The sequence below is a fragment of the Humulus lupulus genome, chromosome 2, assembly GCF_963169125.1.
Source record: "Humulus lupulus chromosome 2, drHumLupu1.1, whole genome shotgun sequence".
NCBI lineage: Eukaryota > Viridiplantae > Streptophyta > Magnoliopsida > Rosales > Cannabaceae > Humulus > Humulus lupulus.
The window spans coordinates 65,273,072-65,345,160 of record NC_084794.1 but is presented as its reverse complement, the minus strand read 5'-3'; the positions used below and the strand labels follow the sequence as shown (position 1 = coordinate 65,345,160).

The 72,089-nt window shown below is 35.6% G+C and overlaps 2 protein-coding genes and 1 non-coding gene across 5 annotated transcripts; 2 read left to right on the top strand and 1 right to left on the bottom strand.

Annotated features, from left to right (window-relative positions):
* The first annotated feature begins 7,817 nt into the window (after positions 1-7,817).
* Positions 7,818-7,924, top strand: LOC133820797 (small nucleolar RNA R71). The gene has a single exon (XR_009887197.1). It is a non-coding gene; the product is annotated as a small nucleolar RNA R71 (small nucleolar RNA).
* Positions 7,925-40,634: 32,710 nt separating this feature from the next.
* Positions 40,635-41,411, bottom strand: LOC133814354 (uncharacterized). Its single transcript, XM_062247324.1, has one exon. The coding sequence runs from the start codon at positions 41,409-41,411 to the stop codon at positions 40,635-40,637; it is 777 nt and encodes a 258-aa protein (XP_062103308.1).
* Positions 41,412-47,289: 5,878 nt separating this feature from the next.
* Positions 47,290-51,659, top strand: LOC133817948 (uncharacterized). 3 transcript variants are annotated; one of them, XM_062250602.1, is made up of 11 exons: positions 47,290-47,663; positions 48,409-48,711; positions 48,807-48,890; positions 49,076-49,210; positions 49,314-49,586; positions 49,797-49,932; positions 50,055-50,217; positions 50,324-50,452; positions 50,595-50,789; positions 50,953-51,075; positions 51,162-51,659. In XM_062250602.1, exons 2-11 carry the CDS (start codon positions 48,429-48,431, stop codon positions 51,273-51,275), a joined length of 1,635 nt encoding a protein of 544 aa, XP_062106586.1. In that variant the 5' UTR covers positions 47,290-47,663; positions 48,409-48,428; the 3' UTR covers positions 51,276-51,659. The 3 variants fall into 3 exon arrangements, with proteins under 3 accessions (XP_062106586.1, XP_062106585.1, XP_062106587.1); XM_062250601.1 differs by lacking the exon at positions 47,290-47,663 and adding an exon at positions 47,927-48,114; XM_062250603.1 differs by lacking the exon at positions 47,290-47,663 and adding an exon at positions 48,181-48,243.
* Positions 51,660-72,089: the final 20,430 nt, after the last annotated feature.

The following is a 72,089-nucleotide window of genomic DNA, read 5'->3' as shown; positions in this document are numbered from 1 at the left end:
ACGGAGCCCGCAGTCGGGGAAAGAGGCCAACGATGAAGCCTCGAGCTCGGGCTCGGATGATCAAGGTACAGTCATCCTAAGCTCGAAAATGTGGTCCCCCACCCTGTTAAAACACAAACCCGATAGGTTAGTATTATGCAAGGATGATAGGGACCATTTTTATATATGGACTTGGGTAGATGACCGGGTTCATAGGTTTGATAGTTGGCTCGGGAAGTATGACACTATGTACAGTCTGAACGAGGTGTGGGACGGAATAGCCGTCCAATACGGGACCAATGATTATAGGGACCTTTCGAGGTTGACATCCACATATAGGGAAGGTACTCCCCCCGCCTCCTCTGAAGATGGGGGAATTTCATGGTTTCCGAGCTCAAGCTCGGGGGAGAGTTCCAGTTAGGTCTTTCTCTACTTGGTTTTTTTTTTTTTTATCTTCCAAGTTTGTTAGCACTAATTTTAACTTCGATTGGAACTATGCAGGCGCTATGGATCCCGACCTTGATGCCGTGCTTTTCAGCGATGAGGGAGCTCAAAAGAGTAAACGCCCGAGAGGCTCGCGGAAATCCGATCGGCCATCCAAAGTCCCCAGGCGCACTGAGAAGACCCCAACGGCTCAAACTGATGCGAGCACAACTGAGGAGTCGAATGCTCGAGTTGATGCATCTGTTTCGACCGCGCCTACCATGCTTCCTCTAGCCACAACTCAGCTGACAATCGGCCGACCTCCGAAGAAACCCTCAATTTCCAAGGCACTCCTGCCGTCGGCCCGACCTCTTGTTGAAGAGTTCGTGCTTGATGGTACTGCCGGGACCCAAGGATCTGTACTTAGCTCGGACGTCCTTTCTCGAGTGGGTCAGAGTTTTTTCAGGATTCGGTGCTGACCACTGGGATCTTGTGCATAAGGCCCCAGACTGTAATACTCTTTATGATAAAAGTATTGAACTTACTGCCGCGGTAATTTTCGCAACTCTCCTTTAACTGTTTATGTCTTGGCTTGTGCTCTAATTCATCCTTTATGTTTCAGGCCCTCGTCGTTTCGGCACAGCTTAATTATAAGCTGATCAACGAGGTGCACACGAGCATGTCTCTGGCCCAAGCGTCGAGGGATCTGCAGCTTAAGACGGCTGATGAACTCAAAGACTCGAAGGCCAAGCTTGAGAAGATGAAGGCAGAGCTTGAACAGGTGAAGACTCGTCTTGCGGAGCTGGAGAAGGCTAATGCCAAACTCGAGGAGGAGAAAGCTGCCACTTTCGAGATAATGGAAAACGAGAAGGCCCGCCTCCTTGACGAGATCAAAGAGAAAAAGGAAAAAGCGGTCGACCAAGCCATGTACAAAATCTAGGTCGATAATGCCGATCTCGACACCAGCTTCCTAGGTCCTCTTGAGGCGAAGTATGTAGAGCGGTGGAATGCCCGACTTGAGGCGATTGAGGCTGCTCGGGAGGCTGCTCAGAAGGATAGTCATGCTATTCGTCCTGAGGGGTCTAGTGCCGCTGATGTTGAGAAGGCCAAGGGAACTACTCCTTCCTAAACCTCACCTCGGGGCTGCGTCCCTTTATTTTTGTAATTACTTTAATTTATGTATGTCGGGTTGATACAATTTCTTTTTATTTTAATACTTATGCTTTATATTTCTTGGTTTTGAAATATTTTTCACATTTTATATTAAAGAATCATATATGTTTATTTATTCGTACAAAAATAGTTTGGATTTAGGCTCGAGACTCAATGCATTCATGCACCGTTAGCTCGAATTATCCGCTTTCGATCTCGTTATTTATCAAGGTCGGATATTACTTTTACCATGAACCCGAAAGTACTTATATGGTGTGTAATGCAAACGGTTTAGTTATATCTTATTGCTTGGTTACTTTTTCTCATCCTCGGTTATTTCACCAAGGTTATGAGTTCGAAACTATTTTCATAAGATACTCCAGCCTCGATCTCGACTTATCTCGAAGTAGGTTTAAGTTCCAACTCATCGTCGATTAGTTTTAGCTGGTTTGCTCCAAACCTTTTAAGGTTGTGATTGGTTTGTAATCCATACACTTATATGTTTTTTTGATAATTTGGTTTTATCCAAACTACCTTAGCTCGCGCATTTGGTTATATCCAAACACTTATGTTTTTCGTATATCTTAATTTATTTTTCAAGCTGGTGGTATTTATACATATACCAATGATGCCCCCTTAATATCCTATGAAAGTGACCATAGGTTATTAGATTAAGAGAGATTGCAAAAATAAATTATATCAGACGAAATAATTCTTTATTTAACAAAACCCAAAAGTAGGTAAAACAGTACAGATAAACAAGCATGGTTACAGGCAACATCCTTCCTACACTATTGAAAGTAAGGTCTTAGGTGTTCGCCATTCCATGCTCGCAGTACCAAGCTTCCATCCAACCTCGCTAGCTTGTAGACACTGGGGCGGATGACTGACTCTATCTGGTAGGGTCCTTCCCAATTTGGCGGTTGCACGCCAGCTGCTGGATCTTGCGTTGCCAATAATACACGCCTTAATACCAGATCTCCCACGCCAAACTTTCGATCTCAAACCCTCTTGTTGAAGTACCTGGTAGCTCACTGCTGGTAGGCAGCATTCCTCAGTTGAGCTTCATTTCTTCTTTCTTCGATTAAGTCTAAGGTTTCTTCAAGCTGAGTGTGGTTCGAGTTTTGGTCATAAATGTGAGTTCAGATTGTAGGAATTTCGACCTCGATAGGCAACATAGCTTCGCAACCATATACTAGAGAGAACGGGGTATGTCCTGTCGATGTTCGAGCTGTAGTCCTATATCCCCATAGGACTTGGGGCAATTCTTCGGGCCATCGTCCTTTTGCTTCCTCCAACTTTTTCTTTAGCAAACTCTTGAGAGTTTTGTTTACAGCTTCGACCTGGCCATTCGCCTGAGGATGAGCTACTGACGAAAATCTCTTTATTGTTCCATTCTTTTCGCAAAAGTTGGTGAACAAGTCGCTATCGAATTGGGTTCCGTTGTCAGATACAATTTTCCTCGGCACCCCATATCGGCACACGATGTTTCTTACCACGAAGTCAAGGACCTTTTTGGAAGTTATTGTTGCTAACAGTTCAGCCTCTGTCCACTTTGTGAAGTAATCTACGGCGACTACATCATACTTCACACCGCCCTTGCCAGTTGGGAGAGAGCCTATGAGGTCGATTCCCCATACCGCAAAGGGCCATGGGGAAGTCATCATGGTTATCTTGGATGGTGGAGCTCGAGGAATCATGGCGAATCTCTGGCATTTATCGCATTTCTTTACGTACTCGAAAGAATCTGATCTAATGGTAGGCTAGAAATAACCTTGGCGTATGATTTTCTTGGACAGGCTATGCCCCCCAGTATGGTCTCCACAGAACCCTTCATGAATCTCTTCGATGATCTTTTTGGCTTCGGGTGGAGTTACGCACCGAAGTAATGGCATGGAATACCCCCTTCTATACAGCTTTCTGTTCAACATGGTGTAACGGGGAAGCTGATACATTAACTTTCAAGTCTGGTTCCGATCTTTTGGAAGGACTCCGGTCTCGAGATATTCGACTATCGAGGTCATCCAAGTAGGCTCGGACTCCACGTCTTCCTCCTCTGGCTCGTTAATGCTAGGTGCTGAGAGGTGTTCTATGGGCACAACGTTTAGCTCATCATTCTCGGTGGAAGTAGCGAGCCGAGCTAACGCATCTGCATTTGAGTTTTTCTCTCGAGGAACCTGTTCGATCGCATAAAACTCGAAATGTTCCAATGTGGATTTTGCCTTCTCTAAGTAAGCTGCCATTTTCATGCCACGAGCTTGGTATTCTCCCAAGATTTGATTAACCACAAGCTGGGAATCGCTGTAGCAATGTATTGCTTTAGCTTTGAGCTCCTTGGCTATACGAAGTCCCACCAGTAAAGCTTCGTATTCAGCCTCGTTATTCGATGCCTTGAAGTCGAATCTTAAGGCAGAATGAAATCTGCTCCCTGCGAGGGTAATCAAAATGACCCCTGCCCCCGATCCATTTTCATTAGATGAACCATCGACGTAAAGTTTCCACAACTCGTGGGCTGGGGTTATAACTTCATCGTTGGTCATGCTAGTACATTCCACTATAAAATCTGCCAATGCCTGGGCTTTAACGGTTGTCCTCGGGTGGTAAGTGATCTCGAACTGTCCGAGTTCAACCGCCCATTTAAGAAGTCGACCTGAAGCCTCCGGTTTAGACAGGACTTGCCTAAGTGGTTGATCAGTCAACACATGGATGGGGTGCGCTTGAAAGTAGGGTCGAAGTTTATGAGATGAATGAATTAAGTTGAGAGCCAGCTTCTCCATCAAGGGGTATCTCGACTCTGCCCCCAGTAACCTTTTGATGATGTAATAGACGAGTCTCTGTATCTTTTCTTCTTCTCGCACGAGCACTGCACTTATTGCATGTTCGGTGGTGGAAAGATATAAGTACAGTACTTCTCCCGTAATAGGTTTTGATAAGATGGGAGGTTCTGTTAGGTGCTTTTTAAGCTCCTGGAAGGCCAGCTCGCACTCCTCCGTCCATTCAAATTTCTTGCCTCCCCTCAAAAGGTTGAATAACGGAAGACAACGGTCCATAGATTTTGATATGAACCAACTTAGGGCCGCCATCCTGCCGGTCAAACTCTTTTTCAGTAGTTGAATAGTTCATTTGGGCACTATTGAGAGTTCGGCTTGCATAATAGACAACAAAGGGTTTCCCCTCCCTTCGTTGTCCTAGCACAGCTCCCACTGCAAAGTTGCTGGCGTCACACATGATCTCGAAAGGAAGACTCCAATCGGGTGACTGAATGATGGGAGCAGAAGTGAGCGAATTGACAAGCGCTCGGAATGATTCCTCACACTTAGGTGTCCACTCAAAGGTAACATCTTTGGCTAGGAGGTTGCTCAGCGGACGAGCAATCATTGAAAATTTTTGTATGAACCTCCTATAGAAACCAGCATGACCAAGAAATGACCTAACGTCTTTGACAGTCTTAGGAGTCGGCAGGTTGGAGATAAGGTCGACTTTGGATTGATCAACCTCAACTCCTTTTTCAGAAACAATGTGACCTAAGACTATGCCAGAAGATACCATGAAGTGACATTTCTCCCAATTAAGGACAAGTCCCTTCTCGATGCATCGTTTTAAAATAGCTTCAAGATGAAGAAGACATGTCTCGAAGGAGTTTCCAAAAATAGTTAGGTCATCCATGAATACTTCCATTGATTTTTCAATCATGTCACTAAAGATGCTCATTATGCATCTCTGGAAAGTAGCTGGTGCATTACACAAGCCAAATGGCATACGCCGGAAAGCAAACATGCCAAAGGGACAAGTGAAAGTGGTCTTATCTTGATCCTCCAATGCAATCTAAATTTGATAATAGCCAGAATAGCCATCAAGAAAGCAATAGAAAGGATGACCAGCTACACGTTCAAGGATTTGATCAATGAATGGGAGTGGAAAATGATCTTTGCGGGAGGCAGCATTCAATTTTCTATAATCAATGCACATGCGCCACCCCGTCACTGTTCTTGTGGGGACAATGACCCCTTTTTCGTTTTGGATAACGGTGACACCAGATTTCTTGGGCACAACTTGAGTTGGACTGACCCATTTTCTATCTGCTACCGGGTAAATAATACCAGCATCTAGCAATTTCAAAACTTCATTTTTTTACACCCTCTTTCATCGTGGGGTTCAGTCGCCTTTGAGGGTCTCTTCGAGGGATAGCCTTGTCCTCCAGATTGATTCGATGGGAGCAAATTAAAGGGCTAATACCTTTGATATCAGCAAGCATCCAACCTATCACAGATTTATGCGTTCGCAGTAGCTCGAGTAACTGCAATTCTTGAGAATTTTGAAGGTTGGATGAGATGATAACTGGAATGGTTTCACCGTCTCCCAAGAAGGCATGTTTTAAACCCTCGGGAAGTTGGGTCAATTGAACAGTTGGAACCTCTTCGACTGAAGTTTTCGGCTGTGCCCTCTCGCGAGGTAGCTCTTCAAAGCGAGGTTGCCAAAACTGAGTCCTTCTATTGCGGGAGTCTATGCGATCTAATATTGCAAGAGTAGACTCAATAGAACTGGGACTTTCGTTGTCAGACAAAAGGAGGAGTTCATCAAGATTATCAAAGTTGCTACGCAATTGAACCTCCTCGGGAATTAAAGAGTCAATCATGAATGTTTGGTAGCATTCATCATCTTCTCGGGGTTGTTTCCCGATGTGGAAGATATTGACTTCAAGAGTCATGTTTCCAAACGATATCTTCATTAGACCATTCCGACAATTGATCAAAGCATTTGCAGTAGCAAGGAATGGTCTTCCGAGGATAATAGGAATTTTAGACTCCATGTTCACCACAGATTGGGTATCAAGAATAAGAAAATCCACGGGATAATAGAATTTTTCAATTTGAACCAATACATCCTCAACGATACCCCTAGGCTTTTTGGTGGAACGATCAGCAAGTTGTAGTACAACAGATGTTGGCTTCATTTCTCCAAGACCGAGTTGCGAGTATACAGAATAAGGCATGAGATTGACACTCGCGCCAAGATCAAGTAAGGCTTGGCTGACTTCATGGGTCCCAATTTGGCAAGAAATGGTGGGACAACCAGGATCTTTGTATTTTGGCGGTGTCTTTTGCTCAATCACCGCACTCACTTGCTCGATCAAGAAGGCAATATTCTTGACGCGGTGCTTCCTTTTTGCAGTACAAAGATCCTTGATGATTTTGGCATAAGCGGGCACTTGTTTAATGATGTGAAGCAAAGGAAGATTAATCTTCACTTGTGTCAAGTGCTCAAGGAGTTCAGCTCGGTTATCAGGAAGTTTCCCAGCAAGTTTCAAAGCCTGGGGAAATGGTATTTTTGGAGTGGCATTGAGGGGTGGATTTTCGGAAATGACTTTTGGAGTACTGGGAGTGTTGGATTTTACGGGTGGGTCTTGCAGAGTTTTACCGCTTCTCGTTGTGATGGCATTCACTTCCTTGACGTTTTGATCATTAGAAGTTGAAGATTGGGCCATGTGTTGGCCTTGAACATTGAATTTCGGTTGGGAAGGAAGTTTTCCTTTTTCAGGAATGGCCAAGGATTCAATCAATTTTGAGAATTGAAATTTCATTTCCTTGATTTCTTCCATCATTTGGCGATTCAGTTTGGATTGTTCCTCCATGAATGCATGAAGAGTGTTCTCGAGAGAATTTCGTTGTGGATGAGCATTGTATTGAGGTGCAGAATACGCCTTTGATGGTTGAACTTGCTGCTCATTTCTCCATTGGCCTCCAGACGATTGAGCTTGGTTGGAATCTCTCCAACTGAAATTTGGGTGGTTTCTCCAACCAGGGTTGTACGTATGGGAGAATGGCTTGTTATATGCCCCTAAGGCATTGCATTGCTCCTCATAAACCCCCCTCATTTCATTCAAAGCTAAGCAGTCCTTAGCTAAGTGCTCCGTCCCTCCACAAACAAAGCAAGGTTCTTGCGGTTCCGCTTGAGCGATCATGTGCAACTTTTGGCCAATCTTCATCATTAAGACCTCAAACTGCTTTTTCAAAGCTTCAAGTTGGGCCTTAATACTATCCTCTTCTCGAAGTTGATAGATCCCAGATGGTTTGTGTCGGTTGGTGCTATCAGTAGCACTTGGACCAGTCCAGGTGTGAGACTTTTTCGCGGTTTCTTCGAGATATTCAAGAGCATCGTCTGGCTCTTTTTCGAGGAATTCACCATTGCATAGCATTTCTACAAATTGGCTCTCACGACTCGTGAGGCCTTCATAGAAGTAACTGACCAAGCGCCAGTTCTCATAGCCATGGTGCGGGCACTGATTTAACAGATCTTTGAATCTTTCCCAGACTTGATAGAACGTTTCATTGTCTTTTTGGGAAAATGTGGAAATCTGTCGTTTTAGACTATTGGTCTTATGGCTGGGGAAGTGTTTCAGAAAGAAAGATTTGGTCATTTCCTCCCATGTTCCAATCGACCTAGGTCTCAAAGAGTACAACTAGCTTTTGGCTTTGTCCTTCAAGGAGAAAGGGAAGAACTTCAGTCGCACAGCATCGACATTTTCGGCTCGATTATAGAACGTGGCTACCACCTCCTCGAATTCTCTGATATGCACGTATGGGCTTTCGTTTTCCATTCCATGAAATGTAGGCAAGAGTTGAATCACGCCAGGTTTAAAGTCTAATGCGGGCATATTAGGAGGGAAGATAATGCATGAAGGTGTGGAAGTGCGAGTGGGATGGAGGTAGTCATTGAGAGTTCTTGGTTGGATGCCATCATTGCGAGCCATTGCGAATGGATTATTATCAGAGAAAGTTTGTGGAGAAGCAGAATTGGTGGAAGGAGTTCCGGTAGGAGTGGCAGATGAATTGGAAGAAGTGTCACTGGAAGTTTCGTGATGATTCATCCACTCTCGGAAATCAGAATTAGATTTATTTAATGTCTTTTTTATTTATTTTTTATTTTATTTTTTTGATTGATTTTTTTTAACTTGTTCCCAGGTAGATTTGGAGGTTTTCGGGTGATCTCCAACGCCTTACTAGAACTCCCCGAGGTTACTGAGTAAGTATAGTGGATCACAAGTCAACCTTTTCGACCAAACAACCTTTAAGCAAAGTGAAATTGCTTATTTTGACAAAACAAGCTTGGTTTTCTTATAGTAATAAGTTCAACAATGTAATAGTGCAAAGGTAGATGCTCGAAATGTTCCCAGGCTGATTGGGAAGGTTGCCAAGGTACCGCTTTCGACCTACACTTGCCTAGACAGAACTCCCCGAGGTTCCCAGGTAAGTGTGGAGGGTAATGCTATTACAAACCTTATATAACAACCAATCTTTCTAGACAGAACAATATCGGTTTCTATTATTTTGTAATATTACACAATTGTTCCTAATACTAAGAGTTTTATGATTGAAATTTTATGAACAATTTTATGCAATTTTATGTTTTTTATGTTTTTTTTTTTTTTTGAAAAACCTAAATTCTAAGGAAAACTAAAGCAAAGGAAAAGAAAAACCTAATCTAAGTAACAAAATAATAAAAGAACACAAAAATAAAATAGAGAAAAGAAAATTAAAGTGAAGATAAAATAACAAGCTTAATGTTTTTTTTTTCAAATATGTATTAAACAAAAAAAATAGAATAGAAATTAAGAAAGAAAAATGGAGTAAGAAAAAAAATTATATAAATATATATGGTTTTTTAAAAAAAAAACAAAAATAGAATAAAAATGGAAAAGGAAACAAAGAAATAGAAATAATAATTTTTTTTTTTTATAGATATGTATAAATATATATGAATATAAATATTTTTTTTTTACCGAGAAAAAAGTGTAGAAGAGAAGAAATATATATATATACAAATAAAGAATTTTTTTTTTTAGTTTTTTTTTCTTTTTATTTTTGTTATAATAATAATCTAATTAATTAAAAAAATAGTAAATAAAAATTATATTAACACAATATTTATTCCAACACAAACACAAATAAAGTTACTAATATTTTTTGTAAAAATTTCGCTAAACCTTTAAAAATTACCTCCCCAGCAACGGCGCCAAAATTTGTTAAACGCCCAAAATGTGACAACCACTAAGCGGTGGTTGTAGTATAATCGGGAGGTCGATCCACAAGGAGGTAACCTAAAATCAAAATATTAGTCGAAAATAATACAAAAAGTTAGTAACAAAAAATAAATAAAATTGTAAATGGAAAGAGGTTTGAGATTTTGGTATTGTATTTTTTTGATGAAATGATAAAGTGAGATAGGTGAGATAAATGTAAGATGTAATCAAGAGTTTGAGAAATGGAAAGGTTTCAAGAATCATCCATATGCTTGCTTAGTTACTTAGTTACTTGATTTACAAAAATACACAAGTAAATAGTTCACATCCCAACATTTACTTGGAAAATCTAACATTAAAGTCCATATTCTTTTCTAACAAAAGTCCATTTGAGTTATAAAGTTCTTTACTTTAAAAGCACAAAGTTAATCTTATGAAAAATCTAAAAATAACAAAATACCCAAGGGCAATAATGCAATAGAAGATTAGACATAAAATTATGTATCAATATTACTTTTACTAATTAGAAGCACATGGAAAGAGCATGACTAATCCTATATACTATTAGCATAAGTAAATAAAGATAACAAAATAAAGATAGAGATGAAAGAACATAAATAACTCAAATATATTACATTAAGAACATAGTAAATCAAAGTAGCAAAATAACATCACTTGCATATGGAATCATCCCTAACCTTCCAAGGAAGATTAGGCCATTATGCTCATAGTTCTCACAAAATTCTAAGAAGAAAATATGAGAAGAAAGTGAGTGGAAATTTTGCTATAGTTTCTCTACTCTAAAAATTACATACCAAATGTGAAGAAAGTGTCCCTATTTATAGATGGAGAGAAGGACTAAAAAGAAATTAAACAACAAAATGGGGTTTACAAAATAAATCTGAAATATTAATAATAAAATACGATTTTGAAAAATCAAATATTATTATTAATATTAACCTAGCTATTTTGGTGTATGGTCATTTTCCCCTTTTCTAAAATACCACAAAAACATGAGCTTTAAAGCTCAAAATAGCAATTTACAAAGCCCAATACCCACAAAACATGGCTAGTAACACAATAGGCTTTTGACCCATTTCCAGCCAATGAGGGAGTGCCACATAGGCACTAGCTGGTAGAGGAGAAAACTGGATTTGGGCTGCTGGAAGTTGGGCCTTCATATGCATTTGGGCAGTTGGGTCACATTGGGAGCTTGCTGAAGGAATGCATTTGGAGGAGGATTGATGGGGCTGCTGAAGGGAATTGGCACATGCAGACAAAATGGCTGAGTTGAAGGAGCTGCCTGGGACGCGGGGCAGGTGGTGGCGATGACACGTGGCGGCTGGGCAAGGAGAAGAGAAAGCTTGTGCTGGGCTTGGGCCGAAAAAATGGGCTCATTCACTTCAAAAATGCCACATTCCCTTTTGTTTTTTTTCAGATTTAACTCTTTCTTTATTATTTCTTTTTCTTAATGCCAAAATACCAATTAATTCCTACAAAATAACAATAAATTAAATCATGATCAAATATTTTCATCCATAAAATACATCATATTAATTAAATGAAAATAATAATCAAAACTTAATTTATTTTGTCATTTAAGATCAATAAAAGTGCACTTTTCACCTCTAATCAGCGGGTCTCCCGAGCAGCACGTTGTAGGCCGAAGGCAGGTCTACTACCACGAACTCCATCATTTTTGTTGTTGAGACTGGGTAGTCTCCCAAGGTCACAGGGAGTTCGATGGACCCCATGCAGGCGGTTCCTTCTCCTGAAAAGTCGTATAGCGTAGTCGCACATGCTTTCAGGTCGCGAAGGGAGAGTCCCATCTTTTCAAGGGTTGCTTTATAGAGAATGTTAACTGAGCTCCCATTGTCTATGAGAACTCGGTGGACCCTTTTATTTGCCAGCTGGAGAGTGATGACCAGTGGGTCATGGTGAGGAAACTGAACATGGGACGCATCTTCCTCAGTGAAGGTTATTGGTTGGGATTCAATCTTTTGACTTTTTGGAGCTCTAGGTTCGGGTTCATAGGGAGACCCGTCCCCAGTCTTTAGCTCGTTAACGTATCTCTTTTGGGCATTTCTGCCCATGCCCGTGGGATGAGGCCCTCCCGAGATGGTTATCACGTCTTCTCCATCTATCGGCAGGGGCCTGTCTTCTTCCCTAGCTCGGGAATTATTGTTTTGTGTAGGCTGCGGCGCAGCTGCTCTCTGGCTCGCGGTCGCGTGATTAGTACTCTGGTTCTTGACATATTGCCTGAAATAACCTCTCGAGATCAACCCTTCGATCTCGTCTTTCAGCTGTCGACATTCATCAGTAGTATGCCCGGAGTCTCTGTGAAACCGGCAATATTTGCTGGAGTCCCTCTTGGACTTCTGATTTCTCATTGGGTCTGGACGCCTGAAGGGGACCTGGTTTTCATTAGCCAGGTATATGTTCCCCCGAGACTCGTTGAGCTCGGTGTACACTCTGTACACGAAGAAATATCTCTCCCCCTTCTTTTTCTTTCCTCCTTCGACCTCGAGGTTACTCCCTTCGTTCTTTTTTCTCTTAGAAGGGTTTTCCGCAGCAGGCTTTGAAGCTGGTGGGTCCGCCGAGGTTGAGGCAGAGTTTACGTTTATCGTTGTAGTTACAGGTTGGGAAATCACATTAAGTGTCGACCTCGCTTCCTCTACATTGACAAACCTCTGTGCCCGTTTGTTAAACTCGGTTAGGGACTTCACCGGTTTTCTCTGCATGTCGTCCCAGAGAACACTTCCTGGCATAACTCCAGCTTGGACAGCCATTAGGTGACCGCTGTCATCCACATTCCGAGCTCGGGCAACTTCCAAGTTAAACCTTGTAAGGTAACTTTTCAATGTCTCTCCTGGCTGTTGCCGAACGTTAGTCAGGGTTGACGCCTCAGGTCTAACCCCCATCATGGCTCTGAACTGCTTCTTGAAGTCTTTAGACAGCTGATCCCAAGAAGTTATTGAGTGTCTTCTATATTTTTCGAACCAGCTTTTGGCTTGCCCTGTCAGTGATGCTGAAAATAGCATGCATCTGAGCTCGTAACCCACGTTACTTACTCTCATTATGGTATTGAATGTACTCAAATGGCTGTAAGGGTCAGACTTTCCCTCAAACGTTGGGACGTGAGGGATCCGAAATCCTTGGGGAAATGGAGTGTTGGAAATATGGGGAGCAAACGGTTCAAGCTCCTCATCAGAATCTTCATATCGATCCTGACCTTGCTCATTTTTCAAAAGCCTGAAGACCTTTTCTAACTGATCAATTCTTTCCTGGATTGGGTCCGCGAGGGGTCTCGTTTGGAATTGGTTGTCGTCGATCACAATTCCAGGTTCGCGCCTCCGCAGGGGGTCTTTACGCCTATTTAAGAGATCCCTCAGGTCCGGGTTTATCGGGTTAACATTACCCCGACTTTGATTCAAGTGTTCCCGTAGGTCGGTTTGATTCCTGCGGCTCCCAGTATTCTTTCAACCTCGATCATGCATGCTGACTGATCTGGTATCTCCAGAGTCATCACTAGTAAAACTTGTCGCATGATTATTTCGAGATGGGTCTTTTTCGTGCCGCCTCGTTTCTGCCGTACGAGACCGAGACGTTTGACTTTTTCAGAAAGGAGGCCTCTCCGCTCCTGGAAAGCTTCCCTGTTTCCTTGTCTCCTCCCCGCACGCCTTTCGTCCTGACCTCGAACTGGTTGAGCATTCCTACGAGGAGGTGAAGGATATCTTATAGGCGATGGAGGGAACCGTATGGGTGACGGTGGCTGCCACCCATTTCGTGGTCTGGACGGTCCGGAGTTTGCCCGAGATGGGTTGGTTGCATTTTGTGCGTTCCCAGGGACTTGAGTCTGAGCCACTGCAGGGGCTCGGTTGTTCTCAGTTCCCGCAGGTACCTCCGCAGGCGGGTTAGCCGGGGCCCTAGCTTGGGTACTTCTCTGGGGTCTCGAGGGAGCGGATGGCTCTGCTAGTGCCGGAGGTTGTTCCGGCCTTCTTGTGGCAGCATTCTTTCATGGACGCCCACGAGGCCTGCAGGGAGGAACATGCACGTCCCTCAGAGGGGGAGCTTGGTTTTCACGCGGAGGCGGGGGCTGAGCCGCCTGCGCCTCAGCGGCTATCCTTGCTAACTCCTCATTCCGCTTGTTGGCTTCTGCCAACTGCTATTTCAGCTGCCGGTTTTCAAGTTCCACAATGGGAACGTACCGCTCAGGATTGTAATACATATCCTCATCCCTTGGTGGGGCGGGTGGTCCCCGAGATTCGGAGGATTCGCTTCTCTCTTCAACATCTGGGTTTACCATCGGCTGTTTCCCAGGGCGTCTCGGATAATTTTCTTCAAAAACGTTCTGATCATTAGCAGCCATAACTTGTTCAGGGACTGAATGCTTAAGGCTCTCAATGAAAGCACCAAACTGTTGACGCCATTTTTCGTCAACAGTGAAATAAGAGCACGAAAACAATAAATAATTATGGCCAGGAAAATACGATAAAACAAATGGGATTTTTTACGTGGTTCAGCAGTTAACTCTGCCTAGTCCACGAGTCTTTGTTATTAAAACTTAAGATGATCTATGGAAATTCTTCTAGAATGAATTCTCCAGAGTTTTCTCTCAAGATTACAAAAAATCAATCCCTTTTTCATGGTGCATGACCTCTCTATTTATAGAGGAGGTTTCAGAATACTATCCCACATATTTTGGGAAGTTATTCTGTATATGCAAATAAATTTAATGGCATTAAAAGCCTGTAATCCTATATACAAGGAAACGTCCCCTGAAGATCAGGGGGCGTATAACTGAATAATAAATATCCCTTTATTATAGGGGATTTACAACAATCAATGTAGATCACGTCTCTCCAAAATGACTCACTAGGATATTCAAAGTTATCAATCTACATTGTCAATGCTGTTCCCACCCAGGTCTCTTACTGACTTTCGAGCTATGGCATTTCCCCGAGATCATGTGATTTCGAGCTCATACTTATGTCAGGCTCGGACCCCCTGATCCGAGGCCATCCGAGAACAGACGTGCTTTGATGTCTGTCTTTCGAGCTTGTAATGGTTTCGAGGCTACCATCTTCGAGGCTGCCCGCTGCTTATAGGTCCGGTGCCTAGGTTGCGGACACGTGTTCCAGACATTACGAGCCAATTCCTAACGAATCCAGCTTTCGAGATCACAATTCTTAAGGCTCGAAATCTGGGTGTAACACTATCCTTTTATTTTTGTGTATATTTCTCTAGGATTTTTTTTTAAGATTTATCTTATTTACCCTTAAAAAAAATGTAAAAAAAAAAATCACTATCATTTTTTTTATTGTTCTTTTTTAGTTAGTTTGTCATTTTTTTTGTCATTGTTGTACTAAAAGAAAAAAAAAATTGCTATCATTTATTTTCTAGGATTTGTTAGTTTTATTCTTAGTTTATTTTGTTATTATTTTTCTTTTGTTGGTTTTCTTTTTCTCTTTTTATTTATTATTGTTGTAAAAAAAAAAAAAACCTTGTTGTGTGGTGTATTTAGTTTTTTTTTCTCTTGTTACTTTAATTTTGGTAACTTATTTCATTTTTTTTTTCTTTTTGGTGCTCTCTTTCCTTGTTAATTTAAGCTTGTTGTACAAAAAAAAATTAAACAAAAAACTTGTTGTGTGTTTATTTAGTTTTTTTTCTTGTAGCTAATTTTATTTAGTTTTTTTTTCTTGTAACTTATTTTATTTTATCTTGTTGTTATGTTTCTTTTTTTTCCTTTCTCTCTTTTTTTTATTATTGTTGAATTTTTTTTTAAAAAAAAAACTTGTGTGTGTATTTAGTTTTTTTTAATTTATTTTTGGTATCTTATTTTATTCCATTTTCTCTTCTTTTTTTTTTATTGTAGAAAAAAAAATAAAACAAACTTGAAAAAAAAAGATATAAATTGGTTGCTTATATTTTCTTAGTTTAGTTTTCATTTATTTTTTTATTTTAATTATTTGTGTTTAGGATTAGTTACATTTTATTTTATTTTCTATCTTACTTTGGTACAATTTTTTGTATGTGTTTGTAGGATTACTTTAATTTTTTTTGTTTACTTAGTTTTTCCTCATCTTTGAAATAATCTTACTTTCTTAGAATTTTTTTTTAGCCCTTTTATTAGTGTTTTTCTTTTCCTAAAATTTCTTTTTCGGTTTTGTGAGCATTTTTTTTCTTTTGTTTAAATATTTTTTTTTATTTTCTATTGTTAGATTTGTATCTTTTTTTTTTTTTTTTTGTTATTAGTTTTTTTTATTTTTAGGTTTTAAATCTTAAAAAAAATCATAAAATACAAAATAATAATAATAATAAAAACAAAGCTTGTTTTGTCAACATAAGCAATTTTTACTTAAAGGCCAATTTGAGTAAAGTTCCATCCTTGCTTACTTTGTAACCTCAGGGAGTTCTAGTAAGTATTGATTGTCAGATGACCGTTTTTATGAATTGCGACCCCTCCACAATTATCTAGCAACCTCGGGGAATTCTAGATAAAGTGTGGGTCTTAAATGGGACTGTTCTAAAAACCTCAAATCGACCTGGAAATAAGTAAAACAAACCAAAAAAATCAACAACAAAAAAATCACAAAAGCAAAATTAAAAAAAAATGAATGATGAAGAGAAGAAACGTTTCGAGATGTATTTTCCAATGTATTATTCTTCATTTGAAAACAACCATAATTCTAGTGCTACTGAGGGTACTAGCCGTTTTAGGAGTGCATGCAAACTTAGTGTAAGAGAATACCGCGAACTTGAGGTCTTAGAAACTAAGTTTGAAAGAGAAAGTTATGAGGTTCCCGAGATAGATTATGATGAACGTTATTGTGACTTTGAAATAGTCGACCATAGGAATCATAATTCTAGTTGGACCAACCCTATAGATTTTAGTTGGAAGTCTGAGTACAACTACCATGCACTGCCTCACATGAATTTTGAGCAAAATTTTCCTAACTTCCCACATGAACCTCCATATAATGTTTGCATTAATATGATTCCTTAGAGGACACTTTACACACATTTATAGAGGAGCAAAGAGAATTCAATAAACAATTTGTGGAAGATTTTAGGGAAACTAGTACTCAACTTTCAGAATTGACCAACGCTATTATTTCACATAATTTAAGTCAATTCTCGTCCCAACCTGAGACCATAACACCATCCCCTATTCTCAGTTCTAAACCTGATGAGGATGATGCTATTACCATTTGAAGTGAAACTCTTTCCAATACTGAAATTCTTCCAACCACTCCAAAGAAAAATGGAAGCTATGATACTGATGTGATAGACTTAATCGTTGAGGAAATCATACACATATTTGTAATGAAACATTTACCCAATTTCCTCCACGATTTTGAACCCAAACATTTTCTTTATCCTGAAAATGTTACTAACGCTTCTATTTTTGAGACGCAGGATAAAAGAAAATTCATTTTTGATACAGGATAGTTCGCAAATATGCAGTTGGTAGACTTACCTGAGAGCGATGCTTTTGTCTACCAAAGACTGATCAGGTTTTATCCTTCTTTTTAGTGTGCTTTCTTTTAATTTGTGTCTTTATTTTATGTTGCGAATTTTACTTTTTGGGGTTTTGTTGGTTATAATATTCTCTTTTTCTCGCACAATGAGCTTAACGTTAGACATTGAGGACAATGTCTCATTTAAAGTTGGGGGTAGTATGCATATTCATGCGTTGAAATATATTTTAATTACCATTTTGAAATTTTGAGTTAATTTTTTGCAAAACTCATGACAACAAAATCTTGGTGAGATAGTCTTTGCTATTTTTACTATTAAGAAGTAATTTTTTGGAGTAATTTCATGCACAACCAAACATTGAAAAAAAAAAAATTACACACATTCAATTGAGAAAAATCCTAAAGTTTAAAACTTTTAATTTTTGTGAGATGTGAGAATGAGAAAACAACTTTGAAAACTTCTATTGATCATTTGAGTTGGTAAAATTAATTTTTGGGATTTAAAACATGACATTTACTAGAGGGATAATTTTTGTTTTAAAGAGCCTTTGTTGTATTTCATTGTAATTTTGCTTTTAATTTCTTGTAATTTTATTCCTATGTTGTCTCTTGTCAAAAAAATGATAGAAAAAAAAGAAGAAGAAAAGAAAAAAAAAGAAAGAAAAAATATATATATAAAAAAAAAAGAAAAAAAAAACAAGAGCAATATTTTTCATCTTCATCTTTTGTAGTTTTGTTGAAAAAAAATAATAAAAATAAATAAATAAATAAAATCAACATTACTACATTTGTTTTCAATTTATGTCAAAAAAAAAAGTTTGTGTATTGTTTATTTTTATTATCTAATTTTGTTTTGTTCTTTATTTTGGCTCTTAATATCATTTTGAAAAACCCCGAAGGTTCTTATGTCATTTAGATTTCAATTAATTGATTAGCCTATCTTTTGATCAATATTCGTTAACATTGTTTGTCCTAAAACGATAACACTATTTTTTAGTGTTAATTGATTAATTTCCAACTCCAAGAGTGTCAACCATCTCCAATAAAAAATACTTTCAATACATTTGTGAGGATTTGGAGTTGAAACTTTTTTCTTTGGTGATTTTTCAATATTGTTTGTGTTGTAAATTTTGGAAAGAACGATATGATTGGGTGCACACACATAAAACTCTTGAATTACAACTTTGATAGTTTTAAATAGCATTTTCTAAATTCTCACTAAACATTTTGTTAAATGATTTTGCATAATTTAGCTCACTAATTGATCTTGGTAATAATTTTTATCTGCTTGAATTGCTAGGGACTAGCAATAAGCTAGTTGGGGGTTGTGATTAGTGGTGAAAAATGCATATTTATTGATTTTTAATGGCCAAAATAAATTAAGTTTAATTAATATTTTCATTGAATTAATATAATTTTTTTTATAAATAAAAATGTTTGATTATGATTTAATTTATTGTTATTTTGTAGGAATTAAAGATGCATTTTGTCATAAAGAAAAGAAAGAAGAAAGAAATAAATAAAGTTGAAGAAATGAGGAAAAGTTGGCATTTTAGCAAAAATTGAAGTCCAGAAATTCGGCCCAAAGCACCCTAGGCCCGCAGCTTTCCCTTCTCTCTAGCGCGCCACTTGTCGCCCTCCTCGCCTGCCACGCGTCCCAGCAGCCTTTGACCCACCTTTTACCCAGCCTTTGACCCACGTTAGCCTCCTTGCTTCCTTCAACGTGACCCTCCAATCTGAACGCCCAGCAGCCTCACGCCTCACCAAACACTCCAGCAGGCCTAGCTTCCCTCCAACAGGCCCAACAAAGGCCCAGCTCCCCCAAGAAATCCAGCAGCCAAGCTCCCTTTAGCCAAGCCTCCTTCAACCTCACAGCCAGCCCAAAGGCCCATCTCCAGCAGTTGACCCGTGACCCCAGTTTACTCAGCATCCCCTGTTGACGTGGCGTGCCCTCATTGGTCGGCTGGGTCAATAGACCAGCTCCCAACTAGCCACCTTTGGCCCAACCTTTCATGCACCTTGGCCCATGCACATTGCCATTTTGAGCTTTAAAGCTCATCTTTTTTGGTGTTTTTGAAAAAGAGCATTTTGATCATACACCAAAATAACTTGGTTAATATTTATAATAAGATTTGATTTTTAAAAATCATATTTTATTATTAATATTTCAGATTTATTTTGTAAACCTCATTTTGTTGTTTAATTTCTTTTTAGTCATTTTCTCCCTCTATAAATAGGGACTCTTCCTTCACAATTTCTATGTAGTTTTTCGATATCAAAACTCTACCAAATTTTAGTCTCATTTCTCATATTTTCGCTCTAGAATTTCATGAGAATGTCTAGCATAATAGGCTAACCTTCTTAGGAAGGTTAGGATGATCCTATATGCACTATGACTTTATTTGGTATTTTTTATTCACCATGTGCTTAAATGTTATATATTTTAGTGATTTGTTTTCTTTCATCTCTATTTCTTCATCTTGTTATCTATATTTATGTTTACTAATAGTATATAGATTTTGTCAAGCATTTTCTATGTATTATCAAATTAGTGAAAATAATATAGATAATATCTTTATCATTTTCTCCATCTCATTCATATATATTTACTTTTGCTAAAATCTATATAGAATTAGTCATGCTTTTCTATGTATTTTATAAATAGTAAATGTAATATTTGTGTTAGGTTTTATGTCCAATCTTTTATTGCATTATTGCCAATGGTATAATGTCATTTTTAGATTTCTCATAAGATTTATCTCATCTTTCCATTGTAAAGAATAATAATCACTTGAATACATTTTTGTAAAACTTATTTGTGCTTCAATGTTAAATCTTCCAAATGAATAGTTGGGATGTGAACTTCTCATTTGTGTAATTTTTATGAATCAAAGATCCAAATAAATAAGTATGCATATTGGTGACTCTCGATCCTTCCTACTTGTTACCTATTGTTACATCACACTTTATTCTATCTTTATTTCTAATCTTTAAATTTCCAAAAACAACAAAAATATCACTTGTTCTATTTTCCTCACATTATTTATCTTTTAAACTTTATTTATTGATTAACTTTATTTCTTTGCCTCCTTGTGGAATCGACCTCCCGATCTATACTACGACTACCGCTAAGTGGAAGTCACGTTTGGGCGTTAAATAGCCACCACATCTACTCCCGAGGCCAGGGTAACAACTGAAGTTCTTGAGGTGAGGGTAGCTACTGAAATTGAACCAGTGGCGCCCCCAAACCCCCTGTCTCTTCCTCCAGCTCAAGTCCTTAATCGAGCTCCCACACGGGAACGATTATGGACGATCTTCACCCACGTCTCGGAATACGTGGTCGACAATGCTGCTGGGTTGCATGGAGTAAATCTGGGCTCGGACATCTTGTCCCACGTGGGCCAAAGTCTCAGCAACCTCGGCGCCCCCCAGTGGGAGTTCCTCACCTCCTGCCACAATGCCAACACTGTCTTTGACAAAGGCGGTGAGCTCCTTTCCTTAGTAAGTCACTTTTGTTGTGACGTTTGTGCGTTATACTGACTTATAATGTCCTTTAATACCCTATGTTTATTCTTGTGTACAGGCATTTGCTTCTTTTGTTCATCACAACATTAAGTTGAACAACGAGGTGGCAAAGAGAAGGGCACATGCTCAAGAGGCCAGGGATGCCCACCTGAAGCTCGCGGACGAGCTCAAAGCAGCGAGGCTAGAGGCGGTAGCGGGGGAGGCAGCCATTATGAAGGTATCTGAGGTAAAGGTGAAGTTGAAGGTTGCCCTGGAGACTGCCCAAAAGGTGTCCGACCTTGAGCCGACTATGGTGGTAACCTTGAGAGAAGTTGAGGCCAAAAATTCCGAGATCCATGAAAAAGACTCCAAAATTAAGAAGCTTTAGGAGTTGAACACCAAGTTCGAGGAGGAAAAGAGAGTAGCCTTTGAGATAATCAAAGGTGAGAAGGCCCACCTTCTTGAGGAGTTTAAAACCAAGAAAGATCACGCCGTAGACATGGCAATGTATCAAATTTGGGTCAACAACCCTGACCTCAATACTAGCTTATTGGACAACTTAGAGGCCGAGTTTGTTGACAAGTGGCAAGCTCAGCTTGAGGAAGATGAGGACAAGCTTGAGGCCAGGCACCAGGTGCTACTAGTGAGAAGGCGTCTACTTCGTGAAGACGAGGTCATGGGCTGCGTCCCATTAAACTTTTTCTAACTTAATCTATTATTTATTTTATATGTGCCATTGGGGTGGAGACAATACATAGCTCGATTTAGAGCTATTTTTATTAAATATTAACTTTAATCTTTATGCATAAAATTTTATGGCTCGAAAGTTTTTTATGCATTTGATTTTATTCTAAGCTTTTTGCCTTAATATTATGCTGTACATCTCTGGGTCAAAATATTATGAGCATATTATATTAAAGGCTTGCTTTTATATTTGTCTTATTTGTACAAATATCTCTGTTGGATTTAAGCTCGAATTTCAATGCACTCATGCATAGTTTTATTCAGAGTATCCACTAGGGGTGGCAATTCGTGTTATCGTGTCGACACGATTATGACACGACACGATTAGAGTAAACCCGTACACGACACAATTATTATTCGTGTCAGAAATCAAAACCCGTACACGACACGATTATCTTAGCGGGTCACACGTGTCGACACGATAACACGTTTAATAAATTTGTCATTTGACACAAATCTAAAACTGACACGATTAATACACAATTAAACGTGTAATGACACGACACGAAATTGACACGACACGAAATTGACACGATTAACATAATATAAATAAATAAAATGTTTATATAATCTTAAACGTGTCTTAAGCGTGTCATTTTCGGGTTAAGCGGGTTGACCCGAAAATGACACGTTTAATAAACGTGTTAAACGTGTCGACACGATTATGACACGAAAATTAAATGTGTCACCCAAACCCATTTATTTCGTGTCATTTTCGAGTCGTGTCATCGTGTCGTATCGAAAATTGCCAGCCCTAGTATCCACGTTCGACTTCGTTAATGTCAAGGTCGAACCTTACTTTTACCATGCACCCGAAAGTACTTAATTGGCATGTAATTTTAATAGTTTAGTTATATCTTGCTTTTCTAGTCACTTTTTCTCATCCTTGAGTAGGTCCTCGAGGTCGTGAGGTCGAAACTAATTTTGCAAAACTTTCCAGCCTCAGAATCGACTTAGTTCGTAGTTGGTTTATTTTACATTCCAACTTTCTTACTATCGATTAGTTTTAGCTGGTTTGTTCCAAACTAATTTAGCTAGTGTTTGTTTTATAATCCATACACTTATAAATTTTTACAGTCCGGTTAGGTCCAAATAGTTTTAGCGCTCGTGTTTGGTTTATAATCCATACACTTATAAATTTTTACAGTCTGGTTAGGTCCAGACAGTTTTAACTTGCGTGATTGATTATGAATCCATACACTGACAATTTCAATGTCGAGTTAAGTCTAGATAGTTTTAGCTCGCGTATACACTTATAAACTTTTATGTTGGGTTAAGTCCAAACATTTTTAGCTCGCGTGTATACTTAAACTTTCATGTCGGGTTAATGATCCAGACATTTACACTTTTATTCTATGTTATTTATTTTTTTCAAAATTATGGTATGATTGTATACCACTGATGCCCCCTTAATATCCTATGAGTGTGACCCTAGGTTATTGAATTAAGAGGGTTTGCAAAAAATACAACATTGAAAGAGAATGCAACTTTTGAACAAAACTTAGCATTTTATTGACAAAAAGCAGAAAAAATAAACATGCTTGGTTACAATGAAAACACCATTCCTATATTATTGATAATAAGGTTGTAGATATTCACCATTCCAAGTTCGCGGAACCAACTCTCCGTTCAACCTCGCCAGTTTATACACCCTTGGTCGAATGATAAACTCGATTTGGTAAGGTCCTTCACAGTTAGGTTTGAGTACCCCGGCAGACGGGTCTCGTGTAGCTAAAAATACACGCCTTAGCACCAGGTCTCCCAATCCAAATTTTCTATCTTGAACCCTCTTATTGAAGTATCTAGTAGTTCGTTGCTAGTATGGAACATTTTTCAATTGGGCTTCATCTCGTCTTTCTTCAATAAGTTCTAGACTTTCTTCGAGTTGAGATTGGTTCGAGGCCTGATTGTATGCATGGCTCCGTATTGTAGGGATTTCGACCTCAATAGGCAACATGGCCTTGCATCCATAAGCTAGGGAGAAGGGAGTATGCCCCGTTGAAGTTCGTGATGTGGTTCGATAAGCCCACAAAACTTGAGGTAATTCCTCGGGCCACTTTCCCCTTGCCTCCTCTAACCTTTTCTTTATGGAACTCTTTAGGGTCTTGTTGACTGCTTCGACCTGGCCATTTGACTAGGGATGGAGAAGCTTTTTATTATCCCATTTTTTTCGCAGAAATGGGTAAACAGATCACTATCGAGTTGGGTTCCATTGTCTGATACTATCTTTATGGGCATCCCGTATCGGCAGATGATATTTTTTACAACAAAATCTAAGACTTTTTTCGAGGTAATAGTGGCCAATGGTTCCGCTTCGGTCCATTTTGTGAAATAGTCGACCGCGACCACAGCATATCGTACTCCGCCCTTTCCATTTGGCAATGATCCTATGAGGTCAATTCCCCATACTGCGAATGGTCATGGGGAGCTCATCATGGTGAGTTCGGTAGGTGGAGCTCGTGGAACTGAGGCAAACCATTGACATTTATCACATCGTTTGACATATTCGAATGAGTCTGCCTTGACTGTGGGCTAGAAATATCCTTATCTTATCACCTTTTTGGATAGACTATGCCCCCTAGTGTGCTCTCCACAAAATCCTTCATGAATTTCTTCCAAAATTTTCTTTGCCTCGGGAGGAGTGACACATCGGAGTAATGGCATAGAGTACCCTCTTCTATACAACCTTCCTTCCATAATAGTGTATCTTGGGATCTGATACATCAGCTTTTTATCCTCGTTCCGGTCTGCTGGGAGGCTCTCGGTTTCGAGGTAGTCAACTATTGAGGTCATCCAGGTTGGTCGTGAGTCAATCATGCATACGTCTTCATCGTTAGGATCGCTAATACTCGGAGCCGGTAGAAACTCTACTCGGACCATGTTCAGTGTGTCGGCCTCGTTAGTTATGGTGAGCCTAGCCAATGCGTCTGCATTTGAATTCTGTTCTTGAGGGACTTGCTCTATAGTGTAGAATTCGAACTGTTCGAGTGCAGTTTTTGCCTTTTATAGGTACGCGACCATCTTGACGCCACGAGCCTGATATTCACCCAAGACTTGGTTAACCACTTTTTGTGAGTCATTATAGCAATGTATAGCCTTTGCTTTGAGCTCTCTGGCTACCCGAAGTCCTGCTAGTAAAGCCTCGTATTCAACCTCATTGTTCAATGCTTCAAAGTCGAACCTTAAAGCTGAGTGGAATCGGTTTCCCGCCGGCGTAATTAAGATGAAACCTGCCCCTAATCCATTTTAATTAGAGGATCCATCGACATAAATTTTCCACAGATCGTGGGCTAGGGTTACAACTTTGTCATTTAAGATCCCAGTACATTCAACAATGAAATCTACCAAAGCTTGTCCCTTGATGGTCGTTCTTGGGTGATATGTGATCTCGAATTGCCCGAGTTCGACAGCCCACTTTAACAATCTTCTGGAAGCCTCTGGCTTGGACAAACTTGTCGTAGTGGCTGGTCAGTTAGCACATGAATAGGGTATGCCTGGAAGTAAGGTCAAAGCTTTTGAGATGAATGTATCAGGCTCAGAGCCAGTTTTTCCATTAATGGATATCTCGATTCTGCCCCCAGTAATCTTTTCCTGACATAATACACAGGTCTTTGTACTTTTCTCTCTTCTCGCACTAGTACTGCACTAATGGCGTGCTCGGTTGTAGCGAGGTATATATACAAAATCTCTCATGTGATTGGTTTGGAAAAGATGGGTGGCTCTTCGAGGTGCTTCTTAAGATTTTGAAATGCGAGCTCGCACTCCTCTGTCCATTCGAATTTTTTACTCCCTCTCAAAAGATTACAGAATGGGAGACATCGATCTGTAGATTTCGAGATAAACCTACTTAAAGCCGCCATTCGTCCAGTTAGGCTTTGTACATCCTTATGCTTTTGAGGTGAAGGCATATCAATCAATGCCTTAATCTTGTCTAGATTCACTTCTATTCCCCGTGCATTTACTATGAATCCAGCAAAACTTTCCCGAAGACACTCCAAATGAGCACTTTTATGGGTTAAGTTTCATGTTGTATTTCTGAAGCACAAAAAAACACTCTGCAAGATCATCCACATGGTTATCGTTATGTTTAGACTTGAACAACATGTTGTCAACATAAACTTCCATGTTATTTCCTATCTGCTCAGCAAACATCCTGTTCACCAGCCTTTGGTACGTGGCTCCAGCGTTTTTTAGCCCAAAGGCATGACATTGTAGCAGTATAACCCTTTGTCGGTTACGAAGCTCGTATGTTCTTGATCTGGTGCATGCATGGCGATCTGGTTATATCCAGAATAAGTGTCCATGAATGACATGATGCCATGACCTGCAGTGGCGTCTACGAGCTGATCTATCTGAGGTAAGGGGAAACAATCTTTTGGGCATTCCTTGTTAAGATCTGAGTAGTCGATGCAGGTTCGTCATTTTCCATTGGGCTTTGGGACCAACATTGGGTTGGCGATCCAATTCGGATAAAAGGCGTCTCATATAAATCGATTTGCTTTTAACCTATCGACTTCTTCTTTGAGGGCTTTCTTTCGGTCATTGTCCATGAGTTTTTGTTTTTGCTGCTTCGAGGGGAGGCTCTTGTCAATATTCAATGCATGGCTTATGACATTTGGACTGATTCCTACCATGTCCGAGTATGACCATGAGAACACATCCTATTTTTCTTTTAAGAAGCAAATTAATTGCTATTTCTCCTTTTCAGAAAGATTCTTCCCCACTTTTACCATCTTTATGGCATTCGTTCCTTTGAGCATTACTTCCTCGAGCTAATCTAGAGGTTCGAGGTCGGCCTTTCCTTTCATTCTGGGGTCGATTTCTTCATCTATCTCGAAGATGGGCCCACCTGTCTCCTGAACAACTACCAGTGTCTGCATACTCGTTTGATTTTTTCTTCTTATGGAAATGTTGTAGCACTCCCTTCCTGCGATCTGGTCTCCCTTCAATGTCCCGATGCCACTAGAAGTTGGGAACTTGATGGCCAAGTGCCTGACAGACGACACTGCCCCCAGCCCAATCAGGGCGGGTCTCCAGAGTAGTTCGTTGTAGGCCGACAGGAGGTCCACCACTACAAACTCCATCATCTTGGTTACTGAGACTGGATAGTCTCCCAAGGTTACAGGGAGTTCAATGGATCCCATACAGGAAATCCATTCTCTTGAAAAACCGCACAATGTTGTTGCACATGTTTTCAAATCGCGAAGCGCGAATCCCATCTTTTCTAGAGTGGCTTTGTAAAGGATATTAACCAAGCTCCCATTATCAACTAGGACTCGGCGTACCCTCTTGTTCGAGAGCTAGAGAGTAATGACCAGAGGGTCGTTGTGAGGAAATTGGACGTGTGACGCGTCTTCCTCAGTAAATTTCATGGGCTGAGTCTTAACCCTCTGCTGTTTTGGAGCTCGTGGTTCGGGTTCGTATGGAGAATCGTCGCCAGTCTTGAGCTCGTTTACATACCTCTTTTGGGAATTCCTGCCCGAACCCGCAATATGAGGTCCCCCCGAGATGGTTACTACATCCTCTCCATCAATCGGAGGGGGCCACTCATCCTCTCGAACTCAGGGGTTATTATTTTGGGCAGGTTGTGCAGCTGCTGCCCTCTGACTTGTTGAGGCTTGATTAGAACTTCGATTTCTAACATATTGCTTGAGATATCCTCTTGAGATCAAGCCCTCGATTTTGTCCTTCAGTTGCCGACATTCATCGGTTGTATGTTCGATGTCTTTGTGAAATCTAAAATATTTGTTTTAGTCCCTTTTCGCCTTCTGATTTCGCATGGGTTCAGGTCATCTGAACGGGACCTGATTTTCATTGGTAAATTTTTTTGCCCCAGCTTCGTTGAGCTCGGTATATACTGTGTAAACTGAGAAATATTTATCCCTTTTTTTCTTTTTCCTTCCATCATCCTCGGGGTTATTCCCTTCGTTCTTCTTCCTTTTAGAAGGGTTATCCCCGGAGGGTTTCGAAGTTGACAGGACCGTTGAGATTGAGGCAGAGTTAACGTTTGTCGTTGTAGTTATGGGCTGAGAGGTCAGGTTCAATGCTAACCTTGCCTCATCTACATTGATAAACCTCTGGGTCCTTCGATTGAACTCAGTTAGTGACCTAATGGGCTTTCTTTGTAAATCTTCCCAAAGGGTACTCCCTGGTAAAATACCAGCTCTAACGGCCATCAGGTGGCCACTATTATCGACATTTCGGGTTCGGGTCACTTCTAGGTTAAACCTTGTAAGGTAACTCTTTAGTGACTCGTCTTGCTGTTAACAGACACTGGTTAAGGCCGAAGCTTCAAGTCTGACGCCAACCATAGACTTGAATTGCTTTTTAAATTCTCTGGCTAATTGATCCCAAGACGAGATCGAGTGTCTCCGAAAATTTTCAAACCAGTATTTTGCTGGTCCCGTAAGAGTTGCTGGAAACAGCATACACCTGAGCTCGTAGCCAACATTGTTGGCTCGCATAATGGTATTAAAGGTGCTCAGATGATTGTACGGGTCTGAGTTCCCATCAAATAGTGCTACGTGAGGTATTTTGAATCCTTGGGGAAATGGAGTGCTAGAAATATGTGGGGAAAAAGGCTCGAGTTCCTCATCGGACTCTTCAACCTTATCCCTACTCCGCTCGTCTTGCAGGAGCTTGAATGCTCTTCCAACTGATCAATCCTTTCCTGGACTAGATCCATTGGGGGTCGAGCCTGGACTTGATGGGGCTGGTTTTCGTTAATAAAAATTCCAGCTCCTGGTCTTGGCATGGGGTTGTGTGCCAACTGCTTATGACCATTCAAATGGTCTCGTAGATCAGGGTTCGGGGGGCCAACTCGTTCCCGATTATGGTTCAGGTGATCCCGCAGATCAGGATGATTCCCCCAATTTCCTGTATGTCTAGGATCAGTATTATAAATGCTTATAGACCGAGTGTAGTCCGAGCTCCTGCTTGTGTAGCTTGCAGCCCTTTCTGGTTGTGATGCTTGATAATTACGAGGTGGGTCCCCTGTCGGTCTCCCTAACCTAGTAGATTGTGATCTTGAAATTTGGCTTCCTGAAGGTTGAAGAGCTCTGTGCTCTTGGGTAGCCTCCCTTTCATTTCCTCGTCCAGGTCTGGCCTGTCAGTTTCCATCCCGATTACCACTGCGAGACGGTCTTCGTGGTGCAGGTCGGGGGACCTCTTATACTGGTTAGGGATGCCTTATTGGTGACGGTGGATGCCTTATGGGCGACAACGACTGTCTCCCATTGTTGGGCCTGGATGGCCCAAAGTTTGCCTGGATAGGCTCCGGGTTGTTTCTTACAGCTTCAGGATTCGGGTTCAAAGCCACTGGAGGGGCTCGGTTATTACCCATTCCTGTTGGTAATTCTGCAGTCGGGTTGGCAGTGGGCTCAGTCCGGGTACTTCTTCGAGGCCTCGGCTGATTCAACTGTGGCGCTTGTTCCGCCCTCCTGGCGGTAGTGCTCCCACGGGGATGTCCTCTAGGCCTCCGGGGAAGTACCTGAACTTCCACAACCTGCCTGGCTAATTCCTCATTGTGTTTTGTCGCCTCTGCCAACTGCTTTCGCAGTTAGCGATTTTCGAGTTCCATTATAGGAACATACCTTTCAGGATTGTAGTACACATCTTCATCAGGCCTGGGAGATGGTGGCCCCTGAGAATCGGATGAGTCACTTATTTCTTCAGGGCCTGGGTCAGCCATGGGCTGCTTTCCAGGTCGTCGCAGATAGTCTTTGGTACGAGGAGTTTGCTCCTCCGGTATTCGGGACAATGGTCGCCTACCAGTGTTGGGATTGTTTGCGGTGGCCATTGATTACTTGGGAGGTTTTCTGATTAAACAGGCTAACATCTTGTTTAATGGCTCTCAATGAAAGCACCAAACTGTTGACGCTATTTTTCGTCAACTTAAAAATAAAGAGCACTAAACACAAAATCAGAAAAATAAAGAGGAAACACGCGTTTTTTTACATGGTTCAGCAGTTAAAATTTGTCTAGTCCACGAGTCGATGTTATTCAACTAGGAAATTCTCTCAAAGCTCTTTTAGGGAGCAATTCGACAGAGTATTCCCAGTGCCAATTTCAGTGTGTCTACAAATGAATTTCTCCAATCTATTTATAGACTGGTTTACATAATATCTCCCCTCACATTTCGGGGAGTTATGATTCAAATCTCAAAATAAATATAATTAAATGCATATAAATATATAATATGTGTATAAATCCCATGATATTCAGGATTCACTAATAGATTACAACAAATCCCTTAGATATAGGGATTTTTAAACAGTAACCGCGTCCACAATTGGCCACCGACCTCACACGTTCGACTTACATATCTTCAAGATCAGCAAATCATCACGAGGTTTCCAGCTCTGCTTCCCTCGGTCTGATTAAGTATCTTTATCGAGGTCGTCTCCTCCGAGCTTGCAATATTCAGGCTCGAACCTTCTTGACTAATGCTAATACAAACAAACCAGGAAAATTAAACAAGTGTTGAGCCCATGTCACTGTAACGTCAAGCTTGGCTCAAACCTTCGAGATCATGTGGTTCCGAGCTTATCACCTACGACGTCGTCATTTTAATATTGAATTAGAATATCAAACTCGATTCTCATTAATGCTGATCTCATGGCCGGTTTGCATATTTCGAGTTTACACTTTACGAACCTGACTTTCGAGATCAAAATTTCTATTATCGAAATTTGGGTGTAACAGTAATATTATATTAAATATTATTATAATAATGATATTTTATAATATTTGTATTTATATTAATATAATTAATAAATATCTATTTTAGTTAGTTTTAAAGGAATATTTCGTTAAATATTTAGAATATTCCATTAAAGTTAACAAAACAAACCGTTAAAATTATCTACGCACTTTTTATATAGGATATATTAATATTAATATTAATATAAATATAAATTCAAATTCAAATGTTATAAAATATCATTATAACAATAATATATAATACATAATATTAATAAAAAATTAATTATTTATATTTAAAAAGGCTAACATATTAAATATATTTTTAAAAAATCTATAAACAATGTTTTCGTTTAATTTTTTTTAATATTTTTATGTCATTCTTTTAAATATAATATTTTTTATTTATTTAAAATTTATATGATAATGATATAAATTTAATAAAAATAATTAATAAATTCTATAAATAAAACTAAATAAACATTGTATCTAGTATATATATGTGACAAACTAAGATTATGTTATAAAATGCTGAGTCAGGACTGAAACATAAAAAGAGCAAAAAAAAAATAATAATAAAACATATTTAAGAATATTGAAGCTTCCCAGCAAAGAGTTTAATGAAAAATTATTATTAAGGCTGCTAGCTTTTTTGCTCCATTTGCATGAGGTATGTCTCTTCTCGAAAGAACACACATATATAATACATATGCATATTTGATTTGGTTCAGTTCAGTTTCAGCGCATGTATCTCAACAAATCCATTAAAGAAAAAGTGGACCAAACAGAAAGTAGACGAAAGAAATATATACAATTCGAGATACATGTGAAAGCAGGTGTGCATATACATAAATATTTTCCTTTTTTTTTATTATTATGTAGAACTATATATATAATTATTACTAGTAGTAGTATACTATCATTATAATTTCAGTTGCAATTATCGAAATCTAAATTATTGATTAGGAGCAGGCCTCATAATGCAACCTAGCTAACTTTTTGTTAATTTTGACATAATTAATATTAATAATATAATGTATGTGAGTTGCACGTGTGTAGTTTTTCCATGTGAACAGATTGCAACTTCTTTCAGTAATAAGATTCATTTCGAATTCTCTTTATTTGTCGTTTTGCCTTAGGTTAATGTATAAGATACAACTCCATCCAAAATATAATATATAAAAGAAAATTTTATGGAAGGGGAATTATTCTTGAGCAGTGTTTTTATTTTTAACACCACCTAAAGAACTTATAATTTAATTATTTTTATATAATGGTATACATTATAATTATAGTAATCACCCTATTAATTTTCAATAAATTTTGAATAATTTACAGTACCGAAATTTTTTTAAAAATAATTTATTTTATACGCATATAAAACAAGCCTAAAAACAAACATATTTCCGTATTTTTGATAAATGGATAGATTATAATTCAAATTTTTTTTATATGAGAGTGTACAATGTAGTTATTTAGAATCCCTACAAATTTTTGAGAAATTCCAAATAATTTACCGTGTTAAAAATAAAAAATAAGTTGTTTTGAATATTGTTTTATGTACGTGTGAAATAAGTTATTTTATAGCTTATTTTCAATATCATAAATTATTTTTAAAAAATTAAAAACTAATAAAAAGTCCTAAATAACTATATTAAAAAATAAAGACACCACTACCAATGAAGGCAAATGGCATGCACGAGTGGAATCGTCACCTATATATATACATTACACATATTAAATAATTGTTTCGGTTTTTTAATGGCTTCGATTATTCCTACGTTAGTTCCAAGTCCTTTCCTGAAATCCCAAAATAATTAATTAATTAAATTTTGTCAAAAATAAAATAAAATAATAAATAGATAAAGTTAGGTCCAAGGATTATCATCTTCCCATGGTCCTAATAATAGTTTTTACACTTTCAAAATGCTTTGTCCTTTCTTTTATTTTGTCCAAGCATTTTCTTAATGAAAGAGAAGAAAAAATCTACAAATTTTAATTTTCTCTTAAAGTGATATGTCTAAGAAATATCTCCTTAATGTATATAGCAGTATCATAATTTTTCATTCTAGCCAAAATTAGTTCTACCAATTAGGGGTGCACAGCGGGCGAGTTAGGCGGGGTTTGGACATTTTTTTTTTATTTGGTGGTTTGAGAAAAATGCAACCCATAACTGCCCAACAAGTGTGCGGTTTGAGCGATTTTTTTATAGGCGGATTTATGTAGTTTTATGAGCGGGTTGATTTGATTTAAATGTCAAAATTATCAACTTATGATATTTAAAAAAAAAAACAAAAAATTATAGACTATAAAGTTCAAACTTATACCATATTTACTCATCAATGTCCTCATGAATAATAATTTGATAAAATATTATAGTATCTCAAACTTGAATCTAAAATTTTATAAAAAAAAATCTAATAATTAGTATAATAATTATCTAAATTATACAAATTATAAATGGTATTGAATTAATCAATCCACACATTAATAATTTCAACAGTTTAAGTTTTGTTATGAAAAACTTCACTAATATTAAACCATCAATACAAGTAACACTATTTCTTTTTTCATCTATTTTTCCTAAACAAGTTTTTATATACAATTCATATGTTACCACCATTAATCTCATAGCAACGAAAGCTTTCATTAAAAAAAAAAATCTTTGAACTACCATAAATATATATGTATAAATATTAATACAACAATTTATATCGCAAAATTCAATATCTTCATCAAACATATTAAAATGATCACAAAATTTATAAATTTTAATGAGCCCTTTTATGGGTTATATTTTTAGATTTAGATTATTACTAAAAAAATATATACAAAAAAATAAAGTAGTGGGTGCGGATTGGACCCTCCTTATATTATTGCAACCCGTACTCAACCCATCTTGTGGCGGGTTGGGTTCAACCCAAACTAATTTCGGCGGGTTCAAAGCGAGTGCATTTTGATGAGTTGGGCGGGTAGGGCGGATTAGCAGTTTTTTTGTGCACCCCTACTACTAATATTCAATATGGCGAAGGTTGTCACACAAATATAGTAATATATGACTCCGTACCATAGAATAAAAAGTTAATTAAGATTTATTCGCATAATTGAAAGATAACCCCAAAAGTTAAAAGCATGCTTAGATAATTGATTTATGTAAATACTTCATGCTTGAGACTACGCATAAAAATAACATTGCCATAAATGAATAAGATAATATTTTCATTTATTCATAAAAAAAAGGATAGCACTCATTGAAATTGAAAGAAAAAAATGTCATAAATTAAAATAGAAATCTCTTCCAACGGAAAAATTCATTGTATAACTAAAAGCATACTTATTAACCAATTTGGTAAGCTTTTTTGTACTCATAATAAGATCCATATTCTCTACACCTAAAATAAAAATGAATTAATAATATTTGTTATCCTTACAATAATGTTATACATTCCTATATCTTGTACATATTCTATTTTATTATTATTCACTGTCTTTTTCGCTATCAACCTTAAAACGAGAGATTAAAGAAATAAGTAATACGAACACAAGGATTTTTACGTAGTTCAAGTTATAAAATAACCCTAGTCCACGAGTCTCTGGTATTAAGAGGATTGGAAGATTGTTATGGCAAGTTCCAATGATGTATTCTCAGGCAGCGTTTAGATTACTCTGATTACAATGTGTTTTCTCTCTAAAAAATTGAACCATTTACAATGAGACTCCTAGCCCTATTTATAGAGGATGTGATCATTAATACTAATCATCTGTAATTAATACACATTATTCTCATTATTGGAGAATTAATATAAATTTAACGCATTGGACTACATTGAATAGAGACCATGGCCCAAGCGAGATCTGCGGGGGCCCACTGCAGAAAGGTACCTGTTTTATGGGGAACATGCCCCAAGTACTGTTAGGGCGTGCTGTAAGTATCTCCATGTCAGATGGCGTAGTGGGAGTGTGAATTGTCGAGTCGTACACTCGACAACACTGTGGACGGATCGCCAAAAAAGTTGTTAGACAATCCTCTAGCGCTGCAAACCCGCATTGGTTGACACCTGGCGCCTATCTTAGGTCCAAGAACCAGAACCTCGGACCTGAAGGATGATTGAGGGAGGAGAGTTATTGTCGCAGTTGCCTCACCTGGAAAAACTCCAGCTCCGAGGGCAAACGTCGGAGGGTAATCTACCTCTAAGGCACCCACGACCTACTAACTATCAAAGACATGACCTCACCTAGGAGGATCCTCACCCCGAATAGAGGCCTCGAGGGGTAACATACCCCGAAGATGTCTACGAGCGTCTGCGCTAGTCACTATGAGTTGCCACGTGTCAGAGGTAAAAATACGGACAATTATTATTATTATTATTCTCACAATTATTACATACAATATTGATGATGCTTACCAATATACTTTGTTTTTGTTTTGTTATTTTCATAGTTTTATTATTATTATTATAACATTTAAATTTATATTAATATAATTATTAAATATATAGTCTTGTATTATATATTATTATAATAATGATATTTTATAACATTTAAATTTAAATTTATATTAATATAATTATTATATTTGTAGTCTTATATTAAATTTATGTATTATATAATATTATTATAATGATATTTTATAATATTTAAATCTATATTAATATAAGTATTAAATATATAGTAGGGTGCCCTCTTAATGGTTACTATCCATGGATGGTTACTTTAATATTAACTATTAGATTAAGATCAATGATCCATATTTATAGTTGTTAATTAATATTTCTAAAAATAAATTTTGATTTTTTCAAATTTTTTGAAGGGTTACCTGAAGAAAAACGTATATTTATTATGAAAATATAATATTGTAAACTTTGTATTTTTCAAATGCATGTCAGTTTCTAAATATAGATAGCGTCTCTTATTGGTTGGAAACAACATTAATTATGGCAAAAAAAAACTAAATACGAAATTAATGTAGAAAAAAAATATTTACCTGTTGGTGACTTGCTATACCAATTCACTATACTGTCACATCATCATAATTGTTACTACCCATCTATGGGTAGTAACCATTGAGAAGTCTTCCATATATAATATTGTATTAAATATTATTATAATAATATTTGAATGTAAGATTTTTATTTGGGCTTACATTAACATTTTAATTGTTTTATTAAAATATGGGTTGTTAGATAGTTCTTTGTTGTATTAGCCCATATAATTAGTGATCTATAGTTAATGAGCTTAACATCTGTGTGAAGTATAGTTGAAGCAGAAGTGTGAGCTTTCTGGTTGACTGAAACTTTTGATGAGGATGCCCAGTCCAACTAGGATTATGTAGCTAAGTCCCCTCACTAACTCTATAAATACATATTGTCTCATCACAATTGTATGATAGTATTCGGTTGATCTATTTGATGTGTTTCTGATTTAGAGATCTAGGGAGGAAGACATAGTTGGTTAGTATTACACTACCAAATCTCGGTTATAACATTTAAATTTATATTAATATAATTATTAAATATTTAGTCTTGTATTATATATTATTATAATAATAATATTTTATGACATTTCAATTTGAATTTATATTAATATAATTAATAAATATATATTTTTAGTTAGTTTTAAATATATATTTCATTAAATATTTATAATATTTCATTAAATTTAATAAAACAAATTGTTAAAACTAAAACTTTATGTTATCTACATACTTTTTATAGGGTTTATACTTTTTTGGACCCTGTGTTTTTTTTATAACCTATTTGGACCCTATGTTTAAAAAAATTCATTTTTGGACCCTATATTTTGTAAAATTATTCAAATAGACCTTTAAACTCAAATTTAATGAAGACAAAATTGAATATAACAACACAGTTTTTAAGCAGGATAATTTTATTTTTATTCTGAAGTGTTAGTTTAGTGAATTATTTGTGATTTCAGTTGAGAAAACTTTGACGAAAATCGGGTTTATGGTTCTATTTGAACCATTTTACAAAACATAGGGTCCAAAAAGTAATTTGTCAAAACACAGGGTCCAACACAGGTAATGAAACAAAACACATGGTCCAAAAATGTATAAACATTTTTTTATATAGAAGTAACAGGAAAAAGAAAAGACTTTGTTTTATTGAAATGAAAACTGTGTTACAATCTGAATACAAGCTCTGTTTATATATATGTACAGAAGATAAAAATGACCTGTAACTAACAGCTAACTAAAACCAAAACTAACTAACAACTTTTGCCTAATGTAATACTCCCCCTCAAGGTGAGTGGTACAGATTAGTAACACTCATCTTGGACAGTAAGCCATTGAAATGAGAAGGAAACAAAGGTTTTGTAAAAATGTCAGCTATATTATTGTTTGAAGAGACATGGACTAATTTTAGTTGATCAGTTTGGACTTTTTCCCGAACAATGTGGCAATCGATGTCCACATGTTTGGTTCGCTCATGGAATACAAGATTCTCTGAAATGTGTATGGCGGCGTTGTTATCACAGTATAAGAGAGCTGGTTGCGGATGAGGAATACCAAGATCTTGGAGAAGAGCAAGCAACCATAGGATTTCATAGGTGGTGTTTGTTATATTATTTCATATAATATCATATTAGATTAAATAATGTGACAAAATGTGATTTGTCACACCTTGTAACATATTATTGAGAGTCACAAAATTAGACACATGTGTGTGTCCAAATATGACATATTTTGGAGTTGCAAAATCAGTTACAAATTTGTAACTCCCAAATATTACCCAATAATGTGTATATTATATGTTACACATTTGAGATTGGATTTCATAAAGCCATATGAGAAATGGATGATAGAGATGTGATTTTAACTCCCATATTGTGTATGGAAGTTACAAAATCAAGTGGGAATAAATTGGAACGTTTTGGAAAAAACTGAAAAATTTGTTGCTGAAATTGACTGAGCGTCGCAGCGCCTGGAACAAGCACCGCGGCCCTAGTGTCTGAACTTAACTGAGCGCCGCGGCGCCTAGAACAAGCGTCGCGGCCCTAGTGGCTGACAGCTTCTTTGAATTTCGGTTTTTATCCAATTTTGAACGTTTCCAACAGCCAAGTAACTCCCAAATCTCTATTTTAATTCCATAAAACATCCAATTAAACATTGGTAACAGCCATGGGAGTTGGTGGAATTTGAAATTCAAAGGGGTATCTCAAACTCTATAAATAGGAGCCTAATGCTCACTTGTATGACACACCATTTTTCATCCACAAAGCACTTGGCTGAAAAATACACCTTGAGGCTTGATAATTCCAGAGAGCTATTGCCTAGAGAGATCCCTTAGTGCTTAGAGAATAGGGGGAAATAAGCTTTTGGACAAAGGTCTTGAACCTTGTTCAAGTTGGTGATCCCCACTACTCTACACTTTGGTTGTGTGAGAGTTTGTTTGTGTTTTCATTCTTTGTTCCTCTTGTTCTTCTTATTTATTTGTATTATTATAGTATTGAGCTTGTAATCTTCTTCCTCTACATCTTATTTCTATTTACTTGTATTTTGAGCAATTGAGTTGTAATGTTTATTTAATCAATATTATCTTGTCCATTGTATTTTTGCATAGAGTTGTATTTGGTTTTTCCATAATTCCATTGAGCAATAATATATATTCTCTAACAGTGTTAGTCATTGCCCTATATTCTGCTTCAGCAGAGGAACGAGATACAGTACTCTGTTTCTTGGATTTCCATGAAACCAGGGATCGGCCCAAAAAAAATGCAAAAGCCAGTAATGGATCGTCTTGTATCCGGACAAGTGCCCCAATCAGCGTCAGAAAAGACTTTGAGCTGTAAATCTGAAGAAGACATGTTAGTTTCAGCATAAGCAGTGAGTTGAGTTTATGATTTGGAAGGAAAAAAAAAGCCTTGGCCTGGAGTGCCTTTGAGATATTGTAGAACTCGTTGGGCAGCTTGCATATGAGGTTGTCGAGGCTCACTAAGATATTGACTTAACCTATTGACAGCATAAGAAATGTCAGGTCTAGTTATGGTTAAGAAAATTAACTTACCAATGAGACTTCTATAAGAGGTATGATAAGTTAGAACATCTTTGTTTGTGGCACTAAGCTTTACATTTGGTTCCATCGGTGTTGAGGAAGCTTTAGCACCTAGATATCCTGTATCACTTAAAACTTGGAGAGTAAAAGGACATTGTGAAACAGAAATACCATTTGTAGAGCGACCAATCTCTAGACCAAGAAAAAAACGTAAAGGATCGAGATCCTTAAGTTGAAAGCTAGAGTTTAACTTAGCTTTAAAAGTAGTTGCATCTAGGTCATTGTTACTAGCAATGACAATGTCGTCAACATATATTAAAACAACTAAAAAATTAGTAGAAGTTGTTCTTATGAATAGAGAATGGTCAGATGGAGATTGTTTGAAGCCATCATTGATAAGAGTAGTACTTAGTTTAGCATACCATTGGCGTGAAGCTTGCTTCAAACCATTCAAGCTTTTATTTAATTTACAAACAACATTGGAGGGAAACTCCCCCTTAGGTGTGAAACCTTGAGGAAGTTTCATATAAACTTCTTCATTTAAATCACCATGCAAAAAAGCATTATTAATATCCATTTGGTGTAATTTCCAGTTTTTAATGGCAGCTAGAGCAAGTAAAAGTTTTAAGGTGTTAAACTTCGCTACAGGAGCAAAAGTTTCAACATAATCGATTCCATGTTGTTGGGTATAACCCTTTGCTACTAGACGTGCCTTGTACCTGTCTATATCACCATTGGATTTGTATTTTATTTTATATACCCATTTATTGCCAATAGCATGTTGGCCTTGGGGAAGAGGGACTATGGTCCATGTGTTATTAGCTATGAGAGCATCAATCTCAGCAGTCATTGCTGATTGCCATTTGGGATCTTTTGATGCTTCAGTAAAAGAAGTAGGCTCAATAATGGAATGTGCAGCCAGAATAGCATTATGAAAATGTGGCTGAAATTTATCATAAGAGAGGAAATTAGATAGAGGATGGGCAGTAGAAGACTCACAAATATAGTCCTTTAAGTAGGCTGGTCAATGAATAGAACGACCAGATTTAGTGGAATGATAAGTAGAAACATGGGTTGATGAACACTCTGCAGGAGTTTGCTGTTGCTGAGAATTACGGTTCAGATTTGGAACCGATTGTATTTTTGTAGGATTAATAGTATCAGCTTCAGCACCTGTAGGAGAGATGTTAGAAAGTGAAGGTGAAGAGAGACTATCATAAGAGAAAAACTGAGCAAAAAAGTCAGTAGAAGTGTTAGTTTTGAGAGGAAAAATATTTTCATGGAAAATAACATCTCTAGAGTGGAAAATCTGATGAGTTTCAATATCTAATAAGGTGTAAGCTTTCATCCCATTAGGGTAGCCAAGAAAAACACAAGCACTAGCACGAGGAGAAAATTTGTGCCTTTTACTAGTTAAAGTAGAAGCATAAGCAAGACAGCCATAATTTCTTAAGTGTTCATAAGAAGGAGCTTTATGATACAACATTTCAAAAGAAGTTTTAAACTTAAATAAAGCTGAAGGAGTTCGATTAATAAGGTAAACAGCTGTATGTATCATGTAAGTCCAATAAGGTAAAGAAATATGAGACTAAAAAGCAAGAGCTCTAGCAACATTTAATATGTGTTGGTGTTTTCTTTCAACAACTGAATTTTGTTCAGGTCGTTCTACACAGGAATGATACAATTGAATCCCTTTAGTGGCATAAAAAGAAGTCAAGTTCAATTCCTTGGCATTATCACATCGAATGGCCTTTATAGTAGCTGAAAACTGAGTAGAAATGAATGAAAAAAACTGAGGGATAACTTGTTGAACATCAGATTTACACTTTAACATGTATACCCATGTGAACCTAGTGTTGTCATCAACAATAGTAAGAAAAAATCTAAAACCTTCTATGCTAACAATGTGAAAAGGACCCCAAATATCCATATGAAGAAGATCAAAAGCAGCAGGTGCCATGTTTTGTGTAGATATAAAGGGTAATTTTCTTTGTTTAGCTAAATGACAAATATTGCAAGGAGAAGGTAAACCAAAAGGCAAAAAATTCAAATCTTTATTGAGTGAATTTGTAACAAACAAGGAAGGATGTCCAAGGCGAGTATGCCATTTATGAACATCTTTACATGAGTTTTGAGAGTGAATAGATGAACAATAAAACAAAAATTGATGATGCTGGGGCAGAAAGTATAAGTGACCAATTCTGTTAGCAATCCCAATCGTTTTGTTCAGGTGCAGTTCCTGTATAGAGCAATGAGATTGAGAAAAAGAAATTGAGTAACCATGAGATGTTAATAAAGCAGGAACTGAGAGTAAGTTGTATTTGAATGTTGGCACTTATAAGGCATTGTGTAATTTCAGATGCTCATTTATTTGGACAGAACCAGATTTGTGTACACTAATTTTGAAACCATTTGGAAGGGTTATTGAGTTAGCAATAATATTGGAATGAAAAAAAGAGAAACAATTGAAATCATAACATATGTGATGTGTGGCTCCACTGTCAACAATCCATAGTGAATTGGAGAAAGTATTAGAGTTACTAGTGAAATTAGACACCAGAGGTTGAGTTGTTTGCAAGGGAGGATTGCTGTGCTGTAATTGCTGACTCAAAAGAGATATTAATCCTTGAATGGAGGCATTAGAGGGGGGGACATTGGCATTCGTGTGGGAGGCAGAAGCTTGGTGAACAGAAGGTCTGTGGGATGATGGGTATTTTGAGAATGATGAAGTTGTGGAGAAGGGGCTGGTTTCCTTTGAGAACCATAACCAGGTGGAAAGCCATGAAGAAAATAGCATTTCTCTTTAAGATGACCTAGTTTTTGGCAATGGGTACAGGTGGGGCGAAGTTTCTTAGCACGGGGTGGAAGGTGGTTTGGGGGAGGGGGATTAGGATTCTGGTTTGTTGGGGAATACTGAACTGGTATGTGATTTGAGGTAGAGGTAGCAATAATATTTGGATTTGTAGAAGGACCAAGATTCCTTTGTCTTTCCTCTAAGATAATCATAGAAAAAACTTTGGACAAGGAAGGTAATGGGTCAATCAACAAAACTTGAGCCCTAACAGCATGATATGATTCATTAAGACCAGTAAGAAATTGTAAAAGCTGTTCTTGATTGTGAGAATCAAGATTATCTGCAGCAGCAGCACATGTGCAAGGAGTTCTTGGACATATTTCGTTTATTTCATCCCATATAGCCTTCAGTTTGGTGAAATAGAAGCTGACTGAATCATCACCTTGATGGAGACGAATGAGTGTTTGTCGAAGCTCAAAAAGGCGTGGCCCATTTCCTTGATTAAATCGATTGTTTAGTTCGACCCACATAGCAGCAGCAGAGTTCAAGAACATAATACTACTCTTGATATCTGGTGAGACCGAATGAATGATCCAAGACATGATCATTTGATTGCATCGTTGCTAGGAATGGAAATGGGGATCATTGGGGGAAGGCTGGGAAAGAGATCCATTAAGGAAGTCAGATTTATTCTTTACTCCAATTGATATCATGAAGTTCCGACGCCATTGTTGAAAGTTCTTATTTGTTAATGGAGGTGATGCAAGAATGAGCCCCGGATGATCACCATTACCCAAGAAATACGGATTGTTGGCATCTTCAAGGGGAGAATGATCAAGATTGTCCAGGGGAGCGAATCGATTTGAAGCTGAGTTGTGTCCGCCATTGGTGTTGGAGTTCGGAGCTTCAGGTATCTGAGATTGTTGTTGAGCATCTGCAACTGGTTCTTGAGGACCATTTCTGAGGCTAGCAGAAGTGTTGAGTCGAGTGCGAGCCATGAGGATGAGGTGTATTCTCTGATACCATAACAGGAAAAAGGAAAGATTTTGTTTTATTGAAATGAAAACTGTGTTACAATCTGAATACAAGCTCTGTTTATATATATGTACAGAGGATAAAAAGGAGCTGTAACTAACAGCTAACTAAAACCAAAACTAACTAATAACTTTTGCCTAATGTAATAAGAAGAGATATTATAATTTTCTTTTAAGAAATTCTTTGACACTAAAATGAATCAAGACGCCCGAATGATTTTCATTTTAAATGAGAGCATTTTTTTCCTCATTTTGAAATCCTATCATTTATGCACTTTAAAGTATATACCTAACTATGAAAAACGTTTTTACTATGATTACGGTGCTTGACTAGTGCTTAACCATCTATATTCGATGTCGCCTGATGTTCCTATTATAAATTTAAACTTGTATACTCAAATTTAGTATATTAAAAGGAATAAGTATCACCAAGGCACCAACCTACGTGCCAAACTTCTGGAGTTAGGAGCTTCTCAACTAATTTAAAACAAAAGTTAAATCTCTATTAATTAAAACGTGGATAATGTGTTTAATTGTAGCAATTTTAAAAAAATAAAATAAAAAAGGGTTAGGAGACTAATTAATGTAAATAAATGGCAGTTAAATAATTCGGCGAAGAAAGTCTCGGGTGGCATATATTGCATAGACATCTAACTCCAGCCTTTTTAACAGTAAAAAAAAGGCCAAAAAATATATAATTGAAAATTGAATAAATATTTGATTCCTTCCTTCCAACAGTGGCCATCGAAAAGTTTTCAAATTTGCTATAATTATTTCCAACCAAAAGGTCAGCATTTATTCACATTATATTTGGATTTTCTTAAATTTAGTCATCTACTACAGTACGCACAATTAAATTCAGCTGTAATAGACAAAACAGTCACATCGTTATTTGGTGTTTGGGACAATCAAACGGTTCACTTTCCACGTGTTCAGGTCATATAATGCATCAATCTTTGAAAATGAGGTACAACTCATGAAATTCCACTTACTATATACAGTAACTTTTTTTTTACTTTATTTTATCATCCATCGAAATGGAGTATAAGAGCACTACCATCTGGTGCTCTACTTTATCTTTTAAAATACTTTTTCAAAACACATATTTTTTTATTTTACTTCTAAGTTTTACATTTTACCATACATCATATTATTTATTTTTTTCTCTATATCATTTAAATATTATATTTTCAAACATTTTTTATTCATTTAAAATATTTTTTATAACTATCAATAATATCCTAATATATTTTAATATTATAATATTGAGTTAAATGATGAATAGTGTACATTAAATATAGCTTTGTACTGTAGCTATATCTAAAAATATTTGTAAAATACATCATCCAATGTATCCCCATTTTTGTTAGTTTTAGCTATTTTTTACATATTTTGGTAATATAACTCACTCAATGTGAGTGCTCTAACGAACGAACCCCCAACAAAAGATATTTTATACATGTAAAATATTAGTTTGTTCGGGTATTTTTCCATAATACTTTATTGATCTTTGTTCAGATTTTCTAATTTATAAAATAGATGATAATAATATTAGTAGTTAAAATATTTTTAAATATAATTTTAATTTTAATTTCTTGATTATATTTTCTATTTTTGTAAATTTATTGCATCTCCAACTACTTAAATATTGATTTTATAATTAAAAAATATTTTAATAAAAATAGAGTCTATAGTACTATTTTGATCTGTTTTATAAAATATAAAATTTAAATTGTCATTTAATAAAACACAAAAACCAATCAAATATTTGAAAAAATATATATTTTCTAATTATTTATATAAAATTGAGTTGGTGATAAATTATATAGATTAGATTAGATTATATGCGATGCCACATATGTAACACTTTAAAGTTTCTTTATTTATTAAAGTGTTGACTGGATTGATTCACCATCATAAGACTCACGTGATATCATATAACTTACATAAAGATATGTAACTCTAGCTTTATTGTTAGGATAACTATTATATATCCAAATGTATCAAATTAACAAGTACTATACCCAATTCGGCTGGGACACGCCTCTTCTAACTTGTTGGTGTATAACACTTGAATTTGACTGTATGATAGTGACAAAACAATCTATATCTTTTACTTATGTTTTACACACATGCATGTGTGGATTGAACTATACTTATTCACAAAAGATATGTTACATATATATAGTTACTTATTAATGATATGAGCCTTGCCTTATAGCATATAAGATATTATGTCTTTATAAGATTTTTTTTTTGACAAAATTATCATACTTTTTTATTAGAAAGAATAAAAACGTACTACATAGAGAGACTGTCTCTAACCAACTATATTTATTTTTAACAAAACTATAAACTCAACTCATGTAAGAAAATATCTAAGTTACACCTGGACTATTCACATACAAGTCTTTATTACTACATAAATTCAATTTAGTCTTTTTTTTTTGTTTGCCCTCCATTAATCTCGAGACGTTGTTGTCAGTATAGCCTTTGTTTGTTTTTTGTAGTGGCCGTCATATTATTATTAGTTGAAAGCAGCAACTTAATAATTATATATATATTGAGAAAATATAGAATTATTGAACATAAGAGCAGCTGTAACAAGCTGTATGTCAATAATCATGTAAAGCACAACACATCCAAATATATTTAGGTGGGGTGTTGGCTATGTGCTACATGTATATAGGGTTTTGGTCATGTACAATAATATTTGTCATATAAAATTAATGCATGTGTGTTAACATGTGTAACCATGTGGCCCACATTCATTTTGTAAGTCATAAAAATGTGTTATTGTTTTTCAACTTGGTAATTAAACAGAAATAATATTCGAACACTCTTCATTTTATTAATACTATCACATTTTTATGTATGATGATTTGGACCACAATATATAGCGTGGAAGGCAAGTCATAATCTGAATATTTAAAATAGTTTTTCGGTGCATCCTCAAAAAAGGCATACGGCTGCATCGACTCCGTCTAGTTTTTTATTTTTAGAAGTATTTTGAAGGCAATTTTTTTTTGTATGGTGATGTATATTGTAGTTATTTAAACTATCCTATAAATATTTGGAAAAATAAAATTTAAATAATTTATTGTATGCGTAATTGTTTTTTGTACACGTGAAAAGTAATGGATTCGTTTGGTAAAATTTTTGTTTTTGAATTTTTTAAATACAAAAATAGAAATATTATTTGATTTTTGTTTTTTTTTATTTTTAAAAAATAAAAATATATTTGGTAACTATTTTTGTTTTTTGTTTTTAAAAACAAAAAATAATAAACGCGTTTGGTAACTTTTATTTTTATTTTTTACTTAACAATATGATGTGTTGATTTGAAGAAGAGAAGAAAAAAAAATAAAAAATTGAAAACTGTTTAAAAAAAATTTGAAAGTGAAAAAATTCTATTTTTAAGATTTAATAAATTTTAATTAAAATTTAAAAAAATAATAAATAAAAATAGAGTTACCCAACACATTTTATATTTAATTGTCAAATTTTTAATTAATTAAATAAAAAATTTGTTTTTTTAAGTGTTACTAAACAACACCAATATGTTTGAACCTTATTTTCAGCATAATAAATTATTTATAATTTTTTAAAAATTTGTTGAATACTCTAAATAACTACAATGTATACGGTCATAAAATTTTTTTTTGCCAAAAATACTTCTCGAACCAAAAACGCCAAGGAAGTGCATCGGTAGGCCTATTTTTGGGTAAAGAAGAATTCTCCTCTATATATTCTATTTTCTGATGTATTTAATTTATTCTAGTAATTAATTTATTGGTGCAAAATTTTAAATACGTGACTGGGATTGACGAAACCAAAGGAGAAGAGCAGACTTTTTTCATTAAGTTTTTGAAGTCAAATCACGAGACATGAGAACTAATATCAATTAATAATCACTTCAATTTTATACATGGTATTAATAAATACATTTAAACACGACTCTATATCAAAATCTATATAAATTACATTTGAGAAATGGGATTTGATGTGTAAGTAAGAAACATGAAACTTCATAGTTCTTACTTCAATGATTTAATTAATTATTAAATAATATGTTACTTTTGTATGATAATAATCATTAGTAAGAGAGTAAACACAACACAGTTTAGGGGAAAATTAATGTCACGCACTAACAAATAATTAGGCTTTAATGTGAGAAAATCACTTTTAATGATCATCAATTCATCATTATATTATATTATTCAGTTACTATAATAATTTAGAAGGCAGACTTAATGAATATTTTTTTTATATTATAATAAATACTGTTACATTAACTTGATCTAATAATTGAAAATTAAGCATAAATTATATATGCATATTAGAACAATTTAACATGTATTTATAATAACGAAAATGGTGTGTTTATTCTTTATTGTAGCTATTCTAATTCAGATATTGATAAATGGGTGTTGAGATCTATAATTGGATTTGCACGTGAGAATAAGTAAATCCCACACGTGCACGTGTAACTGTAAATTTTCGAACTAGAGGAAAGAAAAATAAAATAAAGGAATGATAATATTTACACCTCAAGAATATATAACTAAAATAAATTAAAATTTTAAATTTATTCTTAACATTTTATCTTAATTTTTTTATTTTTACATTCTTTAATTATCATTTTTTTGTCATTTTTATTTATACACAACTAAATCAAAGAAACTACATTAATAATACAAAATATTATAATTACATTATACTATATAAAACACAACCTAATATAAAAAATATCTCTCGGTAATCAATGTCACTATATAACTTGATATCAATTTCCATATATAAAAATATCCATCACTTTTGTTCAAAATTTATACCAATTTACCCTACAAAAGATTTTTTTTATACCAATTTCCATAAAAAAAAAAATAGGTTTTTTTTAAGTATGTACTACATTATGGATTATATGTAATTATGTTTAATGTTTTATGGATTTTATCTTGTGATCATAATTTTCTAAAATATAATGTATGTTTTTTTTAATTTTTACTTTAAAAATTTTCTTTTATATATATACATTTAATTTTTTATGTCCTAATATTTAAAATATATTTTACTTATTTATGTATTTTTTTTAAATATGAAAAAGAAGAAAAAAATGTGTATAAGTGAAAAATATGTGTATACATTTTATGTTAATTCTTAATAATTATTTTTTTTCATGAATTTTTAATAATAATTAGGGCGTCTTAAATTTAAAATTTTGAGTATTAATCTAATGCCCAAAATGAAAATATAGATTTTGTCAAAAAAGAAAAAGAAAAAAGAAATATAGAAAATAGAAAATAATAAATAATAGTAGATGAGATGCGACGTGAGAACTAAAACCCGCGCTTTCTTCTTCTTTGTTCATCTTCATTGGCAATTGGCATGGTGTGATGTTTAGTTCAAATTGTCTGGCCAGCGAAATCTCGGAAAACAAATGCTAAAAAACACCAACCAACCAAAAACCATGAAATGAAATGAAAAGAAAAGAAAATAATTTTCTAAAATTCTAATTTAGAAAGCATTTTGCAAAATAATTTTGGTGCGACTATCTTTGGGTTTTGGGGGTTGATTTTAAGGCATAAAAGAAGAGAAACAGCAAGCATCGGCTCTGGCATTGTACCCGGATCCGACATTGTCGGACCCACATTATAATACCCTTTTCTTAAATGTCTACTCGTTACTCTTCTCTCTGATTCATTCCTCATCCCCAACCCCATCCCCATCCTCCTTCTTCTTCTTCCTCTTCTTCTTGCAGAGGGAGAGAGACGCGAACCCATTTTCCATTGTCAGATCTATTTTGCATTAGCAGTTAAGGTAATCCTTTATTCTTAATCATTTTTCATATTTTTGTTATTGGGTTTTTTTTTTTAATAATGGGACTTTTTTGGTTTTTGGTTTATACTTTGTTTGTTGAGAATGTTGACGAGATTAAGAGTCCACAATTTTATTTTTTATTTATTTTTAATGTTATTCTCTTCTTTTATGTTTCACTTTTATATTTCCATTACTTTTCGTCCCATATATGCATGATTCTTTTTATCTTTTTCGTCTCTACTTTTTCTTCTGTTACTTCCTTTCATAACTTCTCTCACTTTCTCTCTCATATAAATTATATATATATACATATACATAATTATGCTGCTACTCAGGCACACATATCCAATTCGTTTTTGTCTTCTTTTACCCTCTTTTGATTGCTACCATTGATTAAAAACATTTAGCTTTCTTGAAACCTCACAGACTCCTCTGCTTTTCTCTCTGCAAGGTATATAATTTTTCTCATTATTTGTGTGTTTTATTTTATCTTGAAGTTTCTGGACTTATATTAATTAAGCAACAAGCTATTGAAGATTCCCGGGCATTGATTAGCAACATCTGTTCTTGACAAGTTGAAGTTTGTATTTTCATTTTTTGTGTTCTTCTCATTTTTCCACTAAGAATTAAATTTATCTTTCATTATTTAGCTTAATTTTAGCCCATTAATCATTAAAACAATCCAAAGACAGAATTGGTTGTGTGTTTTCAAGAATCCTAAGATGTTTTTTTTTTATCATATCAGGAGTTTTGACACAAAGGGTAATGGGCAGCTGCGTGTCAACACCGTCAAAGAAAATCAGATCAAGAAGAAAGCGCCGTCATCATCTGAATAAACGCCACCACGGAAAGATCAGCAGTGCTGTCTCAGATATCTCTTCCAAGAAAAAGACTAATAATGATAATGTAACAGACTACGCTGTTCGTGAGTTTGTTAGAATGGACTTTGACAATGGCGAGACAACCACTTGCAGAAGATCTGAGGTTGCAAATGCCACTTTCCATCTTACCCAGTTGCAATGGCACCGCAGTCAGTGTGACCCTAATGGTCTCTCCTTTCTTCTCTTCCTTACTTGTTGATCCTTTGGTGCTCACTTACAGAAATTTTGATCTAACACTTCTCTATATGTTCTATATTTTCAGTCATGTCCCATGAGGAAGCTTGGTTTGACTCGGTCAGTATTTTGGACTCTGATTCAGATGATGAGTTTAGCAGTGTACATGGAGGTAATTACAGTGGCCTAGATCTTTCTTGTTTGCAGAAGCAGGAGTGCTATGTGCCATGATATTGGTTCAACAATAAGAAACATACTATGATGTTGATCTTTCACTCTTATATTGGAGCATGAGACCCTAGTTTATAAAAAAGAGCAATTTTCTTTTTTCCGATTTTGTTTTGTTTTTCATTTCAGATGGTTTTCCATTAGTAGGCAATGCTATGGGGAACATCCCAACAGGCCAAGTCCTTCAGTATGAAAGATCAGCTTGCTTTGTTGACAACAAGTGCAAGTATGAAGAATTTCAGAGCTTTGTGAAAGTAGATGGAGGTAAGCTAGATAAACTTATGGTCAAAGTTGATTGTATGCATACAAAATCAGATGGATTTCCATACTGAGTACTGTCCTCTGGCGTATGAATTTTCTTACTTAGGAAAGGCTGATGAAGTATGTAGCAAGAGGAAGAAGATACTAGACCATGCTCTTGGAAGTTTTAAAGGTTTCAAAGACGATAAGCGTGACTCTGATGAGAAAATTCGGGAGAATAGGAAATCTGGTTTGAAGCACTTATTACCTGCTGTAAGCTTCAATGACAAACTTCTACATCAATCAAGTATGTGTCCTCAGTCTCAAAAAAGACCTTCAGCAGTTTTCAGGCTTTCTTTCAAAAGGAGATCCTGTGAAAGAGAAGAGACCATTGAACATTGTAAGTATTAATTAGCACAAGGATAAAATTTATAGCATTGCGTGTTTCTACCATTTCCATGGTTAAAATATTCATCCAAGAATCTTCTTTCTTTTATTATGAAACTAGATTACTATTGAGAACTTTAATTGAGTTATTGGATATTTATGTTACTGTGGTAGAAGAATTTTACCCAAACATTTGTTTAAAATCATGGTCATGTTAATACAGGCCAATCAAAAAGGTACTTGTATCATCCTAGAGCAGGACATATTATCCCATGCTGTACAGGAGACAAGCCTACTTCAGGATGTTGGACAGAGATTCCACCTTCATCCTTTAAACTCCGAGGCGAAAACTTTTTTAAGTATGCAGTTGGTTTCTCTTCCAAGCAAGACTATTTCTATTTTATTTAACTAATTCCAGCTACTAACTCTTCTTTTTAACCCCCAATAAGAGTATAATTTTTTTTGCTGGTCTACTTTGCAGAGATAAGAAGAAATCACCTGCCTCAAATCATTGTCCATATACTCCAATCGGTGTTGATTTATTTGTCTGTCCTAAGAAGATTAACCATATTGCTCAACACATTGAGCTCCCAAATGTAAAAGCAGATGGAAAAGTACCTCCACTCCTCATTGTGAATATCCAGGTATTTTTAAAAAAATTTAAAACAAAGTTTTCTCAGGGCTTGAATTGTTGCTGTTCCTCAACAGTTTCTCATATCTTACATTCTTTGCATTGGGACCTACTTGCAGTTGCCCACTTATCCTGCTGCAATGTTTCTTGGGGATAGTGATGGAGAGGGGGTGAGCCTTGTACTATATTTTAAAGTGTCAGACACTTTTGAGAAAGACGTCTCACCCCAATGTCAAGATAACATTAAGGTAACTTATACCTCAACAAGCTTCCTGTTTGTGGGGCTTACCCTCTCATGGTGGTCCTTTTCTTTCACAATGAATAGTACTAAATAATTTGTCATTCATATGGGTTAAGATTATTATTGAAGGAATCTTTTTGATGGTACAGAAACTGATTGAAGATGAGATGGAAAAGGTCAAAGGATTTGCAAAAGACTCCACTGTTCCATTTAGAGAAAGGCTAAAGATCATGGCTGGGGTGGTTAATCCTGAGGATCTCCAGTTGAGTTCTACTGAAAAGAAGCTTATGAACGCTTACAATGAAAAACCAGTCCTCTCACGCCCTCAGCACAACTTTTTCAAGGTAAATTCAAACTGTTTTTTGTTTTTACTATGTTGTTGTCTTCAGGTCATGAAGAACATTTCATTGAGATTGTGCTGAAGAATTAATTTCTTAACCATTCACATATTCCTTCCATTTCTGCCATAGCATCACTTTTGACTATTATTGCTTCTCTCACATGCAGGGTTCTAATTACTTTGAGATTGATCTGGACATTCACCGTTTCAGCTACATTGCAAGGAAGGGACTTGAATCTTTCAGAGAACGTTTGAAAAATGGAATACTGGATTTGGGTTTAACTATTCAGGTAGCTATAAACAAACTCTTTTACATTACATGCAGTAAAGTTTTAACAAATTTGGGTTATAACGCTTCTTATACATTGTCAAACAGGCACAGAAACCGGAAGAGCTGCCTGAGAAAGTGCTGTGTTGTGTGAGATTGAGCAAGATTGACTTTGTAGATCAAGGCCAAATACCAACTCTAGTGACCCTTGATGATGAATGATAAATGATAAAGATGATTGAGGGTGCAGGGCATGCAAAATTAGAGACCCCAGTTAATGGGGAAGGTTCAAGTATTTTACATTCAACTTCTTAACCATTCCATTTCACTCCAGCCCTCTGTAAATCAAAAAGAAACAAAATAAAAAAAGTCTCTCTATCTAAATTGACATAAGTTGTGATATGGATCACAGCTTTGTAGAGCTTGTTGTCTTTGTACCACTTATTTGTAAGCTGCTTTGCAGATTGAGGAATAGGGTGTCAAAATGTTGGCATGAAAATTTGGAGCAAATGTCTCAAAATAAGTCCACTTTTGATTTTCAAATTAAAATTTTGATGAATCAGATCATTATTGTTGTTATGACTAATAAAAAAGTTATTAATGGAATGTGTACTTGTTTTTTATATTATCACGACGATTGACATACGACAACAAGCTTAGTAAACGACATCTCGTTTGTCTAGAAAATTGGAGTAGACCAACAGCACACTTAAGTTTATACTGAATTAATAATAAGGGTTTTATATTGAAAAATAATAGTATACAAACTTTAGTTTGAAATTTTTTAACGTGAAAATGTTGATTGTAAAATAAATGATTGGTTAGTTATTTCTGGAATAAATAAAGAAAAAAATAGACATTTTTTTTTGGAAATGATTTTTTTAGTATTTTTGAAATAGCAAACCGATCAACTTTAAGTTATTTATGCCCTACCAAGAAAAACTTTTATAGGGCTTCTTTTTATTAGGGTACAAGTTTTTAATATGATATGCATATATTGTGGAATAATAAAAAATCAAAAGAGGTCACCTACATCTAATATGTGTTGGGAATATATGGCTTTACCTTTTGCAAATCAACAATGAATTATGATAATAATACAATATTTCAAACCTTAGATGTTGATCAAGATTCAAATTCAAAGTATGAAGACAATTCTTGATAATCAAATAAACATGTTCATTTAATCTTAAATATAATGAACTAAATGATTAAATAATGATAAGATGAACTTAGATATATTTAATCATCAATACTAACAATGAAAAACATAATAGAATGACAAAATACAAGATTAGGGTTAGAGAGATACAACCTTTGTATTGAACAAATTGAATCTTCAAATTTGAAGAGCTTCTAAGGCTTATACACAATAAGAATATTGTTGTCCAAAATCTCTATTCCAATATCCTTCCCAATTGCTTGAAGCTTCAACTAAGTAGAATGTGATTTGAGATTGAACAAGCCTTGAAACTCATGCAAGTCAAGCAAGCTTGATGAGTTTCTTAGAGAAAACTTTGGTCTTGAGAGCTAGAGAGAGAATGAGCTTTTGGAGAGAGAGTTGGAAAGTCTGATCAAGACTTTTCAACTCTAATAACCCACACATATATATATAGGCATCATCATTAGTCTAACTAATATGATTAGAGTATTTAAAACACTCATTTGGAGCATTTTATGGAAACTGTATGACCCTAAAAGACCGCCCAGACGATACATCGCATGCTGATTAGTGGTGAAAATACACATTTATTGATTTTAATAGTCAAAATAAATTAAGTTTCAATTAGTATTTTCATAGAATTAATATGATTTATTTTATAAATGAAAATATTTGATTATGATTTAATTCATTGTTATTTTGTATAAATTAAAGTGTATTTTGGCACTTTGAAATAAAGAAGAAAGAAACAATTAAATCTGAAAAAGAAAAGAGAAAAATGGCATGTCTCTTAAAACAAAGGCCCAAATCTGAAGGCCCTTCCCAGCCCGAGCCGAGCCACGCCGAGCTGAGCCGCTGAGTCGAGCCGAGCGAGCCTGCCATCTGCCACGCCTCCCAGCCGACACCTGTCCAGCAGCCTTCCTTCACCCTCTCACGCCCAGCTGAAGCTTCCCCAATTCCAAAGCCAGGCCTCCTCCAACATTGCTTCGGCTCGCCTGTGGCCTAGACCTCCTCAGCACCCCCTGCTCTTTTCAACGCCCTAGCAGACCAAGCAAAGGCCCAACTTAGCTGAAGCACATCTGAAGCTCCTCCTAGCCAGTGCCTACGTGGCGCACTCCCATTGGCTAGGGGTGGGTCAATGGACCAGCTGCACCAGCCACCTTCTAGCCCAACTTTTGATGCACCTTGGGCCATGAACCTTTTATTTTGAGCTTTTAAGCTCATTTTTTTTTGGTGTTTTTCAAAAAGAGTATTTTGACCATACACCAAAATAGCTAAGTTAATATTTATAATAAGATTTGATTTTTCAAAATCATATTTTATTATTAATATTTCAGATTTATTTTGTAAACCCCAAATTGTTATTTAATTTCTTTTTAGTCATTTTCTCCATCTATAAATAGGGACACTTTCTTCACATTTGATATGTAATTTTTAGGTAGCAAAACTGTATTAAATTTTAGTCTTATTTCTCATATTTTCTCTCTAGAATTTCATGAGAATGTCTAGCATAATAGGCTAACCTTCTTAGGAAGGTTAGGATGATCATATATGCACTATGACTTTGTTTGGTATTTTTGATTCACCATGTGCTTAAAGTTTATATATTTTAATGATTTATTTTCTTTCATCTCTACTTCTTCATCTTATTATCTATATTTATGTTTACTAATGGTATATAGATTTTGTCACGCACTTTCTATGTATTATCAAATTAGTGAAAATAATATAGATAATATCTTTATTATTTTCTCCATCTCACTCATATATATGTACTTTTGCTAAAATCTATATAGAATTAGTTATATTCTTTCTATGTATTTTATAAATAGTAAAAGTAATATTTGTGTTAGGTTTTATGTCCAATCTTTTATTGCATTATTGCCAATGGTATAATATCATTTTTAGATTTCTCATAAGATTTATCTCATCTTTCCATGGTAAAGAATAATAATCACTTGAATACATTTTTGTAAAACATATTTGTACTTTAATGTTAAATCTTCCAAATGAATAGTTTGGATGTGAACTATCTATTTGTGTAATTTTTTGTGAATCAAAGATCTAAATAAATAAGTATGCATATTGGTGATTCTTAATCCTTCCTACTTGTTACCTATTGTTACATCACATTTTAATCTATCTTTATTTCTAACCTTTAAATCTAAAAAACAATAAAAATATCACTTGTTCTATTTTCTTCATATTATTTATCTCTAACATTTATTTATTGATTAACTTGTTTCTTTACCTCCTTGTGGAATCGACCGCCCATCTATACTACGACTACCGCTAAGTGGAAGTCACGTTTGGGCGTTAAACACCTGCTAAGACTTTTGAAGCCCTTCACATTTAGGCGATGCTACGCCACTTAGGGGGCGACATATCGTCACCCTCTCTGACTTTGGACCACTCGAATGGTCCTAAAATTGCTCCGAATGCTACCAATTTTTTTTGGGAATGTTTGGATACCTCATTGTATCACTTTAGACCCATTAAAGTTGTTTTTAGATGTCTTCTACACAATCTCATGTTTTCATTTCTCTTTAAGTGAAAACCGTTAAATGTTTTGCATCTCGATATGTAAACAACTTAACCATTATATTTAACCAATCTCAACAATATGAACCATATGAGTTTGCCCAAATTCAATTTTTGAATGTTTTTGCAGAAATATATCACTAGAAAACTGGATTATACATAGGCTGCCAGAGTTAGAAGCTGAAGCTTTTCGATCAAGCGTTACTAAATATAAATGTATATTCTGATTCAAATATGTTGTAACGCCCTGGTTACTCCAAGAACGTTACTGTGAGCTTTGAACCGTGCTTAACTCGCTAATCGAGTTATTTTGTTATAAACGTGCATCTAGGTGTCATTAACAAGTTAAGGTGAAAACCAATAAAAAAAGGAAATGATATATTTTATTTAAAACATAAAACTGTTCATGGGCCCATAAAAGCGTTTACAAGTTATTTACAATACAAAATGGTCATTACAGTGTAAAATTTACAACTCGCCGACCTAAGCGGCAAAAATAGGGTTAACCCCCTAGTTCCTCCGAGAAACTCCTTGGCCGTGGTGGTCAAGCAGCCGCATATGTACACATCGTCACCTAAGCTCTCCACTCAAGGCTGGGTGAGCTTTTCTTTTCCTTTACCTGCACCACATAGCACCTGTGAGCCAAGGCTTAGCAAGAAAACTCATTACAGCACGTATACATTATCAAACGATGATCATGATAATCATCCAGGACTTATAGCCCTAAACAGATGAGTGACAGATGTGTAAGTCACTAATGAGGGTTCCGCACCCTTAGTAAATGAGTGACCATGGAGTCACTAGTTTAAATCGGATGAGTGACTGATGAGCAAGTCACTAATGTAAATCAGATGAGTGACCATGGAGTCACTAGTGTGGGTTCCGTACCCTTAGCCATGTGACGGTGCAGTCACCTGGGCCTTCTGGCCCTGGCTCTGAGTGACTAGTCATGGAGCTAGACAAGCGCTTGTAGTTTTCATCGAAATTGGGGTCGGTTTGGCATTAATGCTCATGATGAGTCATTCAATGCAGATGTCGATTAGATCTAATCTTTATCGGCTTGTGTTAAACATGCTAATACCGTTCTTGACTCTTAAGCCAATACCATATGGCCAGTGCTTAGTACTACTGTCGAACTTGACTAGTAAGTCACAGCTTCACAATTAATACCAATACCATTGCCGATTTTGACTAATAAGTCATTGCCATTCACAAGTAAGCAAGATTTGATAAGCATTTGATATGCAATCAATGTCTCCATTTAAACACTCAACATGCCTCATGAATAACCATGCATGTCACATATGGGGTGTAGTTTTCTTACCTCTAGTTCGAGCGAGAATTAATAAAAGAACGACCCTTGAGAACGATCAACCTTTTAGTTCTTTGACGGTCACCTGGTCATAACCAATTATGGGATTCCATCAATAAAATTAATAATAAAAGGTTCCCGGACCAAGACCTAGCCTCCGAGACATCGAATCCTACTAAACTGGGTAGTAGGAACGATCCCAAGGCCTAAGGTTTGAATCCCCACGACAAAAGCTCAATTTTGGCCAAAATGCCACTAAGGGCCGCGACCTTACACCACCATGCCGTGGCCTGCCTCCCCAACCAGAGGCCCCCAAACTCCAATCCCCCAACACGCGTCGCGACCCTCCTTCCCCATGCCGCGGCCCAACGGCCCATCTGAGGCACCCTTCATCTTCAATGAGTTTGGGCCACGACACTCTAGAACAGAGTCGCGGCCCCACCTGAAACTCAACCAAAAACCCCTGTTTTTTTTCCCTTCGAACTCATTTCACAACCTTATTAAAACACTCCCAATATCACAAAGCAAAGCTCCCACTAATTACCACAACTTACCCAACATATAACCAACAAAACCTAAGTCTTAAACCAATCAAAACCTCATCAAATTCCCATTTCAATGATAAAAAATCCAATCTCAAAACCAACACAAAAACAGGGCAAGGAACCATAAACTTTAACTAAAGCCTTACCTTAAGCTTGAATCGAATCCTCTTCAATAGATGAACACTAGCCTAAGACCTCAAGCTTCAATCTCCAAGTTTGAATCCCCAAACTTGCTTCAAGATTTCAAAGGAAAAGGAAGAGAAAAGATGAACGGAAGGGAAGAAACCAATGCTTTGTTTTACAAGTTCTATAGCCTTCAAACTTAATATATAATGTAAGGTCAAATGACCAAAATACCCCCCATGCTTAATTCATCTCTTAACAGCCCCCAAGGGCAAAGCTGTCCTTTCCCGCCCATCTCATTAATCATAACTAACACTCTCCAATTCCCATCATGCTCAAATACCAATAAATCATATCCCATTACCCTTTAATTCTTGGCAACGCTCTAATCACCAAATTACCCCGAGCCCCGAACTTAAGCCTGTTATGACCAAACCGCTAACTTGCACTCAAAGATCGTCTCATGCCGAATGGCTCGAACATATCCACATTATTATGTGGCCTCAAAAATGATTCACCAACATGCATAAAAATACACAATTACGCCATAAACGGGCCAAATTACCAAAATGCCCCTATGATGAAATGTGGACCCACATGCATGCATTTAACATCATATAATAATATAATTAACATAAACATGCACATAATCATTTAATGACATAATAAATCAATTATGGCCCTCCCGCCCTACTAATCCAACCATTAAACTGCATTAGAGATTTTGGGGCATTACATATGTTTTCAATCTATTCAAAATAAAAAATGGTGTAATCGTATGTTAGCACTGGTGAATAAACTATTTTTCACTATTTTCATGACAAGGTATGGTTCTCATATTGCTAATGTACATTATTTTTCGATTTTGTTGTTGTCTATTTCTTAATATCTTTGTTCATCATAAGATTTAATTTTGTGGAAATATGTTTATAAATATAATGATTGTAAGCATGTATAAATTTTCTGAAATAGATATCTAGATTTTAACGTCCACAAAGATATAATTTATGTTAATGTTTATTTTTGGGTGCAACATGACAACCCAAACATTTAAAAAAAAATCTATGAAAAACCATTAAAAATTAAAATTTTAAAATAAACGATATGCGACTAAATTGCAAAGTTTATATAAATGATGATACAACTTAAACTAAAAAAAATGCTTTATTTAGTTTTTTAAGTGATCAAATAATATATAATAAAATTATAATAAACAAATTATAGTTTCAATTAATATATAACCAGTAACTTGGAGGGACTTTTGAAAATATAAAAATAAACCAAATTGTTAAATTTGAAGTCTAAATTAAACTTGTTTGTATATTTTATTATATAAACAATCAAAAATAATATTATAGTTTAACCACAATATTATACCTAAAAAAATAAACACAAATTGAGAAAATAATGAGTTTGGTTTATTATATTAAATTATGCATGTTAAATAAATTTATTGTTGAAAATTTAAAACTTTATAATTACATAATCAGTAAAATAAACTAATCTTTTTTAATGTATAGGGTCTGACATTCACATACATATAATAAACTAAGAATCTTTGAATATTGTGATGATAAAATATACATATTCAAATAGATTTTGTTTATAACTACTGAATATAATGCATATAAAAAAAACTACGTAAAAGTGTATTCACAAAAACATAATATGAAAAGTATTAAAAACAATTGAAAAATAAAATAAATAATTTATTTCGTTATGTATATAAAGCATATGTACAGAACTAAAAAAAATCTACATAAAAGTATAATTACAAATACATAATTTGAAACATATTAAACTCAATTGGAAAAGTCAGAAAAGTAAACTAAATCATTTATTTCGTGATATATATAAATCATATATACAATACCTTTATTTTTGTTTAAATTTTGATATTTTTAAATGAGCTATATAAGATGTTATAGACTAGTGCTTGTTTATTTTCATTCAACAATATTTAAACAAAGACAATTGTTTATGTTTTATACAATGGTATTTGGGAAAATCGTTTTACATACAAATTTTTTTAGGTGACCGACATACTTATACTAAGTGAATATAGCTTCCAACAACTGAATGATATGATTTCAAAGAAACTCAAACTACATCTAAATTTCACAAATCTTGAAATACAGTTTCAACCAGGTCCTACTATACCTCCAATGATCATAGATGATGATGATGATTTGATGCGTTTTTTTTATGGAACTACACAAAAGGAATGTGGATCAAACACAACATCCTTTGATAATAGGTTTTAAAGAGAAATTAATCATCAATCAAATTGAACATCACTATAAGCAAGTACAATTCAAAAGCAACCAGAATATTTATCAACTCCCAATAAATATATATATATATATATATAACAATAAGATATAAAACATAGCAACAAACTTGTTTAGTTACAATATATAATAAATATTTAAAAATAAACTAATTAGTTTAATAGACAAAAATGTTAAAAATAAACTAAAACTACTAAACTAGCACCAATATTTTTGAAAAATAAAACAAAAACCGGTGATTTATAATAAACTGAATAATTTATAACAATTATATAAATTAGATAAACATCATATTAAACACACAAAAATGATACAAAATGCAAAATAAACTATATTGAAATATTTTAGACAATAAAATAATAGCACAAGATATAGCATAGTATCAAATGAACAACACAGAAAATACAAACATAAAATATAGACCTAATGAAATAAACATAAATGTATATTAAAAACTAAAATAGCAGCAACTCAACGTTAAGTATAGAAAACAAAACTACTAAAATGCAAGTTTCTTAAATATGTTGATTTCGATTACTAAGGGGAAAGGCTGAAAAGTTGTCTTTTCAAATCAATTAAAATTAATTTAAATTTGGAAAAATATAAAATATTAAAATACTTACCATATTTAGCCACATACAAAACAAAACTAAATAAACTAATATTTATTACAATAGGGTATAAAAATGGACTGAAAATATAATTAGTATACATATTATAATGTAAATTATTATTCAAGATTACGGTTAAGGTCTCTGAATATTTTAATTACAAACCATTTGATACCCGAAAAAATCTCCTTAAATAATAAGAATGAATAACAACAAATTATTTTTCTTTGAATTAATTAGTTAGATAAATTGATTTTATAATAGTTTATTTATGTTCTTAATTTCATTTTTTAAAAATAATTTCAATTATTTAAGACACATATATTATAAAGTCTATGTCTTTATCTTTAAATATTTTTTTATTGCTCAAACACCTCTGACAAATTACATTTTAGACATAAGTAAAAAATAAATTGGTTACCCAATTACAATATAAATAGAAACTTAAATTTTAATTAAAAAAATGATTGTCACCTTCTAATATATATGTGTCCAAAATAAATCTTGAATGATATATATTTTTACTTTTCTTGTTATTGTGTTTTATATTTATAAGTTAAGTGATGAATTTTGGACCCAAATAACAAAATTGTCCCACATTGAATATGGGTAGAAGTTTTCTTACCAAACGTCCCTATAAAAGTATTTCACCTTGTCAGGAAGCTTCAAATTTTAGCTTTTAAAAATAGCTTATAAGTAATTATTTAATTTAATTTTTTCTTATCTAACTAAGTCCTTGGCCGAGCGTTAACTTTTTAAGTAAGAAGTGGTGTGGTATTCCACGGACATATTATCAACTTATGTTGAAGGCAATATCATTTACTTTATTGTAATAGTTTGCAAACAAAGTTTTGTATTTATGCCTTACATTTCTTTTTGTATTGTAATATTTAAAAGAAATATTAATAAGTTTTATTTTATTTTTTAAAAACAGATAATTATATATTTTTTAATTTGGTTATAATAATATTAAACTATATTTTACCAAATATTATATTAAGATAATATTCTCTATATATTTACTTAAATACAATAAATTTTACTTTTCAACATATAATTTTTTTTTATGATAATGTTTTTAAAATAAGTTATTTGTTAAAAAAATCTTAAAAGTATTTAAAAGTATATTATTTAAAAATAAATCAATTTATTTAAATAGTTTTAAAATAAAATACTATGCCTCATGAAATTTAATTTTGATAAAAAAGGTAATTTTTACATAATTAATTCTAACACCATAAAAAATAAATATGTTAATTTTTAATTGTAAGAGTGACCATAATCCAATCCTGCACGAATAGAATAGATAAGTTTTCTTTTTTCCTACCGTATTTGACAAAGTGAAGTGAGCCACATATTTGCTTTTGAAATTTGATGTGAACCTTCTCTTTTGAATTTCTGAAATATTAATTTGAATCTTTCTGCAAACGAGACTGGAGTCTCCAATTGATGAAAAGAAAGGACTCCTATCCTATGTCTATTTGCATACCATACCATTCCATGGTCTTATTAGTTCACATCAAAAAGTGATTGTGGAAGACATTTTATAAGTCTCCCAAGAAGGATAGGTATATCTTTTGAAAGTAATGGCAAAATCACTAGAAGTAGAGAGCCATGAGGCATTGACCAGGAAAGTCAAGTCGGCTGTGCATAGACATAATTTTATGAAGGATTCCAATAAACAAAAAGAGTAAATTAGGATTGTATCTGTCGAAAAATTTGCTTGGATATTCCTAGAAATTAATCTTTCTTCTCCGGTCATTTTGATTCTCTTCTCCGATTGAAATCTTGAATCTCTGAAATGAATAAAGCGCATGGGGTTACTTGCAAGAAAACTCTCTGATGCTTAAGTCAGTTGAGTGTTTATTCAAACAGAGTAACGTTCTGAGAAAAAATCAGAATGCCTTTGTTATTTCCAATGTTGACTATTTATAGCAATAGAGAGGAGAGTCCCAGATTGAGCTGGAGAATATGATTGGTTAATATGTAACCAACTTTCCCGCCTCTAATCTTCCTCTTCTCAACAATATTAACAATAAACTCCTTTTCTGCTTCTGTGAGAGGAACTTACATTGCCTTCTGCACAGAAGCTGTGCTCGGGCTTATAAAAAACTTACTAATTAAAACGCTTTGTGTTGGTTTTTTGTGAGAAAAAGATTATTTTGGCTGGTTAGAGAACTTTGGGCCCATTATTTTATAATGCATTAGACCTTGGGTCCATCACAACATTTTTTGGGCCTAACAATTGCCCATCGACCCATATCTAGCCATTCTACAGAAAAGCTGATGTGGGCCAAACATCACCGTAATCATTCCAAAAATGCACTTGGTCTAATCACGCTGTATGCATTATATATCCATGGACTGTTCCATTTCAACAATCACATCCCATGTTCCCGAAAATTGAGGACTAATGGGGGGTGCCCACGACTATTGTCGCTTTAGCTTCCCTCGTAATTTGAAAGGGAAGAACAAAATGTTGTCTCTTCCTTTCTTCTTCATTTTTCATCTTTTCAGCCAAACTCTTCTCAATCTTTCTCTCTCATGGACTCTGTGCAATTTGCCCCTTTTCGTTCTCAATCACGAAACATGGCCCGCAAGTCATCCTCAGAGCAAAACCCCAAGAGAAATTATCATACTACACTAGAGCATTTGCTCACGGACTGTGACATTCTTGAGAACGTTACGATTCACAAACTTAATGATCGCGAATTGCGCAACTGGCGATACAAGGATGTTGTCAAGCTAGAAGAAATAGTGCTAAGTTCAAAGCACATCGAGTATCTCCGCTTCTCTCTTCACGCTATTCTTGTTCAAATAGTCTCAAGTTCAAAGGCTCATATATGCTAGTTCATTCTGAACACTGTTCAGGCGATAGTTGGGGCTCGAATGCTGGGCGTGATGCAAGGCCTTTCGATTGGGTCAGGCGACATTTATGTTGCCTTTAATAAATCAAACAAAAAAACTTTTGAAAGTAGGTTGTGGAAGACATTTTATAAGTCTCCCAAGAAGGATAGGTATATCTTTACGGACTATGACAGTTCTAACAAAAACTGAGATGAGTATCTCTATGCGGTCGGTGGGGAGTGGTATTCTAGATTCTTTCCTCGCAACATGTTCTCTCTTGCCAGAACTTTTATGTCTAGTATGCTTCAATGCATGCATTTTTTGCTTTGTTAATTTCTCGCTACCTTTTCTATTTTAGTTGCTAAAATTAGGAACTTTGTCTTACTACTCCTGTTGAATCATATAGTGTGTCTGCTTTAGCACATTCCTACTTGTATCCCCAATTTTTTAAATAAGTTGTGTTTTCTTTTTGTTCCAGACTGTTTCTAGCCAAACATAAAAATTAGCGATGATAGAGAGAGCCTTTTGATGCAAAATGGCTTCTTTCATGAGTCCAAGGACTTAGCTATTAGCATTTGGACGCTCCATAACCCATACTACATGTAGATCATGTCGCACTTGTGTTTTATGACCCACATAGACCCCAATGCTGCAACGGTGCATTCCATGTGGGGTGATTGCAGCGAGGCAGAAGTTATCAAGTCATGTGAAGATCAAATGAGGAGGTTCAATTTGCGTCCCTTTCCATCTTATGCCTTTTCTCTCTCTTCTGAAGAGATCGAGAGGATGATTTCCGAGACCCAAAGGGCCCATGAAAAGTATTGCTCCACTCCTGACGTTAGAGGTAGAAGAGCGTCTTTCGTGGAGCTCCCTAGGCTAGTCCTCAACACAAGTGGTGATAATATTCGTTTGGTTAATCTTCGAATTTCTGCGAGACCATCTCAATAGAAATTACCTTCACAATTTGCGGGCTCATCAGAGCCCAAAAATAAAAGGAAAACTCTAGCTGCAACCTCCGATGAGGATTCTGATTATGGGATAGTTTTGGCATTCCGATTCAAGATTTCGAGGACAGAATCCACCGGCCCTTCGACCAAAAAATCTATTGGTGCAGATTTAAGTTCTGCGCCTCGTATATTACCAGGTTTTGTTACAGCATCTGTTAGCCAAGATGGGAGACCCGGATGCAAAACTCAAATTATTGCCCATGTTTTAGGGTCCATGAGTGCCATGCAAGTGGCTTTTGACACTCAGGCTTTCATGGGTGTGTCCCTCAGTTCAACTTCAATACTCCTGCCTGTTTCCAAATCCCCATGCGTAGGGTTTTCTCAAACGACTAAGCATCCTGTTGTGGCAGTTCCCGTGGCCATTGTTATCGTTTCTGCCGTTTCCTTACCACCTGCTCCTTCAACATCTTCCACGGGGACTCCTACACCAGTAGTTTTGGGAGGGGCCCCGATTCCTCAACTAGCCTCCTCTGTCGGCTTTGGAGCAGTAAATAGGGTCTCTAGTTCTATGAAGAAGAGTCGTTTCTATAGCGTCCCAAAACTCCTAATAAGGATTAGTATGTTGATTATTGTGCTTGGAGGGCATAATTAGAATTATCGTGGAATAATGTGATTTTAATTAAATATATATGTGGTTATGTGAGTTATATTATGATATGATTGTTTATGCATGTTTATGTTTATTAAATGTGCTTAAAGACCCGCTTTTGTTAAAAATGGGCATTTCCATAATTTTGACTCGTTGAGGGTATAACTGTAATTTTATATGCTATGTGTTGGAGACCACATTATTATGTGGATATATTCATGATATTCGACATAAGTCGATCCTTTCGAGCAATTTAACGGAAAAGTCACAATGGGGATAAATACCCGGCTCGGGTTGAGCCAAGGATTATTTTGGTAATTTTACACATTTTGGGATTTATTGATAAATGAAAGTGTTTGATGAATTGGTTGATTAATTTAGAGATTAGGAGTATAATTTGAGGTTTAGTGGGAAATAGAAGCTAATGACCAAAATACCCTTAAGGAGGCTTCAGTGATTTAGTAAATGCAAGGGGTAGGATGGTCTTTTGACCTTAGAGACAGATTAAGGAGCTAAGTGCTGGAGTGGGCTGGGTCACTTACGTTTTCTATCATTTTCCCTATCTCAAAGTTTCCCTCTCTCAAAGTTTCCCTCTTCAAGTGGTGTTGGAGGCAAGCACATAGTGAAGCTCTTGATTTTTTTTTTGTTGGTGTTGGGTTCAAGGGTGATAAGTGTTTAGGGAGGGAATTGGCAGCAGCTAAAGGTCACTTTCAACTCAGTAATTTTCAAAATCATCACTGAGGTAAGAAGATTTCAATAGGTTTATCTTTTAGTTTTTGAGTTTTGAGAATATAGGGGTATGAATGATAATTCTAGAATCTTAGAGGTAATTTGGTGTTGTTTAGTGCTTGGGTAGGCTATTTGAGGCTTAAATTTGTGTTTGAATGGCTGGGAGTCAATTGTTGGGTCTGGAAATTTTGTTTGGAATGCAGGGAAAAACGTAATTTCTGGGTTGGCACAGTGGCGCCGCAGCGCGTATTGGTTTCTTCGAGGGTGGATTTTCCCATGGATCGTCGTGGCGCTGCGACCCTTTAGAGGGGGCGTTGTGTCACGGGCTGACTATTTGGGATCTCCAAGTAGACGGAACGTGTGGCACTTGCAGGCTTTCCAAGCTAGCAAGTCAGCCTACAACTCACACCTTCGTGCAAACAAACCCATTGATTAGCCACAAACACATCTCGTACATGCAACATGCAATAACGAAGTATGAGCAAGCACATAACAAGTCATTCCATAGAACGTCCACACCACACAAAATCATACAACAAGGCAAGTGGCACGCGATAGCCCAACGAAGGCAACAATCAAGTAACACATAGACAATAAGGAAGCATACATGTGCTAGTATGGATATACATCATTTTATTATTACATGGCCTTGATAGGGCAAGGGAGTACACAACTTGAGCCCCTATCTGCTGGTGGCCATGATGCTTCCCTAAGTGACCAAGTCACCCCTCAAAGGAGCATTCTAGGGATACAAGGTCTTCCCGAGAACATATATGATTTCTGCCCGAGGGACATATGCATAATTACAATATCGCCACTACCCTACCCCATGAGGTTGCTTTGTGCAAGACTTGACTAATGATCAAGCACCAAGGCATACTCACTTACAAAATGGCCCCGCATGGGTGTACCAAAGGGGCAACAAGTCAAACTCTCCCACACTTAATTCCTTGGCATCCTCGACGAAGTAGCTTGTAGATCTTCAATCTTCTATGTGAACTTCTTCAAGTATTCCTCCCTCTCCCAACTTATCTTGTCGTCTGTGAGCCCCTTCCATTTTACCAGATATTCTTTGTGCTTTTTACGGTCTGTGGTGACTGTTCTCTCCACCAAGATTTCTTCAAGTTGACACTTGCTCCTTGGATGAATGACTCCTCCTCCTCTGGTTGAGTGGTTACACGCTAGATTGGCTGCATCTTCATGGTACGACTTCAAGTTGCTAACGTGAAGGACCGGGTGTATCTTCTTCTACGTTGGTAGGTCGACTTTGTAGGAGGTTAGGCTAAATTTTGAGATGATTGGAACTGGACCCTCATATTTGAGAACGAGTTTGATGTCTTTGTCCCCTCGGAATCTCAACTGTTTGGGCCTCAGCTTGATCAACACTAAGTCACCTGCTTTGAACTCCAGTGGTATGTGCTTCTGATCTGCCCACTTCTTCATTCTCATTGATGCTTTCTCTAAATAAGCTCAGGAAATCTCTGTAGTCTTCTTCCAATCTTTTGTGAAGTGAGAGGCTCGCGGATTCCGACCGTGGTATTCGTCCACTGTGTGGGGGCAACAATGGTTGTTATCCATTAAAAACTTCAAAAAAGCTCTTATTCGATGAAGAACTCTTTTGAGAATTGAAGCAAAATTGAGCAACATCGAGTAGTTGCGGCCAGTTCTTCTAGTTGGCATTGATGAAGTGGCGCAAGTACTCCTCCAACATCTCATTGAATCTTTCTGTCTGTGGATGGTAGCTTGAGAATATGTTCAATTGTGACCACAAGAGGCTGAATAGTTCAGACCAAAAGGTCCTTGAGAATCTCCCATTTCTGTCACTAACAATGTTATGGGGCACTCCCCAATATTTGCAATGTGCTTAAAAAATTGTCGTGTTGTCTCTTCTGCCAAATAGTACTTCGACACTGGGATGAACATTGCATACTTTGAGAATCTGTCCAAGACCACCAAGATCGAACTTAAATCCCTGTCTTCGGTAGGCTAGTTATAAAGTCAAGCGACACACTCTCCCATGGTTGTCTTGGGACTAGCAACGACTCCAACAACCCTGGTGTCTTGTTCCTCTCAACCTTCTCTTGCTGGCATACGAGACAAGTCTTGGTGTACTCCACTACATCATCTCGCATATGTGGCCAGTAGTATCCATGCTTTAAGAGGGTATGCGTCCTCTGCCACATTGGATGAACCGCCCACAAAGTGTCATGACATTCACTGTAACGCCCCAACTTCTTGAAACATTAACTTAATTCATTTTGAAATAAAAACACCCTTTTATAAGAAATCCATCGTGAATAACAAACCAAACATTTAAAAGAATGAAACTCCAGATTTTTGTATTTATCATAAATAAAGTAAAATAAAACAATCTTTTAGTCCCAACGATAAAACGAAAAACATCATTCAAAATACTTAATAAATTTCCCTAGTAGGCTCGATCCCTTGTGGTCATTAAATCCTTGACATGTATGCCCTTCGCCAAAGATCTCCAACTTATTGCGTTGTAATCACATCTTTGCATTTATCTACAGCACAAAGTACCCATGAGCCAAAGCCCAACAAGAAGAGTTGTGTAGGACACAACCCCAAAACCTTAACCAGGAATTTTAATCAATAACTTTGAAACACAATTGAAAAGAATTGTATCATAACACCACATTAAGCAAAAGATTGTAGCCCAAGTAAAGTTGGGCAAGTGCAATGAGCACATAATAACGTAAGCATGAAATTTTCATTATTCCGTAAGCATGGAATTTCGTAATGTAGACATGCATTTTAAAACACAAGCATGCCACACAATTATCACATACATATATAAATCACATAAACCACAATTAAACGTAAACTATTCAATATAATCATACATTAAAGTGTTCAAACATAAACATAAATGTTACCATATAATACGAATTCTACCATAAAGAGTACGTCAAGCGTACACCCTATATTCAGGTGTCCACTCTTCTTACCTCAAAAGCAGCAACGATCCATACACCCTAATGTGTCTCTTCAAGTATTCTTAGCGAGCCTAACATGTCACATAACATCTTTAAAACCTCAAACCAAACTGTAGCATCTTAGAATTTTACTTAGTTAGATAGTAGTAGCTTGTGATGTAGTATTTTAGTTTTCGTGGTTATTGGTTCAAGCCGGGAATTATTTAGAAACTCATAGAGATAGTTATGGATTTTGTAAGTTTAACCTATAGTTTAGAAATATTAATTTTATCATAAGGTTTGATTATTGAAGATAGTCCTATAAATATTATTTATTATAACCTAAGGTTTAGATAGAATAATTAAGGATGTCACATTTGTCACATGTATGTTTTTAAGGATTTAAGGAGTTTAGATGAATAAATTAATCAAAGATAAACCTAGGAAGTCTAGAACCTTCCCTCAGCTGTTAGGATCTTGTATTACTCAGTCAAGGTGGTTTTAAACAACTTCAAGTGTGCAAAAACGTGTTTAAAATATCAACGTAAGCCAATATATCGCAGCTATAAGGGCCAATGTATCACCTATGATGATACGGAAAACACGTCGACTTTGCATGACCAAAACCACAGAGCCTCGAGAATACAGGGGAGGCGATATATCGCCTATAGAGGGCAATATATCAGCTCCACATGCATATCTTGAAAGTCCGTGGAATCCGAGCCAATAACAACCCTCAACAACTTGGACTTGCTCTTGAACAATTTTGATCTAGTTCTGGGCATCTGTTGAGTATAAAATTCAATTTTTATTCATTTTAAAAGGAGTTAGTTTCATTCCTTGAACTCTATAAATAGGACCCTTCACTCGGCCATTTGCATGATCATTCAAGCACTTCTCAGAGCCTCCAAGCTGCTAATTTCGTTCTAGAGAGAAACAATAGGGTTTTGGGGTTAAAAAGCTTTCAAATCTAAGCTTTTCTAAACACTTGGGAAGTAAGCTAGAGTGTGATTTCGATATTGAGGTGTAGATCGAAGTTCTAAGCTGTCTAAGGTACTATTAATCCTCAAGTTTAGTTCATCATAGTTCCTCTTATTCTTTTCATTTTCTTCCAAATCCTAACTTGTTATAATGGTTTTTGGTTAGGTGTTTGATTTTCTTGAAACTTAAGGTTTTCGGTAAGTTCTTATCTTGATGGTTTAGATCTTCTTTTCTTTAGGAAACTTATGGTTTTACTGTTTGGTTTTAGGAGTTTCCAATCCCGTTCTTGTCTCCAATACCCCGGTTTTTGGTAAGGAAAATTAGTTAGATTTTATGTGTTATGATTATGTTTATATGATATGTGTATGTATGCATGTAGTTTTTATGTTTGTAGTCGCTTGGGAAATATGGTTGCTTAGATAGCAAATAAGAAAATCCTGAGATTTTTATCATTATCGTAGACTATAATTGTGTTTAAACCTACCTCTAAATAGTAGCAAGAGGACTTAGATGGTTTCTATCACATACTACGGTAATGAATTAATGGCCATTAATTTGTAGTCTTATGTTTTATGCTTTATTTTTTTACGTCTTATGTTTAATGTTATGCTTTAGTAGTTTTTCCTTACTGGGCATTAAACTCATTCCTTTTTATTTAGATGGTACATGTAAATGAATATGGAAGGCGGGACAGAAGGAAGCTTTGACATGTGTATTGGGAGAGGACTAAAGAAATGGACCGATGGAATCGATCGAGGATGACATTGATATTTGAGTCTTTATTTATGTATTTATGATTTCCGCATTTATTATTTGAACATTTAATTAAATGTTTTGTTTTCTTTATGATTTTATGTAATAATAATTGGATCCGTATTTTGGATTTTCTATAATAAAGTTCTATTATTTTATGTATATATATATCCAAAAGATAGTAGTATGTCTTAGTAGTTTTTAAAGGTCCAAGGCCTTTAAGTTAGTCGGGTCTTTATAGTTGGTATTAGAGACACGGTTCATATGCATGAAGTTCTCCTTGATACGCACAGAAAAGCTCCGGATCTAACCGCCAATGTAAGTGTTTATGTTATGAATATTATGTTTATGTTACAATCTAACATTTTAGTCATTATGTTTTCAGACAAAAAGGAATGGAGCTTTGATTTATCAAGATATCCGTGCCATTAAGGCATTGAAAAGGGTTAGAGAGCCAAAAGATACAATAGGAGTGCTAGAAAGAATCACTCAAAGATTGGTCAAATTTCACAAGGAGATAGTTCACCTACAAATCAAAAGACAAATTATGATGAGAGTGTTTAACGCCCAAACGTGACTTCCACTTAGCGGTAGTCGTAGTATAGATCGGGCGGTCGATTCCACAAGGAGGCAAAGAAATAAAGTTAGTCAATAAGTAAAGTTTAGAGATAAATAATGTGAGGAAAATAGAACAAGTGATATTTTTGTTGTTTTTGAAATTTAAAGATTAGAAATAAAGATAGAATAAAGTGTGATGTAACAATAGGTAACAAGTAGGAAGGATCAAGAGTCACCAATATGCATACTTATTTATTTGGATCTTTGATTTACAAAAGTTACACAAATAAGAAGTTCACATCCCAACTATTCATTTGGAAGATTTAACATTAAAGAACAAATATGTTTTACAAAAATGTATTCAAGTGATTATTATTCTTTACCATGGAAAGATGAGATAAATCTTATGAGAAATCTAAAAATGATATTATACCATTGGCAATAACGCAATAAGAGATTGGACATAAAACCTAACACAAATATTACTTTTACTATTTATCAAATACATAGAAAGAGCATGACTAATTCTATATAGATTTAGCAAAAGTAAATATATATGAATGAGATGGAGAAAGTGATAAAAATATTATCTATATTATTTTCACTAATTTGATAATACATAGAAAGTACATGACAAAATCTATATACTATTAGTAAACATAAATATAGATAACAAGATGAAGAAGTAGAGATGAAAGAAAATAAATCACTAAAATATATAGACTTTAAGCACATGGTGAATCAAAAATACCAAACAAAGTCATAGTGCATATATGATCATCCTAACCTTCCTAAGAAGGTTAGCCTATTATGCTAGGCATTCTCATGAAATTCTAGAGAGAAAATATGATAAATGAGACTAAAATTTGGTAGAGTTTTGCTACCTAAAAATTACATTGTAAATGTGAAGAAAGAGTCCCTATTTATAGAAGGAGAAAATGACTAAAAAGAAATTAAACAACAAAATGTGGTTTACAAAATAAATATGAAATATTAATAATAAAATATGATTTAAAAAAATTAAATCTTATTATAAATATTAACCTAGTTATTTTGGTGTATGGTCAAAATGCTCTTTTTCAAAAACACCAAAAAAATATGAGTTTTAAAGCTCAAAGAGGAAAGGTGCAAGGCCCAAAGTGCACAAAAAATTGGGCTCATGGGTGGCTGTAGCAGAGGAGACTTTGAACAAGCCCAGCCAATGGAGAAGTGACACATGGCGCAGTTGGCTACGAGGTTGATGCTACTGGGAAGGTTGGGCTTACGTTGGGGCGCATGGTTGAAGCTACAGATGGGCTGCTGGAGGATTTGGGCCTTCGTTGGGTGCTAGGCAGCTGGGAAAGGAGTGACGTTGCTGGGGAGAGTTGACTTTTTGTTGGGCTTCAGCTACGGGCCGCTGGAGGAGTTGCAAAGCTGCGGACAGGTGTCGGCAGGAGGCACGGACAGGTGTCGGCTGGTTGGAGTGTTGCTGGGACGTGTGGCGCGAGGGGAGCACGCCACCTGGCAGCTGAGGGTGAAAGATACTAGGCTGGTCTGGGTCTTTGGGCCGAAATTGTGGGCCAAGTTTCTTCAAAAATGCCAACTTTTCCTCCTTTCTTCAACTTTATTTATTTATTTCTTCTTTCTTTTCTTTATGACAAAATGCATCTTTAATTCCTACAAAATAGCAATAAATTAAATCATAATCAAACATTTTCATTTAGAAAATAAATTATATTAATTCAATGAAAATATTAATTAAACTTAATTAATTTTGGCCATTAAAAATCAATAAATATGCATTTTTCACCACTAATCAGAGAGCCATGGAACAATATGTCCTAGTAATTAGGCTTTTTAAGGATTTTCCTTCTGTGGTTTCAAAATTGGAAGAATTATGGGAAACTATAGATGATGAAGATGACTTACTGGTAGCCATGAGATATTATTTTCTTATACTTAAGTTTACCAATAGATTTGAGATTCAATTCACCAATGAACAAAAGAATAATATCCTAATGAATATTCCCCGTGGTAGTTTCGAGGCTTATGATATTGATGATTATGAG

Bases quoted from the DNA above. Each gene is read 5' to 3' on its own strand.
- LOC133814354 (XM_062247324.1), bottom strand. From the start codon at position 41,411: ATGTCTTGGATCATTCATTCGGTCTCACCAGATATCAAGAGTAGTATT.
- LOC133817948 (XM_062250602.1), top strand. From the start codon at position 48,429: ATGGGCAGCTGCGTGTCAACACCGTCAAAGAAAATCAGATCAAGAAGA. The intron at 50,218-50,323 runs GTATTTTTAAAA...ACCTACTTGCAG, and splicing joins TCCTCATTGTGAATATCCAG to TTGCCCACTTATCCTGCTGC. The intron at 50,790-50,952 runs GTAAATTCAAAC...TCTCACATGCAG, and splicing joins CTCAGCACAACTTTTTCAAG to GGTTCTAATTACTTTGAGAT.